This window comes from Onychomys torridus, chromosome 16 (assembly GCF_903995425.1).
Source record: "Onychomys torridus chromosome 16, mOncTor1.1, whole genome shotgun sequence".
NCBI classification, from domain to species: Eukaryota; Metazoa; Chordata; class Mammalia; order Rodentia; family Cricetidae; genus Onychomys; species Onychomys torridus.
The window spans coordinates 43,914,040-43,985,176 of NC_050458.1; the positions used below are offsets into that span (position 1 = coordinate 43,914,040).

Here is a 71,137-nt window from a genome sequence, read left to right on the forward strand (position 1 = left end):
GCCATTACACCCAGAGGACACCCCACATGGATGGGCACAGGCCATCCTTGGGAGGATAGACCCTGGATGTGGACCTGAGGCCAACTGAGAGACTGTCCTGGGGTCCCGGGTCTTTCAAGTGTGGAGGCTCTGAGAACACGCATGTTGGTGCTGTGGTGAAGAGCTAGGGTGGGATTGGGCCTATGCAATCCCTTCTTGTGTACACAGCCTGGGTGAGGGCCATGCTTGACCCAGGAGACCCGATGCCCCCTGCTTTTCCCATCTCAGGTTCATGGTGCCATGTCTGGACACATTGAAAACAGTGAAGAAGCCACCTACCTCCTTGTGGTGCTTTCTAGAACCCAGGGTGGACCTCCCAACCCATAGTTCTCTGTCTCATTCTTTATATCTTTGGATGAAGAACTTATCCCAAGGATTTAATCTTAGAAGAATTTTAAGCTGCTTGAATCAAGGTCCAGAATCCAAGACCCAGGGCTGTCACAGACGAGCACTCCTCGACTTGTTGCTGGCCTCCACATTGGCACATTCTGTAAGGACGTCCCCACTGAAGGGATGTCAGAATGAAATTATGCAGAAGAACAAAAAAGCCTTGGGGTCAGATGAGGTGGGCTAGCTCAAGGAAGCAACCTCTGACCTTGTGTAGTCCTCTCAAGGCACAGCAGAGCTGAAGGACGGGAGGCATTGCCCCATCCTGCAAGGGCCCCTGGGACTCCAGAGGTCCAAAAACTTGCTCAAACCTGTTGTATTCCTCACAAGGCCAGGGTTGGGGCTTCTTGTCTATAGATCAGGTAGCCTTTGAAAGACCTGCACTGTTTGGTTCTACCCTAGGACTCTAAGCCACGTATGTGCCTTCCAGACCCTGGCCATCCAGGCAGTGTCAGGCATGGGCTCCCTCTTGAGTTTGGGCCTCAAGTTAGACCAGTCACTGGCTGGCCACTCCCACCAGCTCTGAGCCACCATGGTCCCAGCCCATCTTGCAGGCAAAACAGGAAAACATGGCCCACAGAATTAACCAAGCGGGGCTCCTAGGGGCAACCACAAAGCCTGTATGGCCCTCTGTGTATGTGGTGTGGTTGTTCCACTTGGGGTTTTTGTTGGACTCCAAACAGTGGGAGTTGGGGGGTGGGGTGTCTCTGACCCTTCTGCCTGCCCGTGGGACCCTTTTCCTCCTACTGGAGGAATCCCAACCTCCAGTCTAACCTGGATACCAGTGTGTGCCTAGTCTTATTGCATCTTGTTATGCCATGTTCAGTTGATATCCCTGGGAGGTCTGTTCTTTTCTGAAAAGGAGAGAAATGGGGGAGCAGTGGATTTGGGGGAGAGGGGAAGTGGGAAAGGAGGGTGACTAGGTGGAGGGAAGGGAGAGGAGGCTGTGGTCCGGATGTATTGTATGAGAGAAGAGGTTTTTTGTTTTTTTTTTAAAAAGTGTCCTCTTCTGAAATGCAAGGCCCACATGAGTAGGAGTGAGCCAGGAGTTGGGGGGCAGGAGCAGGGAGCAGGGTAGAGGGCAACCCACCCACAAAAGCAGGATTGGAAGTCCAGATCCTTCCTATTCTGGCCCAGGCTCACCTTCCTGTGGTTAAAGGGCCTAGGAGAAACCAGGTGCTACCTACCAGAGGAGGCCTCAGGAGCTACAGACAAGGGAGGAGGGGAGGGGGCAGGGCCCGAAATTCCCAGCTAACACTACAGAAGAGGCCCAGGAGAAGAGCCAGACCCCACAATGAGGAGGAATTTGAAGAAAATGTGAACTGGCAGGTCACTCACGAAGCCATTGTGGAGGAGCCAAATGCTAGGCCCTTCCTGAAGGAGAGAGCCTTTGAGCCCTGCTCATGGGTGGGCCAGAAGGAACCCCAAGAAGTGCAGGTGGAAGGCAGCTCGCAGCTGGAGAAAGCCAGGCCCAGGGCGAGTTCCCAGGACCACGGACTTTGGCAGGACCCCAGGAACACGAGGGCTGGGAAGCAGAGATGGTCAGACCAAGATCTACCATAACCGCCTAAGAATGGCCTCCCCAGGATGTATGGGATTGCTCAGAGGGGCATATGAGCCAGCGGGGCTCAGGGCCCTGAGGCAGGAAAGACAGGTGAGGTGGATAGAACCAGAAAAGGTGAGATGGATACAGGATATTCAAAAAAAGAAAGGAGCCCCTCACCCTCTGAGCAAATAAAATTTACTGTGAAGATCGCCCATATAGAGACGGTGTTCCTCTCCCATAGACTTCAAATAAAAACTCTTGGAACAGGCACGCACGTGGTGCACAGACATATATGCAGACAAATACCCATACACGAAATGATGCTAAAACAGCAACAAACCATGCTTGAGGCCTGAAGTCCTCCATCTCACCCCTCTGAGACTCACACAAGCCATGTTAGGAAACGTGTGTCAGCTTTCTTGTGAACTAGCCTGGTTAAGGGTTCCCTTGACCCTCGTGACCTATGGCTTCACTGTATCGGCCTACCGCCCTCTACAGCGTCCCTTGGAAACCACCCAAGGACCTCATTTACTAAGAGAAGAAAGGTCCTTAGAAACTCCTTCAACAGTGTAACTCCAGAAATCACCAAAACCGTATTCATGGTTATTGTTAAGACTTTAAGTGGGACTGTCTTCAGAAGCTCAGAATGTATGGACTCTCCTTTTCTGGACTCTCTCCCTCAATGCCCATGCTTAAATTTATACTAAAACCTTTTTTCTTCTTTGGTCTCATCTATCCCAGGCTGCCCTTGAACTTCCCATATAGCCAAGGCCTCCAGCTACAGAGTGCTGGGATTACAGGCATGCGCTGTCACACCTTGGGTGAGCGATTGAACCCAGGGATAAGTGTGTGCTAGGCAAGCACTCTACCAACTGAGCCACATCCCCAGCCCTTACAACCTTCATAAACTCCAGCTCTGCTTTGTACTGGCACACCCTGAAGTTCTTTTCTGCAGTGAAGTCAAGAATCTGGGCACCACCTGAGTGGAGGTCTCTAAGAGGAAATGTCGCAGACTCTAGGCAGCAATTCTGGACTGTCTTCCAACTGCCTCTAACGAGAGTACTGTAATGGGACATCCCTCACAGGAACTAGCTCAGTCCCGGGAGCCCACTTCAAAAGGTCTTTGATGATCCAGCCCAAGTGGGGTGGGGCACACTTCTGACAGGGGAGTTAGAAGTACCTCTGGGAGGCAGGGGCTTGAACAGTAGTTGCTCTGGCCCCAAAGGTTTTACAGTTGAGCCTGAGGCTCCACCCAGCCTGGTAACCTGGAACCCATAGGAAGTCTTGGTTCTTCAAGGCAGGGATGGTCCACAGCTATTAGTGAAAAGTAGCAAATGGTAAAGGACATCAGGCTCCAGGGATGGGTGCCCAGGCCAGGTCCAGAGGCAGCCTAGAGGTCCCATCTTGGCAGGAGCAGGGAAAGTGGCCTGGAACAAACCCCGGGCTCTATGACTACTGTCTAGGGCAATTTTCCTTCTGCTGCCCATGTGCCTCCCCAAGGGTGTGCATGAGGGAGGCCGGAACCACAGATAAGGCACCAGGTCACCGTGCTGAGTGACTTCCAGGTTCTTGTGACAGGGTGGGGTGGTGGGAATGCATGGCATCCCGACATTCCCTGCTAGGCACTCGATGACACTACTACTCAGCTCTGTTAGCCAGGAAAAGAGGATGTGAGCAAGGGACACCAGGAACTTGAGACACTGGGGATGCATTCAATGCAAAGCTCGGCCCTGTTGTTTTAAATAAGAAATTTATTGCAAATATAGAAATTGATTCTCTCCATACAGGAATCTCCAAGGTGAGGAAAACGATTTCGTGCCATTCGGTTTAAAACAGGAAGATTGGTGGGAGAGGCAGATGGAAGGAGAAATAAATGAAGTTACCCCCTAAAAGAAGAAAAGGAGAGGGTCCAAGGCCCCCAGGAGGAGGCAAGTTCCGTACACAGCGAGGGGTAACAGGTTCAGAGTCCAGGGCCCCCGAGCCCAGCTCCGCAGGGCTCAAACCAGGTGCCAGGCTGCCAAACCCCTGGGGGCTGGCAGCTCCTGAGGAGGGTGGAGGGTGGGAAGCAGGGAGGGTGGTCATCATTGCCTGGACCTCCACCACAGCCCTGTGCTTGCCTGGCAGAAGAGGAAGGAACAGGAGGACACCCCTATTCTCCCTGCTGTTCAGCAGAGGGCAGCTGGCAGCTGGGGGGAGGGGTGCACGGAGGCAAGTAGGGGGAGATACTGGTTCTTAGAGGTGGATGTAGGTCATGGAAGATGTCAGCGTGTGACATGAGCTGGGTGACTGGGAAAGATACCATCTCCTGGGGCTGAGGGGGATCCCAGAGAGCAAGCCTTATCAAGAGGGACAAACATCTAGGGGATGAGGTCACCCTACAGGTAGCTAGACACCCCATAGCCCCCCCCATACCTTTTCCCACCCACCCACACCCTGGAGAAGAGGCCCCCAGCCATGTCCGGGACTTGCTGGGGGCTGAGTGATAGGGTGGCCAGTGAAGAGGCTTGGGGACAGCCAGCAGGTCCAACCTCTCCTGGTTCATTTTCAAAGCATTGGCTCTTCTTGCCTGTCGCCTGTCATCTCCTTTGAGGGAGGAGAGACCATCTGCCCTCCCCGCCCCCTCCCCCATCCCTCCATTCATTCTCTGCAGGGGCCTAGCACTCCTGGGAATATTGCATCTTCTCCTCAGCTTTGGCCCCATGTGAACTGGGAGGTTGGGAGAGCTATTGCCTCTGTCCCTATCTGTCCCCATCTGGGCCTGACTAGAGGTTTCCCTGTGCTTCTGCCCATGTCAACTCCTTACGTTTTCTGGATTGTGGGCACAGGTGACTTCTAATCAGGAACATGGGAGCCATGCACCAGCCCCAGACATCACTAGCTGCCTCCTCTGCGCCGCCCAAGGCCTCCGAAGGTGGCCAAGGCTTTCCCTGACAGGCCCTCCGGCCCTGCATACATTGCTCCACAGCTGCCTGCATTGTGCTCCAGGGAGTCCAGTGGAGAAGGGCCGTTGGTGGCAGAAGGACCCTTTCCTAGGAAGTGGCCAGCTGACACGGGCTCCCTGAAGCTACTAAGACTAGCTTTTTTTATTTCTAGAAGGCCACACATTCCAAGAAAGGAGGCTTCACAGGTTGTTCTCTACCAGGACAGGAAAAGCCAGCTGTGACTTCCAAATGTGCCCCCCTCCCACCCAGATGACTCCATGAAGCCTGAGTTCCTCCTCTCTCTGCGCCCTAATCATGGCCTGCCCTCAAGCTCCAGCCCAAACCTCATTGTTATTACAAAGCCCGGGGATTTGTTTGGACCCAGGGAGTAAGTATGCATTGGTCTTTTGTGACTGTTCTACTTCTGCCCAGGGACAAGCCATCCTAGATAGTACACAGGACATGCCAGAGGGAAACTCCAAGGGCCTACCCTGGAGGACTGGCCAGGGCAGCTAGAAGGCCGGACAGTGGAAGTGCCTTGGACCCTTGCTCTGTCTCAAAGATCCCCGTGGCCTGGGCCCCACTGTTGAAATGGACCCTCTCTTTAAAGTCCCCCTGAGTGGCATCTGAGGTTTATAAGTTATCTTCCACAAGGAGTGATGGCCAATTGTGAGGAGAGAGCCCAGTCCACTGTGAGGATCCTCCCTGGGCACGGCAAGGCCCACTGCCCTCCTGCAAGGCCCTGAGCTTCTCCATGAAGCCCCAAGCTCTTGGCCTCCTGGACTCAGGATGGCTGACAAGCTTCCCCATCCTGTGTGGCTGGCTGAGCTGCCAGACAAGGTGCCTCTTCAGAGGGCCCCAGCTTCATTTCCAAATGGGAACAGGTCGACAAGGCTCCTCCCACAGGCCCTTCCACAAGAGCATGGCCTTGAGAACACTCTTCTGAGACTGCCTTGCCTGGTGGAGAGGAGGGGAAAGGACCAGCAGGGATGGAATGGGGCAGAGACAGGAAGGGGTGGTGAAGGTGGACGGCAGGCAGCACGTGTGGGCCCAGTGCCCAGAAAGATGGGAGAAGGAGATGGCGGGGAGAGGGGGGCAGGGCAGGGGGGAGCAGGGCTATGTTGGTGGCACCTGTTTTGGGTCTTCTGCAGAGCTGGCCCTCCCTGGATTTCAAGAGCTGCTCGGATCACATGGAGGGAATGGGGGTGGGGAGGGGAGTCTGGACAAACTGGCACATACACGACAGATGTTTGCTCAGAAAAATACAGTAAAATCGTCATGCAAAGAAAACAGGGGTCTGCTTGCTCACACCCCTGGCCTCTCGGCCTGCCTGCTGTTCTTGGGGTGGTGGGTATAGGGCGGGGTGAGGGCAGGTTTGTGGCTGGGGGAGCTCTGCTCTTCACATCCAGGCTGGCCAGTCCCCTCTTCTCCCCCAGGAGAACAGTCTTTCTTTCTTTCTTTTTTTCTTTTTTACTTTGTTTTTTTTGCAAAGGTCACCCCTGAGTGAGCCCTGGGCTCGGCCCACCCCAAAAGTCGATGTGATAGAGGCGTTCAGTCAAGTCTCCCCACCCCAGTCCTTCCCTATACCCCACCCCCAAGGATAACCCTAGCTTTCCTGGTCAGAGCCCTCACAGGTTGAATGAGACGCCACCCCCTTTCCCACCCCCTCACCCCACAGTTGCACTTTCCCATCTCAAGAAGCCCAAAGAGTGACAGGAATGAGGGGGGTCTCTGGAAGGGTTGGAGGAGAGCCAAGAAGGTTCCTCCCTATCTCAATGACAAGCCAAAGGGCACCCAGGCAGGGAACAGAACTGCCTAAAACAGCTGTCCCCATGCCCCACAGGCCCACTGCCTACTCAAAGGCAAAGACAATGCCTTAGCCTAGTCTCAGGCCTCCAGAATAGCCTCCAGAGCCTGTCCCTGGAAGCTCCAGGCTCTTGAGAGAGCTGCCACCTGGCCAGGCCTCCTTCACCACCCTCTGCTGCCAACCACACTGAGAGAACTCCAGAGCCCAACGGTTGGTCAGTTGGTCGCTCTGGGCACCAACTGCCAGGCACTGGGTTGCCGTGGCAACAGACTAGCTAGGGAAGAGGAGGGGCCAGGAACCTGGCCTGCTCTCTGACCAGGGCAGTAGGGGGCACCTCACTGTTTGTGCTTTGATTGGTGTTGGGAGTGGGTCAGAAAGAGGACTGTGGCCATCTCCATGGAAACATGAGAGCCCCTCTAGCCAAGGGGTGAGACGGGGTGGGGTGGGGCAGATGCCCTTCCGGGCAGGCCAAGATGCTGCACACAGCAGGAGCCAAGCAAGTGTGAGTGCAGGGTGCAGGGAGGCCTCCCTACATTCCATATCATCTCCACACTGGCCCCAGGCCTTGACATTCACTGTTGCCTCTCTGTCGTGGGTAGGGGACCCGGAGACCCAGAGAAACTAGGGGCTGTGGCTTAGGGGCCTGCACCTGAGATACCAGTGGGGAGTGGGCCTACCCACCACCCCACCCCCAGGCAGCTCCCCGGGGCTACTTGGAAGACACTTGAAGGGGGTTGGTGGCACCCTTTGCCTCTGCTTCTCTCTGGTCAGCAGGACTTTCCTCACTCCTGACCACCCAGGGCTAGGGACCATAGCCTTTCACCTTGTGGGTGCCCATGGACTTTCTAGAGAAGAGAAGCACCTGCCTACCTCAGTCCCTAGACCCCTGAGACCACAGCTTTGGAAGGGGTGGTGGGCGGAGGGGGCGGGGCCCAGAGGAGCAGCTGGAGGCGGGGCCAGCTCTGGGCCAGGAAGCTGGGAGACAGAGCTGTAACCTGTTGGGTGATACCCCTGGGGCTTCTTTTCCTCTTTCTGGGCCATCCATAAAGTGGGAGGAGAGGATGCCCAATGTCCACATGTTGCCAGATCTCCAAGGGAAACGTCCCCCAGCTCGGAGGATACCCTCTCTGAACAAGAGGGCTCTCTTATGGTTTGCTTCTATTCCAGACTCTTTTCCCACCAAACCTGCCTGAGTCCCAGGCCCCACACCCTCTCTGGCCTCTTTCCCCAGCCCAATGAGTCCCTTGGGCAGCACAGTAGAGACAATTGCTTTCGGCAGCAGGTTGTAAACTTTAAGGAAAATGTTTGTTTTCCTGTCCCTTATTGTTGGGTGTTGGTTGCTTCACAGTCAGGTGGTGGTCAAGTGTGTGTGTGGGTGCGTGTGTGCGTGTGTGCGTGTACGTCCACTCCTAGGCCCGGGCCCCTTGGCCCGGACCCCTTGGCCTGTCTCCCCGCCTCCCGGCCACCCTTGGCAGGGGGCCCATCCCCCGAGTGCCCCTGCCCTCCCCCTCACCTCACCGGTGGGGGAGGAGAGGGTCACAGCTTCTGCTGGGCCGAGACCCCCTTCCAGTAATCAAGGATGTCATGCAGGTCCTCATCCTTGGCGAACTGGACCTTCTTGCGCAGGGCATGGCCAGCAGCCATGTACACCTCCTCACGGTGGTGTTTCTTGTAGGGCCGGAAACGCTCCCAGATCTTATGTGTGCTCTCAGACGAATACTCGGGGCTGGAGGAATACCCTGAGTAGTAATGTCTTGGGGAGAGCTGAGAATAGGCGGAGTCGCGCTTGGAACGGGTCAGTGGCTTGAGGAAGGACACGCGCTGGCTCAGGCTGTCGGTGCCCTCCTCATAGTAGAGAGCAGGGAAGCTGTGCCGGTGTTCGCTGCAGTGGTAGGCCGGCTTCACCTCCAGGTGGTGAATGCCACCGCCGCCACCACCACCAACACTACCACCACCACCACCACCACCACCACTACTTCCACTGCTGCTGGTGGGAACCAGTGGAAGCCGGTCCAGCGGGCTGTTGAGGGGACTGCCTTTCTCTATGTACTTGGAGTCGCCCTTGGCCAGCCCGGTGGGGGTTGGATGGTCTGGCACGTCCAGGCTGAAGACCTTGGCGCTCTTGATGGAACCACTGGATGACACACTGCAGGTCTTGCGGGTGACCGCCGCATCAGCGCTCAGGGCGGGCTGCATCTCTTTGCTAGGCTTCTGCCTTCCCTGCCTCCTCAGGGCCCTCCTGCCACCCATGACTTGACATCCACTATCTCCCTCTGGGAAAACACAGTGGGTGGAAGGAAACACAGCCTTCCCAGCCTGAGGAACTGCATGGCTGGCTTTCCTCCCATGTCCCTGTTCCTCAGAAGCCTTCCCCGGGGTCCCACCCCAGCTCTCTGCTCCCCTTAAGCCTATTTCCTGCCCCAGAGCACATCTTGGTCCTCTCCATGGTTCCTATGAGATGGCTTTGTGCTGACCACCGTCACCTATGCCCTCTAGCCCTGTCCCAGCTGCCTGTCCCCTCCCTGGCACCTAGAAGGACCCTCTTCCCCTCCTTTCACCCTGCCTGGCTTCTCTCTGGGATATCCTGCCCAGCAGCCCCATGGGTCCTTCTTTAGCATCCTCTCTGGTCTGCCTCCAGGTTTACCAACCTCTCACATCTCTCCTCCACCCAGCAGAGGGAGAACTTGCTAGAACATTAATCTGAGAATGGCTTTCCCTAATAGAAAGGCTTCCCTGGCTCCTGGCTGATCCGGGGAAATTCCAGCACACCCAGAGCCCAGCCCCTGTGGTCCTTTGGGAGCTGGAACCTACTCTCCTCACCTGGTTGGGGTGCTCTTTGTGGGTCCCTACAGCCCCTTGCCTGGGCTTTGTCCTTCTCCGTCCCTACCAGAATCCTAACCGCCACTGGCTTTTCCCTTAGATTCAGTTCCCCAAGGAAGGCCCAATTGTGAGCCTCCCCACCAACCCAGCCGGCACCAGGCCTCGGTAGGTGCTCAATAAATATCTACCGCTGCTAAATGGATAGGAAAGCCAGCCCTCCCAGAAACCAATAAAGAAACCGAGGCTCAGAGTGGCTAATGGTCTCTCACCATCACACAGTCATGCAAAGCAACACCAGGACTTGAACCCAGATCTGAGATCTGAGTCCTTGGCACTCCCTGATGAGGCTGTCTGGGAGCAGCTCCTCCTCAGTCAGGGTGGGGCAACTTCAACATCCCCAAAGCCTCAGCTGCTGCTAAAGAGACTCGATCTCAGCCCAAGCTGTCCCTTCCTGCGTCTAACCTTGGACCGGAGCCTCAGGCTACTCACACGTGAAGCCAGGAAGGAGCCACCTCTGGGCTGGTCTCTAAGGATGGCTGCCAAGCCCACAGTCTAACTAGTGGCTTCTGGGTGTCTTCCTGTCGTGACTCTTGGGAATCCCTGGGGTCACTGGGATAGACAAGATGGGAGAGGAGGCCACACAGAGCACAGGCCCCCTCAGAGAGAGGTAATAGTAGGAGCCTAGGGGGTTGGGGTCAGATCGTACCTTGAACAAGATGCTTCCCTCTCTAGACTTGGTGTGCTACCCTGTGGCCTGGGCCCACGAATACCCACCTCCGGGGGAAGTAGCAAAGACTGACAGTGGCATGCCCAGCACAACACAGATGCCACACTAACTGCGTGGCTGCTGGGACTATGGACGTTCCAAGGACAGGAAGAGGAGAAGGGTGAGGCAAAGCAAGATGTGTCCCTGACTCCCTCAACAGCCCACCATGGCTGCCACTGCCCCCAAGCACCTCACTCATGCCCTCAAACCTCCTCACCCTCTCTGAGCTCACACCATTTCTAGACCCACAGAGCATCTGGGATGCCCACCCTCACCCCCCCTCACCCCCGCACCATGTCCTCCAGGTCTTTGTTCATGGTGTTCCTGAGTCTGGGAAAACATCTCCGCCTGTCCCCCCACCCCACCCCCAACACACCCTGGGGCCCAGAACTTTGCCCCTTCTCTGAGGAGCCTGCAGGAGAGGGACGGCCTCCCTGCTCTACCCCACCCTCAAGGAAGTGGCCCATGGAATCCTGGGAAATCCTCACCCCACCTTGCCCTCCCATGTTACAGGTGGGGAAACTGAGGCATAGATAAACAGTAGCCCTCCTGTGATGCACTTGAACCCTGCCTGGGCTCTGCTGCTGCAACCCTCTCCACAAGGCTTCTCTCTTGGTACCAGAACTATCTGAAAATGAAACCTCCCCCCACTCTCCTCTCTCTGTGCTCCCCAGTGCCTAGCCTAAGGCCTGGCACATAGTAGGCACTCAGTAAATGTCTGTTGAATTGAATTGCACTCAGGGCGGCCAGTCGTCTCTGCTCTGGAAGAGAAGCATAGAGTTAGTGGAGCTGTTTCCATGGCAACCAGGGGGCCGGCCCACGCTGTTGGGGGAGGAGTTCAGTCACACACACACCCCCCACCAAGGACCCCACAGGCCCTGGAGAGGGGCCTGGGGAGAGGGAACATTCAGACGTCGGTGAGTCTGAAATCAAGTCATGCTGCCCCTAGGTTTCTCACAGGGTCCATCTAGAGGTGCCACTTGGGTTCCTCCGGGCACGAGACAAGGACTGCAAGAGATGCAGGAGGCATGCACATAGTGGCCTCCAGCTTAGGAGCTGTGACTGCTTGGCACCCGATCCATGCCTGAGAACTGCCTGGGAATCATGCCCATTCTACAGCTGCGAGGACTGAGGCTTGGGCCAGGGGCAGGACTGCCCTGGATCCCACACTGCATAGGCAGTCCCCCCCCCCCCCCCCGCAGAGCCGGAAGGAGCAAGGCACGGACAATCCTCAGATGAAGATACCAACCCCACCCCCACCCCGACCCCGACCCCCACCCCGTCAAGGGTGGCCCCAGTCCAGCCCAAGCAGCGAAAGACTGTGCAAGCCAAGTACCCAGCAGGAACCCCCAGCCACAAAAGGGGAAGGTGAGAAGGGGGCTCACCCCTGTTTGCCTCTCCCCAGGGGATGAGCTCAGCTACAGCAGCCCCCCCCCCCCAGATGGTTCAAAGCAGCCCTCAGATCCCAGGCTACCAAAGCCTGAGCAGGCCCAGAGTTAATATAGATCAGTGGGGTCTATAAATACACAGCTAAGTGGGCCCCACAGGGCCCCAACCCCAGCCCTGCCCCATAGCTGCCTTCCTTCTGGGCCTTGGTTTCTGTGTATTATCACAGCAAGCTACATCAGGACAGGGACCGCCAAGGTCAACAGAGTTCTACCCCAGCAGGGCTGGCTGGGAGAGGCCCTCGGGGTGCAGGCCAGAGCCCCAGGAAGCAGAAGAGAGAAATGAGGTTTCCCTGAAGCCAAAGGTGTCTAGGCAGTGACTCGCTCATTGCCTAGGAGTATGGAGCCATAATTGAAGAGACCTAGCGGCCAGAGCTCTGGAGCTTGCTCCGACAGCCTCTACAGCCAGGAGCTGGTAGTCACAAAAGCTAGCCTGGGTGGGCCAAGCTCTGGTGCTCCTTGTCCTCTGGGTCCATCCTAGCTTCATGAGAAGGAGGCAGGGCTTTATTGGGAATGAAGCCAGAGGGGACAGTCTGAACCACCCTGCAAACCCCAGAATGTAACAGTGCCCAATGTGGCCGCCATGCCCCGCCTGGATCCGAAGGATGAAAAAGGCACCACAGACTCATTCCAAGGGTGCTGTGCCCACAGCCAGACACGGGTCAGAGAAGGAGACATGCCTCCTGGCACCTCACTAGCACCAGGTCCCGAATGCTTAGGATATCACCCTACTGGCAGGAAGGGTAAGACAAGCAAGGCTGAGAAGTGACCGTGAGGCCCGGCGCCCACTGCTCCCAGGATCTAAGACAAGTGCCCCCGAACTCATAACCCCGGTTCTGAGCAGAGTCGAGGAGCCACACATGGGGAAAGGAGCAGGGTCTCATGAAAATCTCAACTCAGCCGGACTCACACAGCAGGCAGAGAAGCTGAGGAGCCCAACGGCAATCCCACCCACCCCCATCCCCTAGGGGCTCTGTCTTCAAGTTCTCTGAGTTCGAAAGCCTTCTTCTCCCTCGCTACCCCTCACTGCCAGCAGCCTGGACAGAAACCAGACCTCCCGGAGCCTAGGCATTTCGGCATCCCCCAGGGCACCTTCTCAACTCCATGCGGCTACTACGAGAAGCAAAGGGTAGACGGAGGGCCCCGGCCCATTTATAAACTGTAAAGTGCTGTTCTTCACTGGTTTCTATAATCCAGTCTTTTCCAGTCTTGTCTTTGCTCATCTACATCTCAACTCTCTTTCCTAGCTTCCCCTCACTCAGGCTTGAACCCAGGGCCTCACGGGTGCCCGCCTGGCTCCCCTCACAAAATCCTGCGCCAGTTTGGATCAGCCGGGCCCCCTGAGTCTGCCTCAGCCCACAAGGCTTGCGCACTGGCTCTTCCGGGTCCTGGGAACCAGCCGCTAGTTAGTTTGTCCGTCTCCTCCTGCTTTGAGGGCACAGAGGCTCCCAAAAGTTAACCTACTTGCTCAAGAACGTGCAAGAGCGTGAGACTGCTTGGTCATGACCCGGCGGATCTGTCTGGGCATCTCCAGTGCTCTGGCCACTGTGCCCCCCCCCCCAGTTCGTTCATGCCCACCTGCTCCCAGGAGCTTCCCAGATGTATGCAATATTCATGTTTGCACCAGCAACAGCTCAACACCTCCTCTCCAAGGCCTTTGGGAGCCCCATTAATCATTCAGACACACCTGCATATTCATTAACTTCTGAATTAATACAGGGTCCTTTATTACCTCGGGCCTGCTGCCTGCATTAGAGACACTTCGACTTCATTCATTATTAAACTCCCCTGATAAATGATCGCATCTCTTCTTCACAAAGGAGGGGAACAAAGCACCCAGACCGCCCCCCCCCCACCCGCCGCCCGCAGAGCCAACAGGTCTGCTCCCATCACTGGCTGCTGTGTGACCTTGAACAAAACCCTTACCCTCTCTGGGCTTCCCACATGTTGACCTGGTAAAATCAGACAGAGGTCAGTCTCTGTGGGCCAGCTCTGTCAAGGTGTGTGGGGGGGGGGGAGGGGGGTGCCCCACCCTTTGTCTCTGCTCTGTCGGTTTGGACACACTCATCCCTTGTCCTCGAGAATATAATAACAGCAGAACTGATGATCACCCCCAGCACCTCCTGAGCCCTTCCCAGCCCCAAGTCTTGTGCTAAACCCAGCACTGTACCTATCCTCACAACAGTGTATATACTTTGTTTTGGTGTGGGGAGGCAGATGTGGAGTGACAGAGGCCGGCGAGGTCACAGTCATCTCCCCAGAAAGGCTTGAGCGGGGCTGTGAGCTCAGGTAGCCACAGACCACCTGGTGCAGGCCTGCTCCGTCCAGCGCCTCCCTCCTTCCCTCCCTCCCTCCCGAGCCGAGCCCCTCCCGAGCCCAGCCCTTCCTTCCATATCCACGCTGCCTGCTGGAGCTGCACGTCCACCGGTTCCTCGGCAGACATCACATTAGTCTCCATTATACCTGGTACCCAGAGAGCCCTCGAATGAAGCATGAGGATGCCTCGCGCAGCGTCTCCCCCGCCCCACATCCCACTGGCTGCAACCCGCTTTCTGCCTCCACTGTGTTCCCCAGGCAGCTCCAGGCCGAGGGCCACCAACATCAGCAGGGCCAGCTGCCCTCGTCCTCCCCCCCCCCCCCCCCCCCCCCCGCTGCTGCCCCTGCCCAAACTGAGATGCAGCCTGAAGCTTCCTCTCACCCTCCGTTGTATCACCGTGGGCTCCTTCCCAAACCTCTGGGTGCCTCTGTTCCATCATCATCCTCATGCCTAACTCTGGCCTCTCCCTCATCCCTCATTTCCAATCTACCTTGACACCTGTCCAGGCCTCACACCTGCTGCCCCATTGTTCAAACCAGAAGCAGCTCTTATGTGGATAGCAGCAGCAGCAGAACCTCTAGCATCCCCTGCTTCCTCCTCTCCCTCTGCTGGGCTGCCCAAGGACCACCAAACAGGGCTTCAGAGACCATCAGGAGCTGCCTCGGGTCTCAGGTTGAAGCCAGAAGCCATCCTGAAGGTACTACCCCCAACTCCCAAGGGCCTGGCTGTATCTGCTGTTCCCCTGGAAGACCCTACCCACCTTGTCCGAGTATGGGTTCCTCTCAGGCCTATAGGGTCACACGGCTAGCAGCCCCAACTCACAGCCCCAGTAATAGGCAGTGATGCACCTGGTACCCCATAAAGAAGCTTCCTGTGGCCAGGCAGCGGTGGCACATGCCTTTAATCCCAGCATTTGGGAGGCAGAGCCAGGCAGATCTCTCTGAGTTCGAGGCCAGCTTGGTCTGCAGATCCAGGATGAGTATCAAAACTACACAGAGAAACCCTGTCTTGGGGGGGGGGGAAAGCAGCTTCCTGTGGAGTCCTGGGGCCACTCAGTGGGCCATCCACTGCCAACAGGACCCCTGCTTAACCAGACCACTTCTCAGATGAGATCAAGGCCCAAGAGAAAGTGGCCTGTTCAGGACAGTGGCCATGGGATGCAAGCTCTGCCCTGTAAAAATCTGGTTACAGCAAGATCAAAACCAGGCTCCGACCACAGGCCAGATTGTTCAGTCACTCGCATCCTAAGGGGTAGGCCTAGCTGCCCTACCCATTGGAGAGATGAGGAAATAGGCCCAGAGCAGTGAAGCCACTTGCCCAATGACACACAGCTAGGAACAGGAATGAAATTCCCCGAGATGGATGCTCAGATTGCTGGTGTGCGTGTGTGTGTGTGGGGGGGAGCATCCAGCAGCAGAGACCTGGGCATGGCCCTCCCTCAGCAGACATTAGCTTCCTTCTTCCCAGGGCAAGACAGCCCAGGGACTCTCCATCAAAGAGACCTTTTCCTCCCACAGCCACAGACCCTGAGCTACAGAGACACGGGGAAGAAACAGCAGAAGCATGCCGACCATCGCCAAGGGATGGGAGTCTAAGGGACCAGCGACCAGGAGCTCCTGGGGCAGGCAGGGTACAGGCCCTGCACCACAGGGCCATCAGGAGGCTAGAAGACAGGCAGAAGCTGCTGAGTCTGGGAAGCCAGGCACCTCAGAGGCCTGCGCTTTGCTAAGCAGACTGTCCACACATCACGGCACCTGCCAAGCTCAGTAGCTGCCTGGCCTAGGACACGGACAGACAGAAGAGAGGACAAGCAGACAGGAGCTCAGGACACCCATGAGGCCCAGGCAAACCAAAACCCTCACAAACACACCCAAGCTTTGGAGTCTAAAGATACCTTCCTGGCAATTATTTTGTAAAGTAACTAGCTCCCAACTCCTCTTAGGAAAGGCCACATTTTCAGACTGGGCTTGCAGAAAGCAATGTGGTCCTCCTGGTTCTCTGGGTGCATCTTTGTCGTACCTGCTGTGAGCAACGCAGGGGTGGGGGAGCTGCAGTTCCCGAGCCATTCCCCAGCCCCCAACACAAGGCAGGTATACAGTAGGGTGGTCAGTAAATGCAGCAGCCAACGCCAATTGTCGGTTCTCAAGTCCCCAGGTCCGTGATCAGGCAGCAGGCACCGGCTGCAGCCATCTTCAGACCTTCTGAGGAACCTTAGTGAAGGAACCTCAAAGCCACCGGTGGCCACAGCCCTGAGGAGGGAAAAACTGAAGCCAAAGAAGATGATGGCCTGGACCAAGGCCTCAGCACACCCCACCGCCTTTTAGAGTGCCCCTTCTATCCAGACTCATTGACTGCTGCAGGTTCCCAAGTCCCTCGTCAGGGTGCCTTCCTCCGCCCCCTCCTCTCCATGGTCCGACATGTGCTATTCTCCTAGCTCAGTGGTTCCCAGCCTTCTTATCACTGCGACCCTTTAATACAGTTCCTCATGTTGTGGTGATCCCCAACCTCGATCATAAAATTATTTTCATAGCTACTCCATAACTGTAATTTTGCTACAGTTATGAATTGTAACTCAAACATCTGCTATGTGACCCCATGTGAAAGGGTCATTTGACACCCCCCCCCCAAAGAGGTTGTGACCCACAGGTTGAGAACCACTGCCCTGGGCGCTGGCACTTCAGGCATCAGCCTGCTAGATGCCACCATAGGCTGTCCAAACATGCTTCCAGCTCAGCAGGCCCACCCTGCTTCTCCTCCCCAAGCACCCCCCACATGTCAAGGTCACCATCACCTGCCATCTGCTTAGCTTTATCGACAACACTGCCTCTCCCACCGGGTGATGAGACCCACCTCACGGTCCAGCCCCTTGCTCTCCACCTGCAACCTCTCGACACAGCCTGCAAGACAAGAAGCCTTCCAGAAGGCTGAGAAGGCTGCTCTGGGGCTGCCTGTGCCTCTCAAAACCAACTGGGGTTTCTGCAGTCCTGGGGATGGACCCTCGCTCCTTAAAGTGATAGGAAGCATCTGTGAAAAGAGCCTATATCTTCTCCCACCTCTGCTGTGAACCTCCCCAGCACCGGCCCTGTCACTGCCTCCAGGATGTGTTTCCCCATCCCAGGTTTCTCTACCGAATTGTCCCGCACTTGGCTGCTCACCCAAGGCCCACGGTTTCCCCTCTCGAGGGCCAGGGCAGTATGCGGGTGACTCTGTCGCAGCACGAAGCCAACACAGAGAAGGAACCCTGGAGGGAAAGCAGGAAAGCAAAAGGACCCCGTGCCCCCTGGCAGGTCCCCACCAGTCCTAGCTCCAGCACGGTGGGTGTTCTCACTACTGCCCCCCCCCAACAGGCTCCATGTGGTTATTATCACAACTCTAGGGACCTGACCAGCGTGCTGATCACGTGCCATCCCGGCTTGGACCTGCTCAGAAGTGTCAGGCCAGGTGGGTGCCAAGGGACATGGAAAAGAGAAGGACATGGTCAGAGCTTCTGAGATGAGCTTCGTCTGCAATGTGCAGCTGACACAGCTGTCCTCTCGTCCATGGGCCCCCATTCACACACAGGCAAGCAGAGGCTCTGACGACAAGGCAGGCAGCTGTCCAGGAGCTAACCCCTGCCTGCATCTGCTCCCGAGAGGCACAAGGGCCTCTGAACAGAAGAGGGACAGAACATCTGATTGCATCCCACGAGCCACGGGCTCTGAGGCAAGGACAGCGAGCAGGCACCTGCAACCTGGCCCCACACTCTTGCTCCGAAACCTCCAGCTGTGTGACCCTAGGCAGCCTGCTCAGCTTCTCTGGGCTGGCTTCCTCCTGGGTCTCTAGGGACACAATGTTCGATGAAATCAGAGCAGCGCATACTGCAGAGCACCTCGTGAATCAGGCCCTTTCAGGGTCCTCCTCACAAAAGCCTGCTCAGAGCCCTGCAGCCGTAACTAGGGCACCAGATCTGTTAGCCCGTGCAATGCCATGCATGGCGACCTCGAGCCTTGCACAATGACCTCACGCTACAGGTTCCCTCTGGCTCTGCCCTTGCCTTTCACCCTTCAAAGGCAGCTGGGATGCTCGGCTTCTAGTCCAGCTGTTTCTGCACGTGAGCCTGTCCAAGCAGCAGCAGCAGCTCCAACCACGACTGAGCCCCCCACCCCACCCCAAGCAAGCCCTCACCCTGGATCTGACCCACCCTTCCCTCCCCGTGTGCCGCCACGTAACAGTGCCACAGACAGCCGTAGCAGCTCCCCCCAGGAAGCCCCCTCCTGACCGCCAACCTCAGCCTATCCCCCTGCCCAGCCACCTGGCACCATTCTAGGCTCCAGAGTCACCTGGCACCTCCCCAGCTCCCTGGGGATTTGACAAGGCCCCATGGCTGGAACCTGGATGAAATGCATCCTCTCAGCTCAAACTACCTCCCACCACACACATACACATATGCTTATGTGCCACGTTATGCATGTACACATGCCACATGAACGTATACATGCAAGCCTGTGTGTGTGCCGTGCACATACATATGCATACCCATGTGCACATACATGTCACACATATGTACACGTATGCCACATACACTTGTGCTCACCTATATATGCATGCACACCATTCCCCCCACCTTGCTTGTGCTGGGCCCTCTGTATATGGGCCTTGTTATGACCCCTCTCTTGACCTGCCCCTCCCTACCACTCTCCCTCACTCCAGAACTCTCCAGAACGGCGTCAAGCCCCCTTTCCATCCCTCGTCTCCTCTTCCCCTCTGCTCTCTGCACTGGAGTTTGGCTCCGAAATGCCACACCCACACCACAGCTCTCGAATGCCCTACATGTTCCCTACGGCTAGAAGACACGGAATCCTGGCTTCTCCTTGAGGCCTTCCTCATGCTCACCTCCAGACCCCACCAGGGCTGCCTTGTAAACATCTCACTGTCTAAGGCTAGCGTCTGCTCACACCTTTTGGCCTACCCAGAGATTCCCACAGCCCAGTGTGCTGGCAACTGCTATTTCCCACCAGGGACTCCCAGCTGCCTCCTACAGGAAGTCCTCCAGCCCGGCAGGCAATAGTCATCCCAGAAGGATTGGTCTCCAAGTCTGCCCTCCTCCTTGACCTTGAGAATCCTGGTCTCAGAGGCTGTCTGTCAGCCTCTGGACCCAGCTCCCTGCACCATCTTCTTCCACATAGGGCCCCTAGAGCTGTCTCTCCCCTGCTGCCCTAAGCTTTGAGGGGGCTACTCAGTCTACAGTGACCCTCTTAGCCAGCACTTCTCCCATCCCTGTGAGCCCCCAGAGTCACACACCTAAGCTCCTGCCCTGTCCTCAGAGCCGCTGGCTCCCATTGGTTAAAATGAAAACGCACATCTACCTAGATCATCTACCTAGATTCATTACCTCTCCTCTCCCTGGTCCCAGCCACCCCGCAAGGCCTTCCTTAGTGAGGCAAAAAAATATAAGGATCTAAAGACACCACTGAAATCTCAAAGAAGCCCCAAGGTACAGAGAGGGAAACTGAGGCAGAGAGGTGCTCCTCCAAGTGCTCAGAGCAAGCCACTGAGGACAGAGCTTCTGACCTGGACTGCCTCCCTCCCTACTAAAGCTAGACCCTGAGGCCGGGGGCAAAACCCAGCAAGTCCCTGACAGAGAACATGGAAGGTGGGGTGCAGTGATGGTTAGAGAGGTGGGTCATTAGCCTCCCTGGCCAGCGGCCTTGACCTAACCCCAGAGAGCCCCCATGCAGAAACCCAGAGGAAGGCCCAAGGTTGGCTGGCACAGATCCCACCCACACCTGGGGACAAGTGCATCTGCCTTCCCCCTCCCTAGAGACCTGGGCTCCTGGGACTGAACCATCTGGACAGGCCAGGTTCTCTGAGCAGGTCCCTGGTGTCGAAGTGTGAGCTGCCCACAGCCCAGACACAAGGAGAGATTCTCTGCATAGCTATCTACTCCACAAACAGGAAACTGAGGCCCACAGGCCTGTCACATCTCCCCAAAGCAGCCCAGTGTCCCCATCCTCTGGGGCTACCCCTGGAAGAAAGAATACCCACTCTTCCCATGAGCCTCACACCCAACCAGAGCAGACAGCAGTGAGGGCCAGCTGCAAAACAGCAGGCTCCCGCCACCCTGCCCATCTCTAGGCCTGTCACCATGGTGCCCAGCCCCTGCCTTTCTTCTTCCTGTCTTGGGGAGACCCAGTGAGGATGGCTAAGCCAGAAACACTCTCAACTCATAAATCACCATACTTGCAAGGGACTTCTGATTCCCAAAGCGAAAGCCACCACGGTAAGTCACTCATGACTTTGATTCTGCTCCTCCAGGTCCTAGTCCATGCCTTGGGGCAGGAGTGAGGGACCCTAGAGAGCAGACAGGCATGGCACTGCCCCTGAGGAAGCTCACAGCTTCTGGGGAGACCTGCAGGAAACCAGACGTTTGTCTGTGAGACGTGGTGTGTGGGGGTGGGGCTATGGGGCTTCGGGCTTCAGGACAGCGTCCTGGACCAGGCCAGAATGGGACTCCAGAGCAAGGATCACCTCCTTCTTCATCCAGCTCGTGGAAGACAAGGAGTTCAGAAGACATGATTCACCCAGCAAAGGGGGTGTGTGGCTGCCTGACAAGCCAGTGTCATCTTCACAGAGCTAGGAGGTGTGGCTATCACTGTCTAGGCTCTAAAGCTGAGGGAACTGAGTCCCAGAGGTCTGAAGCAACCGGCCTCGGACCTTCTTGCTTTCCCGGGGGTCTCTGAAGTGGCGGATGGCAGTTGCTAGAACACACTCTCTCTGATCTAAGGGCCAAGTCACTGCCTGCTGATGGCCTTGAAGCCAGAGGCTCCCAGAACCAGCAGAGCAAGAGGAGGCCCAGCCACAACGAGGGAATACCGAGCCCAGCAGGAGCCATGGCCACAGCCGGATCACAAACTCACCTGGAATCAGCCACCCCAAGCCAGGACTGGGCAGGAGCGAAGGCCAGCCTTACCCGGAGGCACAGGGTGGGTATTTCTGTGTCACCTCAGCCCTCCCCTTAACACATGCCAACGAGGGGTATGAATTTCTGCATCCTTACCTTCCCGAATGTTAACAAGCTCATAAAAATTAAGATATTCTTCCTCGGCCGCACGACACCCTGCATTTGTTTCATTTTGTTTTTCCTCCCCCCCTCCCCCAGTATCCGCGAGCGACGTGAGAGACATGGAAAGCTGCAGACTCCAGTGTTCGCCTGCCAAGTGGGTCTACCATTCCCTCCCCACCTCTGTCCTGGGGGGTGGGTTACAGGGAAGAGCCCCCAACACACACACACACACACACACACACACACACACACACACACACACACACACTACCTCCCTGCTGCTGTGTGACCTCGGGCCCCAGACTTAACTTCTCTATGGTATAATTGCCTCCACGACAAAGTAAGGACAGTGATTGCACCCTGCCCGCCTCAGGGTGGGTGTGAGGATCAAGGCAGATAATCCCAGTAAAGTGTTTAGTAGTCTCCTGGCACAGAGCAAGCCCTCGATAAACGTTAGCCCTTGTTATTATGTAAAGGAGGGCTAAATACCTCCCCCCAGTTAATCCGTTTGTAGAGTTCGCCTTCTGGGGCAGGCTGGCAGTTCCAAACACCGCCCAGCTGCGGCGTGCAGTTTGGTTGTGTTGGCTAGCTCTGTGGATTTAAACTCCAGCTTCCACGCCATCAGGCAGAGCTGGCTGGCTGCTGAAGCTGGCCACAAGCCCCCCCACACCCTACTGCCTGACTCGTCTAGACCCCACGGGCAGTTCTACATGGCGCAGCCCCTATGGAAAGCAGTATTCGTCACTCACTGACAATCTCAAAAGCTTTTTCAGAGCCAGGCACAACGGCACACGCATGTAATCCCAGAACATGGGTGTAGAAACAGGAGGATCAGGAGTTCAAGGCTAGCATCGGCTACATAGCAAGTTCAAGGTCAGCCTGGGCTACATGAAACCTATACTTTAGGGGAAAAAAATTAAAGGGTCGTCATGGTGACCCACATTTGTAATGAATGTCAGCACTCAAGATGCTGAGGCAGGAGGATTGACAAAGTTTGAGGCTAGCCTGGGCCATGGTGTAAGGCTGTCAGAGAGAAGGGGAAAAGGGAAGGAGGCAGGGAGGGAAAGAGGGAAGGAGGAAGGGAGGGAGGGAAGGAGGGAGAGAGGGAGGGAGGGAGGGAGGAAAGAAGGGAGGGAGGGAGGAAAGAAGGGAGGGAGGGAGGGAGAGTGGTGTGTGTGTTCATCTTGGTAATTTGGTTACCACACTAGGCAAGCTAACAGCTGAACTTGGTAGCCTGCTCCTATGGTCCTAGCACAGGCAGAACCGCCAGAAGTTCAAGGCTGCATAAGGAGTTTTAAGTCAGAAAAGCAAAAACAAAAAACAAAAACCGCAGGAAGGCCCAGCTGAAGGAAAGCAGGCTCAGAAAGGGGGCGGCAAGGCAACCAACCCACGGGTCCCAAGGGAGGGGACCAAGGGGAGAGTGTGGTCACCAGACCTGGCTCATTTTTTCTCCCTGTCCCCCCAGGCCAGGTGGAGAGGTACCGCCTCGTACCCAGAGGCAACAAGGATATGGTCTGACGCCTCCAGCAGCTCGGAGTGCTTGGGGCCAGGAGAGAGGCTAAGCAGGAGCCGGCACTGCCAACTCCAGGTGGCACTCCTGTGCATCCAGCCCATCACCGGGAACTTAGAAGGTAAGAGCTGGGGGTAAAGGTGGCCCCTTCTCCTTAGAGTCCCCATATCCTCAGTGCCTGCCTCCATACACCAAAACTAAACCTCACAGTCCGGGTCTGTTTCGGTTACTACAACGCCCTCCTCCATCCCAGCCCTCAGGAGAAGCTACAGCTCCAGGCAATAGGTTGTCACGGAGTCACTGAGAAGACCCAGGAGCCTGGCCCTCAAAACCCTGGCTGTGTACTTCAAACCAGCACCTTCCAGTAAGAGGACACAGCATCCAGACCCTTTCAGAACAACCACTTGTCTCCCAGTACCCCTCCCAGCCCAGGGCCCCTCCCGTGCAGTACCCACCCCTTGTAAGCACAAGAAATATTCAGTGTCAGCTGGGCAGCAGTGACGCACGCCTTTAATCCCAGCACTCGGGAGGCACAGGCAGGCAGATCTCTGAGTTCGAGGCCAGCCTGGTCTACAGAGTGAAATCCAGGACAGGAACCAAACTACACAGAGAAACCCTGTCTCCAAAAAAGAAAAGAAAAGAAAAGAACAGAAAAGAAAAGAAAAGAAAAGAAAAGAAAAGAAAAGAAAAGAAAGAAGAAAGGAAGGAAGGAAGGAAGAAGAAAGAAAGAAAGAAAAAGAAAGAAAGAAAGAAGAGAAGAGAAATATCCAGTGTCTCTACTAGGGACTAAGGCTGGGCGGCTCATTTCGACCCTGCAAGGTGACCAGTGGCATACCACGTGTTAAGAAGTGAAACATCTTCCCTGGAGGGAGAATCAGAGCTGGACACACCCCTGGGCAGAGATGAAGAACACAGCTTGATGACCAGAATCCAGTGAGGCTGGGAGGGCGGGGGGAGGAAAGAGAAGACAGGTGGGGTCCTCGGAGAAGTAGCCAGGTCAGGATGAGCCTGTGGGTAAGGGATAAGGGCATCCCAGAATTGTCACAGCTCACGGAGATGCTAGCTACTTAGAGGTACCCATCATGGCCCACTGCCCGGGTGTCACTGTGGAACCTACCGTATCCCGTGACACCTCAAGCTTATATCACCCCCGCTATCCTCTCCATCCCTCAGTGCCCTGACACTTGCCATCCCCAGGCAGGTTCACCTCTCCATTCATAGATCCTACAAAAGCAAACACGGCTCATAGCTGTCTGTAAATTTGCCCAAGGTCCCACCAAGCCAAGAGTATCCAAGCAGGGACTCCAAGCCTGCTCACAGACACCCTCATCATTGCCTCCATGACTTTGAGAGAGGTCCCTGGCTCACCCCAGCTACCGCAGCAGGGTGAGCCAGGGCCACAAGGGGCAGAAACATGAGAAGGGTCGGGGGGGGGGGGGGGGGGGGTTGAGGAGGGAGGGGCGGGCCCAGGAAGAAGACTGGATCCCAGTCCAGGTCCCTGTTGCCTTGGCAACAGGACTAATTAATTCCAACTTGGGCTCCATCTGTGCCTTGGCTGGATGGGCGGTTTGGGCTGGCGGGTGTTTGTTTTGAAGAGAAGGAGAGGGAAGCGAGAGAAGCTGGGAGGCTCTGGTCCCAAGGGCTGATGGGGGGCTGTGGCACTCCCCCAGGTTCTCACATAGCATCCCCACCAACCACAGCCTAGGCAGGCTCGGCCCCCAGAGACAGCCTCCACAGTCCTTTCCTGGAGGAGGAGGAGGCTCAGCAATCCAGCCCAAACATGGCCTTGCGAAGACAGCAGCCAGAACCTCCCCACCACCACCACCACCACGTGTGTGCACATGTGCACACACCAAAGAGAGAATGGCAAAGGCTGGGGTCCCAGGGCTGAGATACCCAAGCCTCAGTCTCTCCATCTGCAGAATGGGCAGATACTACCTGCTAAGGGAAGCCCTCTTCAGGGTCGCTTGTGGACATTGTCCATCCTAGGATCAGAGAGGGTGTCATCCAGGAGGAATCTGGCCAGGGAACCACGGGTATAGCAATATCCAGAAGGCAGCAGTTTTGAAGAGCTAGGCCTAGACCACAACTAGATAGCACATATGAGAAGGAGAAAGGGCCCTGGGGAAGTCACAAGGCTGGGCCAAGTCCTGGCAGGTCTCAGAAGCTGCAGCAAGACATCTGGGTCTTGGCCCAGAAACAGTCAAAAGCCGGTGACATGCTGGCGAGCTGGCACTGAGGAAGGGTGCAGGGGGAGCAGGGGCTGCTGTGAGGATACAGACAAGGATGGGGTAAAATGCCAGCAAGGGCGGCAGAGGGGGCAGACACATGGAGATGTGAGGGCGGGGACTGGTGGTCTGTAGGATGGAAGCCCAGCGTAGGATTCAAGGATGCTGACCAGGCTGCAGGCCAGAAGCTGCAGTGCCCACCCTGGAGCAGGGGGCCTCAGGAAGGGGCAAAGGGCAGGGTGCAGAGGGTGAGGCCAGCGAGAGATGTGTTTTTAGGAGTCAGAGGTCATGTTCAATCAGCAGGTGGCTTCAGCTGGTGCCTGACAGCCAGAGGCAGGTCCCAGGGTAGAGGATGGAGATCGCTCTCAGGGAGAGATAGAGGAGAAAGGGGAAGGGGGAGCCTGTCCCCTGTCTGCATACAGCAAGCGCTAACTCATTGAACTCTACAGAACTCTGCTCTAAGAAACTCTAGGGGCATAGAGCATGGAACACTGCCTAGGCCGTGGCTAAGGGACTAAGCTAAGGGAGTGCTCTTAGAGACAGGCATAGTGACAGCACATGCTGGTGCCCTGGTGCCTGTTACATAATGCTTCTTAGAGCCAGACCCCCTCGGGTTCAAGTCCCCAGCCTCCCCCAACCCTTGCAGAACAGCTTGATGCTGAGCCTCGCCTTCCCCGGTGTCACTGGCAAGTGAAAGCAACACTGGGGGGCTGGGATGTCGCACAGGCTCTGTCCCACAGCTCCCCAGGCTCCAGGTGCTATGTGTTCAGGGAGCAGGCAAGACACGGAGCTTTGGTTGAGCATCTACAGTGTGCCAGGGACCCACCGTGTGCTGAGCACCTGCCATGTACCAGGCACCTGCCATGTGCTGAACAACTAGCATGTGTTAAACACCTACTATGTGCCAGGACCCTCACCTGTGTTATAAACCTGACTACAGTAGAGCATATAGTGGGGAGAGAAGGCCAGGGCTCCTCGGTAACCCCCTCACCTCCCCGAACTCCCACTCCTTAAACAGCAGATGGAGAAAAGCAAAGGCATGGAACACATGGCTCACAGGGCCACTGTGAGCATGAAATAAAGCACGTAAGCCAGGAGTGGTGGCGCACGGTGGTGGCCTCAGCACTCGGGAGGCAGAGGCAAGAGGGAGGCTGTAAATTCAAGGCCAGCCTGGGCTACATAGTGAGTTCCAGACCATGATCTCAAAAAACAAACAAACAAACAAACAAAAAAACCCAAAAAAAAAAACCAACCAACCAACCAACAAACAAACAAAAAACCCTGAAAAGGAAAAGACAGGGAGAGAGAGAGGAGAAAGGGAGAGGGGAGCCTGTCCCCTGTCTGCATGCAGCAAGCGCTAACTCATTGAACTCTACAGTCACTGGTAGTTCTGTCTTCAGGCCTCCTCCCAGCAGCTCACAGGACGGGACTACGAGGCCGCAGAGATCTGGGCCACCACTCCTTAGCTGTGTGACTTGGACAGGTCACCTTCCCTCTCTGAGTCCCACACCATTGATTGTCCTGAAGGCTGGATGATACTCAAAATCCTGCTCAGTGCACACAGTAAGAACTCAATAAATGACGGCAGTGAAAATCAGTGATGGACTATGGACACAGGGACAGGGAAGGAATGAATTCACAATGGAGGAGGCGCTGACGGCGACCCCTCCCTCTCCCCTCCTCCCACCCCGCCCCAACTCAGGGTCTCCCACCCAGGGAAAGGGCAGATTGCTTGAGGTCCTGGTATCGCACACACCCATCCATGCCTGCCCTCCCCTGACTCCCTTCAGGCAGCACCCAGCCACGCTCACCACCACCCCCAGCCCCGGTTTTCCTAGCCCAGTGACCGACCACAGCCTCTCCTTCACCCCTCTGCATCTGCGCAGGGGACTAGGGAAGAGAGGGAATCGGAGACTTGATTCTGCCTTCTGTCCTTATCACCATCCTCCCTGGCATCGGGCATAGTGTCCTTGGGCACGGTGAAGGGATACCAGTCCTGGGGAAGGCCACTCCCACCCCACCCCCCAAAAAAGCTTGTGAGGGCCAGAAGTGGCAGGGTGGAGGTGAAGAGCAGGCAGTGAGTCTGAACTAGTGGGATCTCTGGATAATGTGACCAGAAGCAAGACAGAGCTGCCAGGCACGAAGAGTTTATAGGTGAGGGTGAGGGTTCCTCTGCTCCACTTTCCTGGGACCCTCTCAGGATCCCTGCCCCATCCTGGGATGGCCACAGGCTCAGTGGCGGGCGGTGGGGGGGGGGGTGGCAGTTTACCACAGCTGCTGGTACCCAGCCCATGGAGATGGATACTTTTAGGCTAATAAAACGTGGAAGCCTTCCCATCGGCATAGTGAGTGAGCATTCTCATGTACACACACACTCATGTTTGTATTGAACAAAGATGAGGGACAGGTCCTAGGTCAACCCCTGCTGGCAATCTAGGAAACCCCTGGGACAGGTCCTAGGTCAACCCCTACTGGCACTCTAGGATACCCCTGCTCTTCGGAATCAGCTCTGCCAGGAGGGAGTCTAAGGTAAAATCATCTGACAAGTGGCCGCAGAGTACTGTTTGTTTGCCTATTTATTTGGAGACGGGGGTCACATGTACCCCAGGCTAGCCTGGAACTTTCTACGCAGCGGAGAGTGACCTTGAACTTTTGATCTTCCTGCCTTACCTCCCAAGTTCTGGGGTTAGAGGCCTCCCCCACCATACCTGGTCTATGCACTGCTGGGGACAGAACCCAGGGATTCGTGTGTTCTGGGCAAGCACTCTACCAACTGAGCCATATCCCCAACCCTGGGCCATTTCTTTCTCTACAAATGCTGGTGGGGTGCCTTACATCACAAACAGCAGGCTACAGTCCAGGCCAAGCCCTAGCCTCATGGCAGAGGCACAGGTGGGCATGTGGGCAGCCCTGAGGAGGAGTTGCCAGTGTGTCCACTAGACTCCCTTCACCCCTAGCTACAGCCCTGTGTCAAACACTGCCATGCATGCTCAGTTCTACCATGTCCCTTTCCTCCTGCCATAGAACCATGACAGTGCCCACTATGTGCTGAACACCTACTGTGTGTCTAGGGCCTCACTGGCCTCTTTGGGCCAGATTCACATAACAACCCTACTAAAGGACCACTGTTACCCCATTTTATACATGGGGAAACTAAGGCTCCACTAAGTTGGTAAATGGTAAAATAAGGACTCAGACATAATCTGGTTGCAAGCTGCCACTCCCACCCATGGTATGGCCTTCTTCTCAGACACTTAAAGCTTGGGTCATGGGCTGGACTGACCTCTCAGCTCTCAAAATCATCAAGGGTACTTAGAACATGAAGTGGTTCGAATCCTAATTCCACCGTTGATTCTCTGTATGATGATGGGCAGGGTCCTTAACCTCTCAGTGCCTTGGTTTTCTGTTCTGTAAAGTGGGCCTATAATAGTACCTATTTTGTTGGAATACTGAGTGACCTTCTTAGAAGAGCACCCAGTGTAGGAGTTATTGACATGGTTTTAATAAAAATAAATGATTGCCCCTGATTCTTGGATGGCCCAAGCATTGGGTCCTACAGGGCATAAGAGTCAGTGCCACAACTCAGATCCTGGCTCTGGCCTCCCTGCCCAGAGCAAATTCCCAGGTGAACCTAGTGAACAAAAATTCCTAAGACCCACCCAGCTCAGACCCCAAGAAGAAAGAAGAGACTGTGGTAGACAGCAAGGAACAACATGGGCTAAGTCCCTAGACCCTCTCCAGCCCCCTGCGCTCCCTCCTTTGGGACTATCACTCACCTTCCCTACCCCATCTCAACTGTGGGAGACCACACAGATCTCTAGGTACACCCTATCGCCACCACCACCCAAAAGTCCCCTGGGCACCCATGAGCCTATGTCAGAGCAGGCAGGGACTGCAAGGGACATCCAGCACTCAGGAGCTCCGCCTCCATGCCACCCTTCTGCAGAAACAGACAGGTCAGAACCCCATTCAGGTTCTGCATGTGCTCAGCCAAAAGGCACCGGGGGAGCCCAAATGCCCACACTCAGACCTGGAAGCAGATCTCCATGAATGACCATCTTAATCTCAGGGTGCACCCAGGAAGCCTGCCCTAGGAAGGAGGCAATGCTTGGCTTCCATGCAGCAGAGAGAGAAACATGGCACAGGGAAATTGGGGGGTGGGGGGTGGGATGGGGCAGCTCTTGCTATGCCTGAGGAGAACAGGAACAGAGACTCCCAGCCAGCTTTGTGGTGAATCCCAGCTAGGAAAAAAAAAGTTGTTGTATGTGGATTTGGAGAGACTGAAGACAGGTCCAGGGGCAGGCTTTGGGGGTCTTGTAGACAGCAGCCTTGCCACTTCTATTCATACTCTATGAGCAGGTATCAACCCTTAAAAGGGGCTGTAAACCCATGCATTCTTTGACCGGGGTACCCTCCAACCCAAGCCCACCCCACGGCAAAACTGCCCAGGCCACACATGCATCACAGGCCAAGAGCAAGAGAGAAGGCTGTGGGACCCAGCTGGCTGTGGGACCCAGCTGGGACGAGGCAAAGAGCTGGGGACCAGACATAGCAGAAAGGAGAACCCAGGAGATGGCAGCAAGAAAGTTCTTCTCAGGCCCCTGTAGCCCAGCTCAGAAGCTGCTCAAGCCCGCTGCCATCACCAAATCAGAAAGGCCAGAAGCAGACAGTCACAGGGAACGGCAGGTGGGTGTCCAGCATCTTCCTATTTTATCTGCCCAGTCCTCCAAACAGCACTGGTCCCCTTTACAAATGGAGAAACTGAGGCTGGGAGTATGATCTTCCCTGTGCCACAGAAGGGCAAAGAGCTGGAAGAGAGCTCACACTTCTATTCCAAAGGCAGAGCCTTTGCAGGCCCTTCTTCTCCACAGGCAGTGAGCAGGTGGGGGAGGGGCTACAGAGGCAGACATCCCCACATTTCCTGGCCTGGCCACCGGAGGCCACGCCCAACTTCCAACCGCCTCAGAACATGAAGGCTGGAGCCTTACTTATTCCCCTCAACAGGAATCTGGGTACAGAGCGGTGTTAAGGAGCCCTTACGGGGTCAGCAGTGGGGCTGGGCACTGAAGAGGCACTCAGGCTATTGAGGAATGGAGCCAGGAAATTGGCATGTGGGCCCACGTGCCTGACTCCTCCTGCATCACCACACGTCACAGCCCAGGAGTTTCTCAGCTCTAATCTGTCGCCCCTGCCAGCCCTCCTGAGTGTCTGGCAGAACAGAGAAGACTCGCCCGTGGAGGTTCTGCTTAGATCTGGGGCTCCTGAGCCAACACCTCTCCTCTGCTACCATCCCTTTGCATCCATGCCATCCCAGGATGGAGCTGTTCCAAGAGAGCTCTGCCTCCCCATCCCATCCTCAGAGCCGAGCTCCTGGGTAAGAGGGGAAGGTCCCTGTCTACCCATTAACTTCTGTCACTGTTCTCAAGGGCAGGAACTGGGTCTCATTCTCAGGTCCAGAGACAGTGTGGGACTAGCCAGGGTCACACTGCAAGGCGGAAGGCAGGAAGGCCTTCAGCCCCTCCCCCTCTCTCCATGCCTATGACCATTACAGCAGAGTGAATTGGGCTGTGACTCGGTGTGAACACAGGTAGGTGAGAGGGTAGGTCTTCAGCAGCTTCTAGAAGTCGTCAGATGCAGGTCTTGGCAACCCTGTGGATCTAGTCTGTGAGTGTGAGTGTGTGTGAGTGTGAGTGTGTGTGAGTGTGAGTGTGTGTGAGTGTGTGTGAGTGTGCATGTGTATGTGGGAGTGTGTGTGTGTGTGTGCCCCTCTGACTCCTTTCATCCCCTTCCGGGGCAAGTCAGGCCCCCATTTCACAGATGAGCAAACTAAGATAAGACTTGTGACCACTCTGAAATGGATCTAATGTACAGTGGCTTCCTTTCGATGGCAGAAAACCCGCCTGCGGCCTCTCTTCCACCACCCCCTCCCAGTCCCTCGGGGCCACCTCTTGCAAGGAGTCTCCGCAGAATTCAGCAAGACTACAAGCAAGGGGACCAGCCTCTCCTACACACACGTAGAGCAGGCCTAGCTCAGAACACCCCCAGCACCTCCGCCCTCAGACTAGGGATCCTGGAAGAGGAAGCCCTACCCCCTCACGCCGGGAACTCCCTTTCCTCAGACTAGAAAACCAGAGTGGGACACCCACCTCTTGCCTGGGCTCTCTGTGCACATGGCCCCCTCCTTGAGTGCAGGAGGGGGCCATGTGCACATGCCACACCCAGTTCCCTCTTCTCTCGGCCTCCCTACTGGCATACCTCCAGGCAGGACCAGTACCAGTCAGGCCACCCTCCTTGCCAGGCCCCATCCATGAATCCCACCTCTGTTGAGTACCACAGACCCCCCTTTCTCCTCCCCAAACAAATGGGGTCTTGAGCAAGACATTGGGACACTGCACACAAGGCCTGATCTATTCCCTGACTGGCATGCCTGCCAGTGGTGTGGGCAGCCAAGCCAGGGAGCCATCTGTCTGCTTCCCCACCCCTTGTCCAGGCTCTAAAATGGGGCTGGGCACTCAACAACCCATACTAGCGGCACTAAACCCACAGCCCATGGCCCGGGTGACCAGGCTAGTCTTCTCCACAGCCTGGGTGACCAGAAGGGACGTTTCCATGCCCAGGTGACAAGGCTAGACCTCTTCACAGCCCGGGTGACCAGGCTAGACCTTTCCATGCCCAGGTGACCAGGAAAGACCTCTCCACAGCCTGGGTGACCAGGCTAGACCTTTCTATGGCCCAGATGACCAGGAATGACCTCTCCCATATCTGGATTGTTCTCTTCTTTTCCTATAGGAAGCTCTGAGCTTTGCTCAACTCCCTCCATGCCCTAGTAAAGAACTGCTCAGATCTCGATGCTCTCAGATGCTTCCCTATGCTGTTTGGACTGCATTAGCCATGGGAGGAACTCAGGCAGGAAAGTCTCTGGCATGCAGTAGGAGTTCAATTAAACCAGCCTCCTGCCCGGTGGTGGCGCACACCTTTAATCCTAGCACTGGGGAGGCAGAGGCAGGTGGAGCTCTGTGAGTTTGAGGCCAGCCTGGTCTATAGAGCCAGTTCCAGGATAGCCAAGGCTACACAGAGAAACTCTGTCTCAATAATAATAATAATAATAATAATAATAATAATAATAATAATAAAACAAGCTTTGAAATTCTCTCATTCTCTCACCTTCTCCCCATCCTGAGATAACGAGGCACAACCAAACCCAAGCTGGTAGGGTGGAGTGTGGCCTGTCCCATACACTTAAAATGTCCCTTTTCAGAAACCAACACCTCGGGCTGGAGGGATAGTTCAGTTGGTAACATGCTTGCTGCATGAGGACCTGAGTTCAATGCTCAGAACCCTCATAAAAAGCCCTGCATGGCATCTCTGACTTAGGATTTCAGGGCTGGGAAAGGGGAGACAGGCAGGTCTCTGGGGCTCCTTTCTGATCAACCTAGCCAAATTGGTGAACTCCAGGTAAAAGTGAGAGAACCCATCTAAAAAGCAATGTAGAGGCACCTGAGAAATAACACATGATATTGACTTCGGGCATCCACATGAGTGTTCTCTCTCTCTCTCTCTCTCTCTCTCTCTCTCTCTCTCTCTCTGTCTCTCACTTGTACACACACACACACACACACACACACACACACACACACACACACACACACACACACACACGAACTCATGCATGCACAAGAAATCAAATTTTCAGTCCTCAGACTATTGGATGGGTAGCTCACAGATATGATTTTTTCCACTCTGGGGAGGTGGGGGAGTGGTCTCAAAGCTAAACTTGTACATCAAAGTCAAAAGTTGCTGTACCCTGAGACAGGATCCCCATTTTACAATCACATAAACTGAGGGCACAGAATGATTCCATATGCCTAAGGTCACCCAGCTAATGAACTGCTGACTTGATTGCTTTTGACAGTTCCGATTGCTAACACAAACTCTTTCTCTTGTCTTAAGCCTCCCTCACCCAAGAGCTTTCTATGATCTTGCCCCTGGAGCCGGGGTCAAATCCTAACCCTCCAACCTGGGACACACAGGCTCCCAGCAAGACTCTGCAGTGCAGTAGACAAAAGCCCCGGATCTAGAGTCCATCAGCCCAGGGCTCAAACGCAGGGCCTGTCACCAATTGCCCAGGCCCAGCTAGCCTCACTCTTCCCCTGTGTGAAATGGGATTACAAAGACTGACCTGCTGGGTTGACGTCAAGCTCACCCTCCCTCAGGCTCATCACATAGTTAATAAAGTTCTGTGTGCCAGGCCCCATGCAGGCCCTGGGACAGAACAATGACGACATAGAGGCTTGCTCTGAGGAGCTCCTACACCACAGCGTTAGGAGAGCAGAGAGTAAACAGACAAATAAAAAGGCATCAGTGGGGGCTGGAGAGATGGCTCAGTAGTTAAAAGCACTGGCTGCTCTTCCAGAGGACCTGGGTTCAATTCCCAGCACCCACATGGCAGTTCACAACTGTCTGTAACTCCAGTTCCAGGGGATCTGACGCCCTAATGCAGACATACATGCAGGCAAAACACCAGTGCACATAAAATAAGAATAAATAAGTCATTTTAAAAAAAAGATATCAAAGCCAAGTAGCAGACACTTGTGTTCCCAGGACTCAGGAGATGATGGCAGGGGGATCTGGAGCTCAAGGTCACCCTCACCTTCATGGTGAGCCTGGGCTACATGAGACCCTACTTCAAATAGTGTCTTAGGATAGAAAGATAACTCACAGGGAGACATTTGCCTCCAAGCAGAAAGACCTAAATTCGATCCCCAGGACATACATTCAAAAAAAAAAAAAAATCCAGATATGGTAATTGATTGCTGTTAGAGACAGGAGGGTACCTGGACCTCACGGGCCAGCCAGTTTAGCCTACATGATGAGTTCTAGGCCTGTGAGAGACTCTATCTTGCAAGGAAGAGGAAGGGATGGAAGGAGGGAGGGAGGGAGAAGGAAAATTGAACAGTGTCTGAGAAATGACATCCTCTGTTGATAAATGATATCCTCTGTTGTCTACACACATCCACACACCAGAACACACATGTGTACACACACACACAAACACACACAAACACAAACACACACTTAAAAAGTAAATAAAAGGGCCTGGAGAGATGGCTCAGCAGTTATGAGTACCAGTTGCTCTTCCAGAGGATCAGAGATCAATTCTCAGCACCACCAGTTATAGATGGTGGCTCACAACCATCTATAATTCCAATTCCAGGTGATCCAGCACCCTCTTCTGGCCTCCTCAGGCATGTGGTGCACATACATACATGCAGGCAAAACACCGATACCCATAAAATGACTATTTTAAAAAGTAAACAAAGCACTGTTGGTTGTGTTCAAAGCCATAAGGAGAGAGAGTGAAGAGGTTTAGAGAGGGTTATAGGGAGAGCTTTTCCAAAGAAGTGACAGCTGGAATAGCCATCCATGAAGCAGAAGGAACAGAAGGAACAGCCATTACAACGTCCAGGGAGTGAGCTGAGACTCAGAACCCAGAGACATACCTGGGGACAGCAGGTACTCAACACCCGGGGCAGTGTCCTGACAATTAGAGATGTCTTCCTCGTACCATAGTGCATTCAAAGTTCTCCTCACTGCACTATTTTAACTCCCATTTTACAGGCATTGCAGCTCCCAAGATTCCACAGAGAGGGACCACCTAAGCCTGGCCATCCCCAGCTCTGGGCTCCTGCCAGCTCCCCTGCCCACCTCACATCTGCTTAACCCTGTCCAAGTCTGGCATTGTGGCCAAGTAAAGTCTGGGGATCCTCAGTCCATCTTAACACCACTTGAGGTCATCCAGCCTTCTGCCCCCTCCCCAGGCCAACCTGAAATGCAAAGAAGGCAGGGAGAGTGGGAGGGTCGGGGGCGAGGGACTCTCCACTGTCATGATGGAGCTGGACACACCTCACCGTTCTAGACCAGAACCTGAACCAAGATCCCTGTCACCTGAAGACAGTCATCTCGGGCTGTGACTCAAGCATCTCCAGAGTACCCTTTCCTTACCCCTCAGTCCCTTGCCTGAATGTCCCTGGGTTGCTATAAAAGTAGAAAGGATAAACATTCCCTAAGTCAAGTGGGGTGACAGTGCCCCAGGCCAGGGCTGGTTTAGAAGGCTAAGAACACAGAACTCCAAGAAGGAAGGCAGAAAACAGGGATTTGGGCAATAGCTGTGGGCAGGACCCCTTGGTAAGAGGGCACCCAAAGCAAACAGGAGAAGTCCCAGTCAGGGAGCCTACAAGGACATGGAGTTCCATGCTGATTGGCCACCAAGAGACCCTGCTCCCATTCCTAGAGAATTAGGAAAAAGGATACAAGGAGGCAGATCTCTGGGGAGAAGACCACTGGCCTCCCATGAACAGCAGAAAATCACATTGAAGTCGCCTTTAAGAGGATAGTAATGGTGTCACCTGCTGTGAGTCAGCTATGACCCAGAAACATGCTAGGTATGCTAGGTATCCACACTGTGTCCCCAACACAGCCATCCTGTGAGACAGACACCTCTTTCCCACTGTACAGCAGGGGAAACAGAGGCACAGGGTCACAGGACTCAAACCCAGAAGTGCAACATTCTTCTCAACTACTTCCTATTATCATGCCGAGGAAATGTTGCTTTCAGGGAATTCCTGGGGAGTGGGAGAGACAGAGTCATGTCCCTCAGGGAAGGAGGGGGCCTGAAAGCTGGGTGTTCAGCAACCAGGGGCCCGGGTCTCTTGGGTGACCTCAGTCAATGAACTTCCTCAACTAGGACCTCAATGCCAGATGCCCAGAGCACTGCACTGGGTTGTCGGGTCTCCAGCATGTACAGGAACAAGAAACGAACATGTGTCTAGATGGGGACCTGGAAGAGCAAAGGCCCTGAGGAGAGAGAGCTAAGAGAGTCCCAGGCAGGCTGTGGTCCCCTCAAAACACAAAAGAAAGCTTTGAAAGGAAAGTAACAGGGACAGGAAGCTCAGGCCTACCCACGGGAAAGCACCCCCCCCCAACACCCACTTCAGCCCGTAACAGCAACGGTGAGTTCCCTGAAGCCCCCTCCCTGCTAATCCTCCAACACGCCTTTCTGCAGAAGCCCCTTCTGGGACCTACACATCTCAGCAGCCTTGGTCCTCCACGTGGAGACCACCACACCTTAGAGACAGCATCTCTCTCTGCTTAGCAACCACCAACACTTTGAGCCCAGCCAACCAGCCTCTTTCCTGTCTCCTCCTCTCTCCATGGAGACCACAATGCCACAGCAACTGCCATCACTCAGTGCCCGCCCGCTTGCCTGGACAACAGCTCCCTCCACGTGGCCACCACCAACACAGCCTTGCTGACAGTGACAGTCTCTCCTCTCCAGGGCAGCCACCAACCATAGCTCGGCTGGAACAGTGCCGGCTGCCTGCCTGCCTGCCTGCCTGCGGCCTCCTGGTACCAGACTGTTCTCCCCTGCTACCTCTAAAATTCAATGACAGACCCCACACACATACAGACAGCATCTTCTGTCCTCAGCTCTCACCTAGACCCTCCATCAGCCTGTTCCTTGGTGAAAAACCCCCAGTGGAGGGAAAAGAGGCCATGTTCTCCCAGACTTTCCCAGAGGCTGCTCCCCTCCCCAGACTCCCAGCAAATGCAGACATGCCCTGCACAGGCCAGGGAGCGTCAGCCTCTAAGCTAGACAAAAGGGCTGGAAGTGGGGGTTCCTTTTCACTCACAGTGAAGGACTATCCCAGCCCCCAACAGTCTGCCACTTTGCCAGCAGCCTCTGAGGCCTTGGGGAAAGGGAGCCAGGAAGAGACAAGGTTGGGGTGCCCATGGCTGGAGGCAGGGCATGGAACAGGCAGCAAGGGACTGAAGCTGGGCTACATCACAGGTTTGCAAGGCCAGGTCATGTGAGCTGTGCTCACCAACAGCCACACACTCACAGTCATAAGGACCCTGTCCTTACCAGATGTCTGCTGCTGGCAAAGGGGGGCCCCTGCAGCCAGTGAGGCTTTGTCCCTGACCCGGGTCTCAAGGAGGTCCCCCAGGCAGCCCCAGCGGCAGCGATGGCAATAGGGTCTTGGGTCCTGGCCCAGTGCAGCAGGCAGCGGCAGCTCCTCAGTCCTCTGCTCTGCCAGGAGGCGAGGGGGAGAGAGGGAGGGAGGGAAAGAGGAAGAGAGGGAGGGGACAGCAGGAGCAGGGAGGAGGGAAAATCCTGAAGTCTTGAAGGGTACACTCACTTCTTTCTTAGGTTTCCCATGGCAACAGCATATACCACAAATGATATCAGTGTGAGAGAGAAGAGGCCGAGGGAAGGGAGGGTGGAGGGAGAGGAGAGAGACGGAGACAGATCTAGAGACAGAGATGGAGGAAGGTGGCAACTGAGACATGGGAAGAGACGGAGATGAGGGGAGACATGGAGAGAGACAGGGAGAGAAAGAGACTGAGGAAGACGGAGAGAGGGGAGAGAGAGAGATGGAGAGCTATGGGAAGAGATGGAGTGATGTGGTAAGATGAAGAGAGAGGCCAGAGAGATGAGATGAGCGATGGATGGAGAGAGAGAATGATGAAGAGGGGGAGACAGAGACATACGGGAGGAGATGGGAAGAGACAGAGATAGAGGGATGGGGAGGGACATGGAGAGACATGGAGAGAGACTGTGAGAGATGGCGGGGAAGAGAGGAAAGGGGGAGAGAGTATGGATGAGACATGGGGGCGTGAGAGATGGATCAATATGGCAAACTGGTTAGAGACAGAAGTAGATGCCTGCAGGGAAGAGCCTCCAGACACAGAAGGCAGACTGGGGACTCTCCAAGGTATACCATGGGGCTCAGGGGCACAGCGAGAGGCCAGGGGCCACCAGACATCTTTGAAGCCCAGGGCCAGAGGAGTGATCAACAGATGGATGGATCCTCTGTGAACAGAGGGACTCCCAACTATGCCGCTGGATTCCTGACCCTCCAATGGGCATCCTAGTCTGAAGGGACCTCTCAAGTCACCTCATTCACGGTCAGGGCCACATATTGTGCATACTCTCCTAATGCCCAGGGCCCACACATACAGCCTTCACCTCCTCTCAGTGCCCACCTTCTAAATTGCCAGCTTATCAACTGGAGCCACACCCTGGGCACTGCCAGTAAGGAAGAGACCCCTGACCCCGAATGCCCTCTCTCATTCAGAACTCCACGCGGCTGGCACACACCCTTTGTCCAGTCCTGCCCTACCAGCCTCCAACCATGGTTTACAAACCTGTCTGCCCTCCACCTGCATAGACACACTTGGGACAGGGATGGTAGAGGCCAAGCCCTGCCTCTGAATGTATACACACGTGCTGTGCACACACACACACACACACACACACACACACACACACACACACACGCCCCTCGCCTGTCTGGTCCTACATCCTCCATCAGCCCAGATGGCACTCCCATACCTCCCCCGCAGGCAGGGGCTCACACCTCACCCCCTCACCAGTGCCATTCACAAACATATGTAGACCCACCCAGCACTGGCAGCCAGCACCCTCAGAACACAAACACTGAGGGCCTGCCTGCCTGGGTTCCCTCATCCCCACCAGCGGCAGGAAGGGTGAGCAAGAGTCAGGGCTTACAGAATGGCTCTCAGCCCCAGCAGAGACCCTTGGCCAGCAGGCCTGCAACCATCCCATGGGGCACACTCTAGACACACACCCACACAGTGCACCCAGACAGAACCAACATGCTCACAGAGCCTAGACAGGGGCAGGGGAAGGGGGGGCTACACAGGCACACATCCCAACACACAGCCCCACAGCTGTGTCAACACGCCTGGGAATACTGCAGAGACACATATCAGCACACCCACGACACACACTAGCCCCCCACTGTGGACTGCTCGCACATTCAGACTTGCCAAAGGCCTCCAGACAAACACGCCCCCGTGCACAGGACACCTTACAGAGTTTCACACGCCAACACATACATGTCCGCAAGCCTGCCTACACAGGGAACCCCTCCCAGGCACCGGGACCCATGCACACCTGCCACACAACCCTAGGACACTCGACCATGCCTGCACCCCTCTGCAACTCTCCCAGGGGCTGTGCATTGGATCCTAGTCTGACTGGGACACGCTCCTGCCCCATCACCTTGTGGGCCTCGCTATGATCCTACCCCCACCCCACCACCTCCACCCCCACCCCCACCCGCCCCCGCCGGCTGCTCTCCATCCTGCGCACCGAGCCGAGCCCAGAGCCCGTGAAATTGGCTGCGAGAGCGTCAGCGGCTGCGGCTGCAAATTCTAAGCACAGGGAAGTAAGGCGGAAAGCGGCGGCCGAGCTGGGGGCGGGTGACGCCGGGCGGGGACGAGAAGCCGCAGGATGAGGCTGGGGCGGCGGCGACCCGCGGGGCCAGCCCCGGCCCACCGGATACAGGCCTCCTCAGGGACGCCTTCCTGACTCTGCACCCTCCTTCGTGCCCGCTCCGGTGCGCAGCCGCAGGCCCAGCGCCGTGCAGGAACTGGTGCTCTGTCCAAGGTGCTGGGGCCGTTCCTCTCCAGCTCCTTGCCTCTGAGGCCTAGCTTTACCAGCAGTGCCACCTGGAATCCGGGACCACAGACTGCCCCCTCTTGATCATCTGTGCGACAGGAATGCTACCAAGGGGCATCTGGGGACTGTGTAAGGGGCTCTCAGAATCCATTGCAGAACAGCAGCCAAAGCACGCTAAAGATTGCCCATCCATATCCACCTGCGTCACCCGTGGCAGGGCTCCTCGGGAGGGAGGACCGGGATGGCCTTGCTGCCTCCTCATAGTCTGGGAAGAGTCCCAGAAAGCCAAAGGAACATGTTACAGGCCCCCTCCCCTTCACTATCACCCAACCACAAACATGAATGAATTGATCATCAAGGAATGCATGGAAGCAGGGTTCCTGAACCCTCCCACCACCCTATGTGAATTGAAGTCATACCATGCAAGACTTTAAAACCTGCATTTTAACAAGCTCCTGAGCTCTGCATGCACCCTTTCTCAGCCCAGCACTCATGGGCCTGTGTGGCGGGTCCTCAAACCACAAGTCTAGACTTGCCTTCTCAAAAATGCACTCCAGCCTCCCCTACCTCCATGGCCCTCTCTCCACCTGGCCAGGGCCCACACGTGCTCTCTCCACCTGGCCAGGGCCCCACTCCCACCACCAGCGAGGCTGGCAGCCAAAATCCTCGAGCCAAAACTAAACAAGCAAAAGATTCTCTCATGCCTCTCTGGCACAGAGCAGGTGCCGGCTCAAGGGAGTTCTACATTGCCCAGAACAGAAGGCAACCCAGCCTCCCCCAGCCAGCCTGGGGCTGCACGGCACCTGCCCATCCTGATCAGAACACTCACTAATGAGGACCGGCTGTCCAAGCAAGACCTACTATGTGCTGGAGGCTTAGATCTCATCTCCAGAGGCACTTGTCTGAGCCCTGGGGCCTGCCGTTCTCCCTGGGTGCACAGTGTACATATGTGTGCCCAACCTAAATGAGAACCATATCAACCATAGTCGGAGAGATGAAAGGAATGTGTTTGATGAGAACCTATGGAGTTCAGCAGGCAGTGGGAAAGACAGACCAGAAATGGCTCGGCAAGCAGGCAGATCTGTGAAAGCCCTCCCAGGTTACAAAAAGGGCAGGGAGAATAGGCAAGCAGGCCTCACATCTGTCTCTCCAAGACCCCAGGAGGACTGTAGTGGGAGAGAAATTGAGTCAAGTCTGAGTCTCAGAGCTGGCTCGGAACAGACAGACCAACAACCCTTGGGAGTCACTTCCCACAATCCCTAGAGAGAGGAGATGACAGAAAGGCTGTGTCTTGCCCTGGGGGAGGGAGCTAGAATGTAACTCCCAGACCCTCCCCACTTCCTGAACTGGTTCAATTCCCTAGAGCACACATGCATACACACACACACACACACACACACACACACACACACACACACACAGCCAAGTACCCACTAACACAATGTGGAGGCACTGTGGAACGCCTTCAGGAATGTCCCAGGCCTGGGGTGGAGACAGAGAGAAGAATGTTGGGAGAGTGAGACCTGGTAGCTGGCCCCACTGTCTCTTCCTGAGCCTTCTATCCCTACAGCCATCACACAAGGACCCTGCCACCTACTACCTCCCATATAGCCGGGTCCCTGTCCCCATTTACAACTGGGTGACACGAGGCCCAGAGAGGGCCCTAGTAATAGGACATCCCAGATGAAAGGACCCAGGCTCACTTGGCAAAGAAGTTTAACAAATAAATGGGAGCTGGTTTCAGAGTCTCCCTGTGAAGTTCCAGCCCCGATTGCACTGCTCTGTGGCCCTGGGCTGGTCTGCAACCTCTGTGTCTTGTCTGTGAAATGAAGAATTAATAGTTGCTCTTAGTACACAAGGATTCTGTGGGATTAAGCAGGAGCCAAGGGCAAGTTATAGACTGTATCCCAATCCTGGCCCTAGGCAGGGGCCGGAGGGACCTTCCCTGATACACGTCTCCAAATCACCACTCTGATGGTCACTGCTTTCTGAAGCCAACCCCTTCCTCTGGCCTGCCCAGGCGGCTCTCCGGTCCTCAGGGCCCCTCGAGGGCTCCCTGAGAACTGTGTGCCAGGCTGGGCTAAAGGGAAGGGAGCTCTATTATCCCAAGTCCACAGGCACGATCCCCAGTAACAATGTCAGAGCCTCTGCCCGGGGTGTTCATTGAGCCAGGAGAAGGTTAATTTGATCAGGGATCGGCTGGGACAGCTGGAGGCAGATGACTGCGTTAGCCTTCTGGACTGTTCTCACCCGAGCAGCCTGATGGGTACGGAGTGAGCGGTAAACTTAGAAGCAGGGGACTTGGGTAGTGCAGCGCAGGGGGTATGGAGAGGTTGGGGGCAGGGAAGGACCTGGACTCTGGAGTCTTAGCAGGGGCAGGGGACGTGCAGGGTCTGACTTCACTTGTCAGATCTTAAGGTAAGCTGTCACTCCTGCCTACTTACAGAGCCTGCGTCACACACAGCCAGGAATGGCGCGGTGGCCCTAACACTCCAGTCTGCTTCCAGAACAGTGCTGGGGCAACAAGAGGGCCACATGGAGGAGAAAGCATGGGGATATCAGAGACCCTGGACCCTCCCCGCCCCCGGAGAGGGATTGGCAGCCGGGTGTGCCTGTCTCTATCCAAATCTGTGGAAGCCGCAGACAGCCTCTGCTGTAGCCAGTGACATTTCAACCCACCTGCCACCCTGACTCACCTCACCCCTTGTGGCACAAAGGTCCCCTTCCCTGCTGATCTGATGCAGCCACCCTGCAGAGGAAAGAATTTATTGACCTCAGTTTGCCTGAGCACAGCCTTGCAACCAGCAGCCAGTCAACCTACCTACATGACAGGGGCAGGCGTGACAACCCCAGGAAAGAAGAGAAACAATTTCTTTGCAAAGTTTGACTTAACCAAAACAGCAGGGGGTGCCGGAGGAAGGAGGGCTGGTCTAGGGGATGGAAGACAGAGCTGGCGTGGGCTGAGCTCCACCCCATGTACCAGGCATCAGAAGGCCCACTGTCGTTCCTGGGACCTCATCCTTCACCTCTGGCCCCCTCCACAAGTGACAGGTGAAAGGCCTGACAGGGAAGAGAGGAGAGAATGCCCAAATCACAAAACTCAAAAATTGGCAAATTGCGATTAGAACCCAAGGCTCCAGGCTCCCTCAACATATGCCCATGCAGTCACATGAACATTCACAAACATGGGTGCCCAAGGTTTGTGAGCGGCTGGGACAAGGCCAACACGGACCCAAGAGGCTCAAAGGCTAGGAGGTGCCGAGTGGCGGAGGATGAGATGCCTTCTTCCTGGGGAGCAAGAGTCTTAAGAAAAGAAGGACCACCAGAAAATGGGGGGGCTCCTTGGGAGAGACTGCTTCTTCTGAGGCTTCATCCCTGCCTTTCTTCTCCCTTTTCCCAGGAGACAGGACCACACTCAGCCCCACACATGCACAGTGATATCACATGCCCAGGCCCATGAGGGTAGCCCTCACACTGTTGTTCCAGTGACGTCACCAATAGCCTGAAGCTGATGTCACAGCCCAAGATTCTCACTGACATCACACACACTTCTCTCTCCCCCAATATCTCCCTACTCTTCTTTTCCTGCCCAAGGGCTGTTGGCCCAGAGGTCCCGCTGTCCACCATGTATAGCAGTAGGGCCCATAGGTGGCTGAGACAGTGTGTGTTTACCCAGTGTGCGTTCAACCACATACCAGACATGTTCACAGGCATGTGCAAGCCCACATGCCCTGCTGTTGATCTAGACATGACATGTCCCACAGGTGTCCACAGGCTACAGAAACAGTGGGAGCCAAGCAACCACACACAGACACAAGCAAACACGCCCAGCCCCCCCCCCCCCCCCCCCCCCCCGTGATGCAGCTCCTGGGGTTGAGATGCTCCTCCTCCGTCACTGAAGCCAATGGCCAGAGCGGCAGCAGCCTCCACTACATTCCTCCAGGTACCGCCAGCAGCTGCCCCTTCCCTCAGCTTCTCCCACAGCCTGGCCTGCTGACAGTGACATCTGCAGCCGGACACAGGAGCACACATGAACACACACATGCACCAGCACACACACACACACACACACACACACACACACCCCAGTCCAACACCTGTATCTCTCAACAAGGGACCAGTGCCTCTGCAGACGCTGCTAGGCAGGAAGAGTCCGGAGCCCTGGGGAAGTGCCCTTAAGTACCACGTACCTCCAAAGCTGACTGAGATTCCCAGCAATGTCCCTGGCTCATTCTCCTTGGTCATGCCTGACACACCGAGGCCTGGCAGCCTACATCCTCCACACAATCTCCCCAAGTGCGTGCGCAGATTCACACACACGGAGACATACATACAGACAGACAGACACACACACACACACACACACACACACACACACACACACACATCCCAGCTCTCTCCCCTCCAAACATTCTGAGGAAGCCCTACTGGGCCACAGATTTTGTGTGTGTGTGTGTGTGTGTGTGTGTGTGTGTGTCAGCGGGGGTCTATTCTGAGTCAATACACACCCCTTCACACGTGCATATAACACCCCACCAGCCAACACACCCACCCCTCTGCCCCTCCTAGCCAGTTGCGGTCTGAACATACATACATACACACACACACACACACAAACACACGCGAACACACACACACTGCCCGGCAGTGGCGGGGCCCAGTCAAAGCTGCAGTATGTCGGTTTATGCTGATGAATCCGTGCTTGTCCCACACCAGCCCTGCCCAGGGAAAAAAATCCATCCCCTGCAAGGGTCCCCACGTACCCTAACTCTGGATCACCTACTGGATCACAGTGCCCCTGAGGAGAAGGGGGACAAGCCGCACCCCGGTCCCCTCCCCTCGAGCCAGCCACCTAGCCACCCCGTCAAACCCCTCCCCCTTACCAGTGAGAAGATGAATTCCTTGACCCGCCAGGACTCAGTGAAGCGGGGGGGGGGGGTCGGAGGGGGGGTCGGAGCCTCTGATTTGCCAAAATGGGTGCCAGAGAGGTGCGATGTGACACTGGCTAGCAAAACCGTCCTCCGCCAAGCTTCTGCACCACAACCCCGAAAATGCTCACCTCGACGCTCGTCCTCCCTGCCCTCCCACCACGCCTCCGCCCAGCCTCACCCCCACCACCTCGCGCAGGGTGGTCCCCTGAGGGTCTCACGGGGACTCCCAGGTCTGGAGGAACCCGGAGTGGCTCTCCCTGGCTCATCCTCCCCTCCCGGGTCCCTTTTCCAAGCCCCACCCCCGCTGGCGGTCAGGGCACCCTCCGTTCAGCTCGGATTCCCGGGGTCTCCGCCAGCCAGCCGCGGGCAGCTCTCGGATCCGGAGGAATTCACTCACCTCCAGTCCCGGCTGGAATCCGAGCAGGATGCCACCGCCTCCGGGGCAGCGGCTGCTGCGGGGCCTGCGCCGGAGAGCGAGCGTGAGCGCGGGTGCGAGTGTGCGCAGCGGCCGGCCGTGGGTCTGTGCGTGTCGTGTGTCTGTGGCGTGGCCCGGGCGTGTGTGTCTGTGAGCGTGCGTGTGCGCGCAGACACTGCCACCCCCGCCTCCCGCCGCGCAGGGCTGCCGCCCGCAGAGGGCCCGGGCGCCGGGCGGGGTGCCTCAGGGGCCGGCGATCACTGTGTCTGTCGGTCGGTCCGGCCCTCCGGCACCCTTCCCAGGCCTCTCCGCTGCAGACCCTCCCGCCCCTCGGCCGCCTGCTTCCACGGCCACAAGCGCGCTCCCAGACACACGCCACGGGGCGGGGGCCGCGCTGGGCTCCAGCCTGCTGCAGCTGTGGCGCCCTGTGAGGCGGCGGCACCGCGGACCGCCGAGCCCCGGGCACCCGCCGAGCGCGCCCCCCCCCCGGCCCCGCCCCGCCTCGGGCACCTGGCACCCGGCTGTGTCTCGGTCTACCCCACCACCGCCTCCGCCAGTTCATTCAACAGCTGGAGGCAAAGTTGCCCCGGGTGCAGCGCCCGTTAGAGGACAACCCCATGCCCGACCCTCTTCCCCCAGGTGCACCCCTTTCTGCCTGTGCCCTGACCTGGGGTCTCGTGCGTAACCGCTGGCGAGCCCTGCGGCGGGGCTGCCGCGTTCCCATTTTGCAGGCGGGACAGACGAGTGCTTGCTCCAAGGTAACACAGCGAGTTCACTGTCTCCAGTTCTCCCTGCCTCCAACCAGGGCACTTGACTGTCTCTCTCTGCCTTAACCTATCCCCGGGAGAATACTAGGATCTGTGGCAACCCAAAGAAACTTCCTAAGGCCTTCCTGGCCCCGGCACAAGCTGCACTTCCTACACACACACACACACACATACACACACACACACACACACACACACACACACACACACACACACAACCTGCGCCACCTGTAAGGGGGTCTCCCTGCACGGTAGCGGTAGGGAGAGGCTCTGCGCCCAGAGCTGGGGACAGGAGCAGCCGGTGGGGAGTCTGGGCTGGTGTCAGGAACCTCCACCAGCCGCTGTGACTGGCAAACCCAGACAGTTGAGCTCTGTCGCCGCTGCCAGGCTTTGTGCTTCGCAATCACTTTTACGGCCGCATTCCCAGTGCCTGTCCTCAGGTGGTGCCCAGCAGCTCAGCCTGGCTGCTGGAACTCCTAACAAGGTCATCTCATGCAGGCCTGGGCTGGATGAATGGGAACTGATGGATAGGAGCTGCTCAGCTGAAGGAAGTGGAGAAGGGTGTTCCAGGCTGCGGGAACAGCTCGTGGAAAGGAATCCTGGAGTATTCAGTTCAGAGACCCACGGAGTTGGGTATTACTAGAGCAGGAAGAACTGCTGCTGTTCAAAAACACCTCCCTCTTGTCATCTGAGGACAGGAAAGAGGCTCAGGATAGGACCAGAAGGGTAGACAAGCGCTGAGATGCAAGCCACGTCTTGTGTCATGGTACAGAGAGACTGTTGGATGTCTCACCTCTGGCCCCAAAACCTGTATCTTTTTGTCTGGCAGGCACACTCCTACCTACCTATCCTCGGGTCCCTCTTTGCAGACCCAAGGAAGCCATTATGCTGCCTCCGCCCTCTAACCTAATCCCCTTCCCCGAAGAGAGATTGGAAGAGCTCAGGGTTCCGCACCCGGGGCTGGGCGCCGGGTGGGGACCGCTCCCCAACTCCAGGCCCACTTCTGGCAGAGACAGCTGCCCCTGCGCCCTCTGGCGGATCTGATGCGCAATTGCAGAGTACGCCCTCTGGCTCGGGTGTGCTGAGGTGGGCACTGGGAGCCGCCTACCAAGCAATGACCTCAGGGAGCACCAGGCACCGAAGGGCAAAGTAACATTTCTGGTTCCATCTGTATGAGTTCCCCAGAGTGAGAGCTACCCCACCCCAGCCTCAGTTGGCTCCTGTAGGAAATGGGTAAGTCCTGGCCAGTCCTGATTTGGACACTCCCTTCTTTCCTGAGGCCTGCAGAGCCAGCTAGACTCACTCAGTGGTGGTTTTGAGCTTTCGTCATTCCCATACTCCCCCTCCCTTGAAGACTGCCCCCCCTCCCCGTAGAGCACAGGAACTATTACCAGTTTCCCTCTCTGAGCTCAGTTGTTGCACTACACAGTGAGCCTGGACTAGGGGTCATTGTGGACCACACCATCTGGATCCTTGACTGGGCTTTCTCTACATTAGCACTGTCCACTGTACCTTTCTGCCATGGTAGAAATGATTTAAGTAGCCGCTAACCTCATGTGGCCATTGTGTGGTTAAAACCATGGCTTCTACAATGGCAGAATTCACTTAGCTTTTTTAATTTTGATTGATCTAGGCTTAAACGGCCACGTGTGGCTTGTGGCTACCACGTTAGTGAAGATTTGGGTACACAGTAACCTCCTGATCTAAAGGGGGGGAAGCCTAGAGAGAGAGCTCAGTGTGTGTGTGTGTGTGTGTGTGTGTGTGTGTGTGTGTGTGTGTGCACCAGGATCCCAAACACGAGGTCATGGGGGTGGGGTGAGGCAAAGGTGGGCATTAGCATGTTCCAGGTCTAGACCAGGCCTTTCCATTCTTCACCCAGTCTCCTATAACAGCCCCCTCTACTGCTCTCGTCTGTTTAAACCCTCCAGAGGTGGCCCAGAGCCCAGGCAGGCATGCAGCTGTGTTCTCACCTCGCCAGGTGATTGGCACCAGCTGCCTAGGTGCTCACTCTGTATGAAGTTTCTGGATCAGCTGAAGATGTCTACCTCAGGTGTGGCTGCTGAGGCATCCTCTGGATCTTCTAGGGAATGAAATCCAGGCTCCCCACTTTGCTGTCTGGGCAGGCTAGTTTTATGACAACGACACCAGGCAGAGCTATCTGAAAGGAGGGGACCTCAATTGAGAAAATGCCTCCATAAGACCCCTACATATTCCTAGTGATTGATGGGGGAAGACCCAGCCCATTGTGGGTGGGGCCACCACTGGGCTGGTCATCCTGGGTTCTAGAAAGCAGGCTGAGCAAGACATGTTGAGCAAGTCGGTAAGCAGCACCCTCCATGGCCTCTGCTTCAGCTCCTGCCTCCAGGCTCCTGCCCTGGGTGAGTTCCTGCCCTCACTGCTTTTGTTGAGGAGGGGTTATACGGAAATATGAGTCAAATAATAAACCCTTTCCTCCTCAACTTTCTTTTGGTCATGGTGTTTCACCACAGCAATAGAAACCCCAGCTAAGATGTCCTCGTAGGTCCTGGCAGCTGGCATCCCCTCAACACCTCTCCCAGAACCAGCACAAAGTCAGCCCTTCCCAGAGAATGCCATGAATCTCTCAGCCCAGACTTTGTCCTTCGCCTGAACGAACTCCCCCACCCAAAGTCTCCCTGCCTGCCTCCTGCCAGTCCATCTAGCACAGGGCACCATTCAAGGCCCACCTCCCCCCATGAACCCTGACAACCTCTACTGAGCTGGTTCTGTTACTTCTTCCTTCTTCTGTTTCCAGAACATTCTGGAGCTGGTAGTGACAGCACCCATCTCGTCACGCTGTCTGTCACTCCTGTCTTGTCCACTGCTGAGGCCTTCCCTGTCCGATCGTTCTTGTCTGTGGCCCTTCCCCAATTCACGCCTCCCTTGAACACCTCTCTCCAAGAGCCCAGCACTCTTTCCCGATGTCAGTGTAATTAACAGGCTATCAACATGGCCATTAAGGGCTTATCTTTTAGGCAACCAGCCTCTTGTCCTCTTCCCATAACACCCCAGTTCCTTGTCTCCCCTCCCCCCCAGCCAGGGGCAGTCTTAATGGGATATGAATCAAGGTGCCCCTCCCCCAAACTGAGCTAACAGCCCACGGGTGGAGTGATATGTGGGCAGAAGGAACAGCTGTATGGGAACCATTCCAGAATCCCAGTGTCCAAGATAACACAGTGGGCACTTCCAGCTGCCTAGATCCCTGTCTTACATCCCAGACCTCCACCCACCTTGGGCTCTTCTTATGATGCTGAACAGAGGTCCCCACAGCCCACCAGCAAAGTGCCCTCCATTACTGAATTGACCAAATGTGCCTCACATTCTACTGACCTCACTAACTTGGCCATATCATGAGGACATCCCGCCCAACCAAGGTCTTCTTTGGGGGCTTGGAAAACAGTGGGAAGGGAATCATGGGAGTGCCGCCTACCACGCACGCTTAGCTGCATAGCGAGATGCGCCCTGCAGACATACATGAAGTCTCTTTCAATTGATTTTCATGCCATTTTGAGTTGGTGCTAAGAAATTAGGTTAAGCGATTCTCAAATCACAGATACATGCACACGGGGTAGAAGGTGTCACACTCCTGTTGGGCCTCCGGCCCTGGGGCAGAACTTGACTCGCTTGACTCTCGCTGGAGAGGAACCCATAAGGAGAGGCAGAGTGTAAGTTTAGGAGAATACCCCATCCTGTGAGCAACACGGATGCCCTCCCCCAAGAGGCCTGGACCAGGAAGACGCAAGTGCAGGAGACAGAGAAGCCTTCTCAGCAAGGGGTCTTCAGATAGGACTTCTTGTTTTCCTGAGCACTGTGACAGGGCCAGGAAGCAAGGTTGAAGGCGAGGGTTAGGGATCAAATACTTCCTGGTCCTAAGAAGGATGAGAGACCTTGAAGGCTGGCTGGGGAGATTCACTAAGGGGAAGATGGGAGGCCCTGGGAAGCTAAGCTCCCTCCTCCCCACCCCTCCCCACTTCTCTGCCCTACTTCCTTCAGGGAAGCCCGTCTGTTTGCCTATCCATCCTCTGTCATGTAATGAATTATCTCCCAACTCCACAGCTGAAATCAGCAAAAACAAAAATCAAGCTTGCCACTCAGGTTCTGGGGTCCAGAGTAAGAGGGAGGAGTATGTTCTCATAAGGCCATCCCTGCCCTCTGAGGCCAAGGCTTAGGACCTGCTTCATGACGTTGGCTATGCATGACAAGTGTAGGCTTGGGGGGGGGGGCGTCGTTCAACCCCTTGTCCCTGTAAGACCACATGTGCACCCTCATGACACAGTGACTGTTTCCCCCACAGACAGACAAAGGCAGAAGCCAGGATGACTCTTATAACCTGTCCCCAGATGACACCATGGTCAGGGCCTCACTGGCTCTACACTGGGTGTGGGTTCTAGGAAAACGATTCCATCGGGCCGTCGTCCCAAGGCCAGTGGGTCTGATGTCTGACACCAGGGGAACCTGAGGAAGTTCTAAGTTCTGTGTCCAGATAGACAAGAAGAAGTTAGCAAGGGGGTATCAAGCATTCATCTGATCTTCATCACAGGAGAGGTGGAGTCTGGGAATCTGTGGTCTCTGGTTCAAGAGCAGCCTTGGAGCTGACAGGAACGATCGTGAACCCATCAAGAGTGAAGGAGGTCAGGGATCTGGCCCCAAGGGGAGGCACTGACAGGGCAGAGGCCAGTGCCACATTCTGTGGGCCATCTGACTCAAAGAGCCTGTTACAGAGGGAGCCACAGTAGGGGTGCAGTGCAGATCACCCCCACCCCGCTTGCCTGGACTGAGGCTGAAGTTACCGGATGTTAAAGTTGCCAGGCTGCTTCCCTGCAATGAGCCCTGGGACAGGGAGGGCACAGGAGTGTCCTTGGTGGTACATGCAGAATACAAGCGAGTCCACATGTGACCGAGGCCAGTGCCCTAGCCAGGTACAGAGGGGGTGCTGGGGAGAGAGTACTCTGATGATAGACCCTCTGATGATGCACATGTCAGACTGAGATTGTCCATCAGCCCTCCCCTGAACACTCCTACAGAAGGGGCATCTGCAGGGTACTAAGGACCCCATGGCAACCCACCTCTCCCTTAAGACCTCTCAGGAAGAGCTGGCTCTGGGGACAGGAAGCTGGGCTCTGAACTGACCTGATCCATGCTGTTTGAGAGCCAAGACTGCCCATCCCCGGTGTCAGGTACTTGCCACCATGCCTGAGCCCTGCACACAGGACCTCCAACACTGCTGCTGCCCTGGCTCCCACGGGAGCTCCATCCAGCGAAGGAGGTACTTCAAGCAAGGTCACAGGTCTGGCCAGCCTGTTATTAGGCCATCTATCTGTCTGCCTGGAGGCTGGGGATGGTGGCACTCCCCACTTTTCTTTCTGGTCCAGAACTGGGGCAGTCAGGGTCTCCAGGGAACTGGAGGTCACTGGCTTTGTGGCCAGGCTTGTGACCACTGACCCGTGGCTGGCTCCGGCCCCGGGTGACTCAGGGATCGGAAAACTGCTGAGTGGCTGATTTCTTCAGCTTCTTTCTCTGTGGGAGAACACCCGAACTCGGGCCGACAGGTGGAAAAGCAGTTGCAGCCATCCCTGATGACCTGAGTTCAAGCCTCAGGACTCACACAATAGAGGGAGATGACCAGTGACTCCCACATTTGACCTCTGACCTCCACACTCCACACGCCGTGGCACACGACGAGCACATGCACATGGCACAATTAACTAAAATGCAATCGTTTACATAAACAAATAAGTAAACCCTTTCCAGGCTCCTAGTGAATCCTTGTGTTCAGGCGCCCATTCCTTTCCTTGGCGCCGGGAGCCTCCCGCAGCCTGGCCATGCTCCACCTCAGACAGTAACACTAGCTAGCCACGGAGGCACTCCCTCTCTCCTAGGCTCTGGCCCAAGCGTGTCACAAGACCCAAAGTCCCTGTGCGCGACAGAAAGCATCCTACACAGATTGCAAAAGTAGTCCTGGCTTCTTCGTGTGGCTCAGAGATGTTAAGCCATGCCACCACGGTCACACAGGGAAGGGGCAGCCTGGCTCATACGGAGCTTTTTGCTGACAGAGCACGGCCCAGGGCTTCAGGTTTTACCCCAGTCTCATCCCTAACCCTGCTCACACCCAGCCATTCCCCAGGGCCTTGGCTTTCCGACATTCTCTCCGTCTTCTAGTGTCTGTCTGAAGGTCCCTGTAGGTGGGTGAGTAGCTGAGCATTCCCCCCAGCTAGAGAATGTGGCTGCCACCCATTACTCAGTGACAAACCCAGAGGCCAGCTGGACACCCCCTGGACTCCTGTCCCTGACACCCATCGGAATTCCCACTTATACACCACCGTTACCCATACTCCCCTTATTTACCACCCCACCCCCCACCTCCGCTTGCTACTCACCCCATGCTTGTCTTCTGTTCCAGGTCCGACCCAGGACACCACACTGCGTCTGGTCACCCTGTCCCCTGGGCCCTGTGACGGTTTCTCATTGTTTATGGCCTTGAAGTTGTGAGGGACTGGCCAGGTAAACCGCGGAATGTCCCTCCATCTGAGTTTGTCAATCCCTTGTCTGGACTGCAGAGGACAGAACGGAGCTGGACAGCAGGGGTGACCAACAACACAGGTCTGTGGGCAAATAACGTTCCTCAGCCCTGTCCTCTGTGGTCGCCTGGTTAAGGTGGGGCCTCCCTCCACTTCAGAGGGAAACTGGGAATGGAGAGGAATGTTGTAGGCGGGAAAGCGAGGTGAGTCCCTAGCTCTAGGAACAGGAGGGTGACACAGCTGTGCCATGGAGTGTCCATGAAAGCTGAACCCAACCCTCTTAGGGGACAAGACCCTGTGAAGATTGACCTGGACACTAGGAAGCCACAGAAGGTATTGCCAAGCTCAGCTGGGGAACAGAGACAGAACTGGTACAAGGGCCTTCGGAAGGAGACTGGCAGAAACCGGGACCGGCAGAAACAGGGACTGGCAAGCAGAACTGAACTGAAGAAAGGGGGCACAGTGTAGGGGCCAGTGATCTCAAGCTCCAGAGTGCCACAGCCTGGGTTCAAATCCCCGGGTTCCTACTTCCCAACACAGTGGTCTCAACAAAGTCCTTACTCCCCACTCATTGCAGATTTTTCAGGTCCAAGCTTGGCCACCCTGTACCCACTGGACCCTGGCTAGCTGGTACCCCTGTAGCCAGCACCATCTCCCAGCCTGTACCCCCATAGACCGTGAGGCCAAGTGAAGCTGAAACTGTGGAGTCCCGTGTCCACAGCATTAAGAACTCAGGACATCCTCGGCTACACCTCACCCAAGCACGGGGCTGGAGAACTCCGCACAGGGCACGGGGCTTGTCTGTGCTTCCCTGCCCAACCTTAGGGCTCGCCTGTTCCTATGATCCGAAGCCTGTGCTACCCTGCAGCCCCGTTGGCCTCCATCACCATTCCCAGGCCCGCCCTGCTGTTCCAGCCGCCATACCCAGTGGCCTCCACTTTCATGTGGCTGTTCCACATCCTGCCCCAGGTGGCAGGCGGCACGGGAACAGCCCAAGGTGCTGCCTACAATTAAGCTGTGTGTCCTTTAAGTTTATGGCTCTAATATCTTTGCCAGGATGCTCTGAGCACCGAGGTTCAAGATGTCATGAAGTCAGCGGTCAGGCTTCCCCAAGGGCTTTCAAGCCTACTGTCCGCCCACAGTTTGGATGTTTTATATGAAAGAAGAAGCCTTGTTAGAATTTCATCCACTGGCTCTTTTTTTTTTTTCTTTTCCAAACATAAAATGAAAAATTAGAACCAGTGTCTTTTTCTCTCATTGTGTGTGCGTGCGTGTGTGTGTGTGTGTGTGTGTGTGTGTGTGTATGTGTATGCATGTGTGCTCTAGGGAATTGAACCCCCAGGGTCCAAGCCTGGTGGGCAAGTATTCTACTGCAGAGCCACACCTAATCTAGAACCCTTCAAATGCACATTTATTCACTTATCCCTTTATTTGTTTGTAATATTTTTTTAATCTTTTGGCTTTTTTAAGACATATCTTCGTGTAGCCCAAGGTTGGTCTCAAACTCACCATGTAACCAAGGATGAGCCTTAACGCCAAATCCTCCTGCCTCCACCTTCGGTGTTCTGAATTGCAGGCATAGGCTGCCTCACCATTGTGTTGAACTGTAAGATGTGCGATTTTCCTCACTGGGTCCCTGGTGGTGGACTGTGGTCTGTGTCGTAAGTGAACCTCCCATGTGCTAAGCCTTACCTGTGTCTTCTCCTTACCATTCTCAGAGGTGGAATGTTGGAACCCTTCATCCTTCCCTGACTGTGTGAGCCGTGTGCACGCGGCCTCACCTCTCTAACATAATGGAAACTCAGGGAGTTCATGCCTTCTGGGATTCACCATGAGAGACTCTCGTGTTTCAAAACGGATAGACAGATGGGTGAAAGAGAGATTGATAGATAAATGATAGATGGATGGATAGACGATTGATAGGGAGGGAGGGGAGATAGGTAGATAGATGATGGATGGATGGATGGATAGATAGATAGATAGATAGATACATAGATACATAGATACATAGATAGATAATATAGATAGATAATAATAGATAGATAATGATAGATGGTGATAGATAGATAGATAGATAATGATAGATAGATGATAGATAGATAGATAGATAGATAGATAAGATAGATAAAATAGATGAGAGAGAGGATAGACATACAGACAGACAGACAGACCAACCATTTTATTCCACTTCCCCATTTTGAGTCCCCATGACTTCTGGAAGAGTTTAGCTTGGCAGTTATCATGTGTGGCCCCAGGCTGTCAGCTGGAGTTGCCACCATCTGAAAGCTCAGCTGGGTTGGGCATCTGAGGCAGCTCAGGCACACAATGGCATTAGCTGCCCACTGCTGACCAGTGGGTTTGCCAGAGCTGGCAATGTCCTATCCACAGGATGGCAGAGAGCGAAATGAGGTTTTGTACAGGCGGAGGCCTCCCCGTCAGGCACTCCCAGAGAGCAGGCCAAGAAGCGTGGCTTCCGAGGCCAGAGGACACTTGTACTGACTTGTATTGTTTTGTTTTGTTGGGACCTATGTAGTCCAGCCTAGCCTCTAACTCATGGAATTCTCCAGCCTCAGACTCCTGTACCTTGGATGACAGGTGTAAGCCACCATGCCTGGCACTCCCTCTGCTTTCTACTGGCTATCCAGCCAGAAGTAAAAGGAAGGGACAAAGACCCCATTCTCAACAGGAATTTTTTAAAATTGGGGGATTGGGGCTAAGCATGTGGCCCAGGGGAGAGTCCTCAGTACCACAGGCATGTCCTGAGCCTGGCGTTTTTAGATTTTACACAAGCAAAGAGAAAACACAAGAATAGGAATAGGAAGCAGTCATAAGCCACTGAGAAAGAGTCATGACATCTGTGACTGGTTCAGGCCCCTATGTCATGTGTGTCTGGGAGCCTTTTAATTTTTATCTTTTCTCAAAAAAAAAAAAAAAAAGTGTCCCATAGGAGACGTTCAACAGAAAGTATCAAATGAAGGCCTCAGGTATAAAACTGACAATCTCTGTGACTGATGCAGAAAAGAGACCAAACCAGAGGTGTGCATCCAAGTGGCTTGATGTATAGAGAAGCCAGACACAGAAATCTACTGCAGAGACACACTGGAGTGAACAGGTTATGCTAGTGACAAAATTGTGCATGTGTGTGTGTGTGTGTGTGTGTGTGTGTCCATGCATGCAGGTGTGACAGAGGAGGGCATCAGGGGTCCTGCCTTCTCACTCTCCACCTTATTCCCTTGAGAGACAGGGTCTCTCATTGAATGTGGCACTAAGCTGACAGCCAGCAAGTCCTACAAACCCTCCTGTCTCCACCACCAACCCCACTCCCCACTACCCACCCTCCAGCCCCCACCACAGTGCTGGGTGACAGATGTACACCACCATACCAGCTTTTTACACACTGGGCGTCTGAACTCAGGTCCTCATGCCTTACCCACAGAGTATCTCCTCAGCCCCAGGGTTTCTTTTTCTTCCAAGTCAGAAGCCCAGACAGGTGAAGAGCATTCCCCACACCATCTCCCGGTCTCCCCCTCCAGCCAAGTGCTGCAGCCAGCTGTACAGCCACATCATCCCACCCAGTGCTTCCAGTCACGTGATGAAAGCAGCCTCCAACAGCAGCTGCACACCTCTGCACCCAGACCTTCCTCCTTGGCTCCCATCTCCCCTTGAGCCCTGGGTGACCTCGCACCGTGGCAACAACAGGAGAGTGAGGGGAAGCCATCTTGCCTTGTGGTCGCCAAAAAGCAGAAGAGAAGAGGGGAGGGGGTAGAGCCAAGGTGCATCCTTCAAAGACACGCCCCAGTGACCTACTTCCTCCAACTCCCACCCACCAATAATGTCGTCAAATTATGAAGACCTTAGTGCACCACCTAGAGATAAGGTCAGAGTCCTCAGGATCAGGCAGTTCCCCCAAAGACCCACCTCAGAGCAGCGCTGTGTCTAGAGCCTAGCCTTTGTGGGGGTGCTTCATAAATGAAGCACCACAGAATGGCTGAATGTTGGTGCCTTTGGAGATGAAGGAGGAACAGCTTTAAAAAGCCCTTCTCTGTGACACAGTAATGCCACGGAAAGCCAATTTGATTTGGAGCGGTGTGCCTCAGCACCCTGTCCTCTCGGCACCTTGAACAATCTGCTTGTCTCCTTGGATCCCAGATATAATCCCCACATTCCATAAAACGATGCCAAGATGTCAGGAAACCAGACCACGGGGCGGACTTCTTGATCCCCGCGAGGCCTACTCTGAACCGCTCCTTGATGTTTCTCTCCGCTGCTCAGAGGGAGAAATCGAAGACACAGTGACAAGCATATTAAAAACCACAGCTGAGTGCCAGCCACAGCCAACAAGCAGGCATTCTCTCCAGCATGAAAGCAACCCAAGTGAGGCTTCCCAGTGGCCTGCTCATGTGCCAGCTCCTGAGAACTCCATGCACAATGAAGGAGGCCACCCTGAGAGATTCCTTCTATGTCATCCCAGGAGCTATGTCCAGTCCCCAAAGCCCAGGATGCCAATCACTACAGATGCCAGGCACCTGCATGCACCCAGCCACAACTTCAGTCCCTTGACTTGGCGAGATTAGTGGTGAAGGAAGGAGGCTGGAGAGATGGCTCAGTGGTTAAGAGTATTTGCTGTTCTTACACAAGACCCAAGTTCGGTTCCCAGCACTCATGTGCCCACAACCATCCAAAACTCCATTTCTAGGGGATTCGATTTCCTCTTCTGACCTCCATAGGGACCAGACACACATATGGTGTACATACATACATATACACACGCACACATGCACACATGCAAAACACATATATACGAAGTTAAATAAATACATTTATTGCTTTAATCTTGTAAGAGGTGAAGAAGGCAGCTGGCACATTGGTCACCAACCTCAGATCTCAATATTGATACCCCTGTAGAACACTCCACAGAGGAAAGAGAGCCTACTGTGTGCCCCCACCGGCTCCAGGAGGCTTAGTGGGCAACAGAAAATAGCAACAACAAACAAAATGATTAGAAACAGATTCACCCCTTTGAGAGGGCTGGACAGTTGGTGCAGATGGTAAAGTGTTTATCAGACTAGTATGAGAACCTGAGTCCAGTCAGCACCCCATCCAGCCCTGGGGAGATGGAAGCGGGAAGATCTCTGGGGCTCCATGACCAGCCAGCCTATACTATTTTGTGGTGATATATTGTGTACCCCAGTAAAATTTGCCTGAAGATCAGAGGACAGACCAAGCCACTAGATTAAACATACAGGCCAGGCAGTGGTGACACACACCTTTAATCCTAGCACTCGGGAGGCAGAGATCCGTCTGGATCTCTGTGAGTTCAAAGCCACCCTGGACTACGTGAGATTGACTCAGTCTAGGGGAGAAACAGAGCCAGGCAGTGGTGACAAACGCCTTTAATCCCAGCACTTGAGATCTCATACATTTGCTTGGGAAGCACACACACCTTTAACCCAGCACTAAAAAGGAAGTGATATAGCTGGGCATAGAAAGGTTTATAAGGAGAAGACAAGAACTACAAGTTTTTCAGCTGAGGACCCTTCCAGCTGAGAACTCGGAGGCTTTCAGACAGAGGATTTGTGGAGTTGGAGAGGTGAGACGTGGCAGTGACTTGTTCCTTGGTTTCTCTGATCTCTCAGCATTTACCCCAATATCTGACACCGAGTTTGTTTGTTTGCTTTTTTATTAAAAGATTGTTCAGCAATTCATGCTACACTATTTGGTGAGTTCCAGGTCAATGAGAGACCCTGCTTTAAAAAGAGGAAAAGGTGTCTAAGGAATAGCAGCTAAGGACATTCTCTGTCTCCACACACATGCACCCTTGAGCATGTATGTCCATATAAATGCATGTAACACACACACACACACACACACACACACACACACACACACACACACAAAGGATCTTCAGTCACTCCCCACCTTATGTTTTGAGGCAAGGTCTCTCGCTGAAGCTGGAGCTCCCCCATTCGGCTAGACTGCCTGGCCAATGAGCCCCCACGATCTTCCTGTCCCACCTCTCAGAACTTGGATGACAGGCATACCAAACAACATGGGCGCCAAGGATCTGAGCTCCAGTCCTCATGCTTGCGTGGCACGCATGTTCCTGAAGCACCCCTCTCCAGCCCCTCAGAGCCATATGTGAAAGCATGGTACAACGTTAAACAATAGAAACCCACTTGTCTAGCATTTATAAGCGTTCGGCTCAGCGTCATGAGGCTCACTCACATCACCAGCTACCGTCTCCACCATCATTTCCACAGCTTTGCGTCAGCCCCAACGTAAAGCCTGTGCACACTAGTTAAGAACCCCCTCAGGCTCCGCCCCTCAGCCCCCAGCCACAGCAATTCTCTCCATATGTGAATTTGACCTTCCTGGGGACGTTTTGTGAATGGAAATACACATTCATCCCTCCTGTGGTTCCTCTCATTCAATGTGTTTAAGGTTCGCCAGGATTGCACACGTTAGCGTCTCTCCCTCCTCCAGGCTGATGGCTGCGCAGCTGCTCTCCTGTGTTTGGCTGTTGTGAGTGAGGCTGGAACATGCAGAGCTCGGTTTGGGTCCTCTCAGTTTCTCAAGTGTGTCCCTAGGACTGGAAGAGCTGGTCACACAGTTACTCTATCTTCAACTTCTAAAGGTTTATTATTATTATTATTATTATTATTATTATTATTATTATTATGTTTACTCAGCAGTCCGAGGACAATTTGCAGGAGTCGGTTCTCTCCTATCACCATCTGAGTCCTGGGGATCGAACTCAGGTCGTCAGGCTTGGCAGCAAGCGCCTTTGCCCACTGAGCCATCTCAACAGCCTTCTAGATTCAATATGTTTATTTTTTTAAGATTTATTTATTTATGCATATGGGTGCTCTGTTTGCATCTATGCCTGTGAGACAGAAAGGGCATCAGACAGGACAAGGCATCAAATTCCACTCTAGATGGTTGTGAGCCACCATGTGGCTGCTGGGAATTGAACTCGGGACCTCTGGAAGAGCAGTCAGTGCTCTTAACCGCTAAGTCATCTCTCCAGCCCCAACTGTTTTATTTTTACTTTATGTGTATGAGCATTTTGCCTGCAGGTATAAATGTGTACCATGTGCATGCCTGGTGCCTGCAGAGGTCAGAAGAGGACATCAGATCATGCCCTGGGATGGGTGGAGTTACAGATGGTTGTGAGTCACCAGTGGGTGCTGGGAACTGAACTAGATCGGTGTTCAACGTCTTAAGGAAAGCCAGGCTGTCTTCTCAGGATCCACACCATCTTATAGTCTGTGATTCATTTTAAACATTCAATTTGATGGTTTTTGTTTGCTTGATTGTTCGTTTGAGACAAACAGAGCTTCTTGTGTGCCAGGCTGGTCTTGAAATCCCTATGTTGCTAAGAATGGCTTTGAACTTCTGATTCTCCTGCCTCTGTCTCCCTGGCACTGACATTGCAAGTGTGCCCCCAGCTAATGTCAACTTATTTTACATCATTTTGTCTTTGGTTTGTTTTTTGGTTTTTGGTTTTTGGGTTTTTTTGCTATGCAAATCTCTCCCCAATTGAGCCCAGGTTGGAGGCTCATGTGGGTTCCCTGTGTCTCCAGGCAGTTGGAGATGTCACAAGTTGTAGACACACTACTATGGAGGCTTTGGTTCTAGGATCCTCAGGCTGAGTACTGAAGGGCCAAGGCAGCTTTGACACCAAGACAGACTCACAACATTGCTTGCTGACATCCCACGGGATGGGGTCTGTGAGTTCACATTAAGACCTCAGTGGTAAATACAGGGTCAGGTAGCTATGACCCCCCAGAAAATTGTGGAGGGTACAGCAGGTAGGAGGGCCAGGAATTCCTGCCAAGGAGTATGATTAGGGCAGTGGAAGTCAGAGGTAGGGGTAAGGAACAAGAGCTGGGGACCCATCAGAGGAAGTTCGTGAGTTCTACCTGAATGCCTGGAATTGTCTCTGAAAGAAAAAAGAGACATTCACACATTCACACATTCAATAAACATCCCCTGCACTACATCAAAGTCAGGTGCAGGCCCTGAGGAGACAGGAAGTCCAGCTCCCTTGTGCACATGCCTGTATGTCTGACCAGGCTGCCCATGAAATGCAGGAGTACTCCCAGCTCCCTTGCTGAAGTTGTAAAGCTTGCTGGCTGTGGACAGCATCTCAGACATGTGGGTCACAGCGGTGACAAAGAAGCTTCAGGCCCCAGAGGGAGGAGACCAAATGAAGTCACTGGCCCTTCCCTTAACCAAGAGTCTGGCCCTTCAGCATCGTCAGAACACCCAAGACACCACCCTCAGGGCAAGACTACGTCACCAATTTCTGAATATGCAGTTTAGGAGGAGAGTGAGGGAGTTTAAGTTTGTAGGTGCAGAGTGGCCATTATGTCATTTTCTCCACACTCCTGTTGCTTCTCACATACTTCACCATACACCACCATACACCGCCGTAAACCCCCTAAGCATCCCAAAACTTGACCCTCAGGGAGATGAATTGAGCCTCCCACCTCCTGCAGTTTGGCCAGTTCATGAATAAGCCCTCTCCTGCAAAACCTGTCCTTTGGATGGCCGGCTTACAGCACCAGGAACAAACAGGGTCCCCCCACAAAGTCTCACTGCCCCTCAGTAACAGTCACCGCTCATTAGGAGTTCCCGAGGAACTGCTGCGCACTGAGCCCTTCCCGGGGTTAGCACTGAATCCTTACAGCAACCTCCCCTTTATAGGTGAGCCCAGAGAGGCTGAGCAGCTTCCCCAGGAACACACTGCTGGGAAGCAGAAGAATCCACACTCATGACCCCAAGCTGTGTCTCTAAATTCCAGACCCTCCTCTGAGGTCACTGAAGGAGACCTGGGGTGGAGGTGGGGGTTGACATCTCACAGGGCGCTGGATCCAAGGTCTCTCCAAGTCCCACGGGGTCTCTGGGGAGTCCCACAGTCTCCTCCCCAACCCTGGGAAAGACAAATTTCCCCCATGTGACAATGGCTGGCAATACCCAGTAGCTGCAGAAAGCTGTGCCCAGGATTGCAGCCCCGCCTTGTCAAAGCCCGGCGGCAGCTGAGAGCAAACATGTCTCTTCTTTGTCACAGAGTAATAGACTCTTGAAAAATCACATCCTGGGAGGATAGCCGCTGAATCTGATAGTCTGGGTCTCTCTGTCAGCGAACCGCAGAACCATAGACTAACGATCTCCATGCAGAGACGGCAGGAGCCTGCGTGCCACCCTTTTCCATTAGGGTTGGACTATGTATGGCTGCAAGGCTGGGGGCTTGCTGTGATCAGGAGGCCTAGGGGTGCAGAGAGAGGGGTGCGGGGGTGGGGGCTCAGCCTGTCATTGTACTAGAGCACTCGGTTGGTGGGTGAAGCCTGGCTCTGTTACTGATGGTTTTTAATTATGTAAATCAGATGAGGGCCTGTGCCTGGCACAGGCTCGGCATCCATCAGCTGGCAGCAGAATTAATCAATAAATAACCAGCTGGATGGGGCCTGGGCATGAGAACCAGCCACGCCCCACCCCCACCCAGCTAGAGGGAGTGGGGGGAGCATTGGAACCACAAAGGGCTGTCAACACAGGTGAGCACTTTAGTACTCACCATACCTGCAATGGGAGTGGCTACTACAGACTTGTACATTAGCACAGGTTAGACATGCTTGCACATCACAGAGGCATGATATGTAACACACACACACACACACACACACACACACACACACACACACACACGTCCACAGCCACCTAGTGCCCTGGCATACCCAGGATCACCACAGTAAGGGATGGGGTCCCCATTCCAACCTCATACTTGTCCCCTCTTAACTCACAGCCAACTGTGCTCATAGTACCCTGGGAAGCCGGCTGAGCCAGGCTGAGGTCTGCACCTAACAAGCTGAAGCCCAGAGAGGGAACCTGTCCAAGGTCATGCCCAGGGGTCCTCCCTCCTCCCCCTAGCACTGCTCAATAGTGCCAAAGGACTACAAACTGGAGGAAACTGAAGAAGAGGAGATGTCGGGGGCTCTGGAGAAAGCCCCGATCCAGCTGGCAGGGGCCTGGTGGGGGTGCCGACAGGAGAGGCAGAGAAACTGGCGTCGGCCTCCCTGCCCTCTAGCAAGCCCTGATGGATGACTTCTCCCCACTGCTGTGCTGGCTCCCTGGCATGGTCCATAAATCAGACCCTCATCTCAGCCATGGCTGCTCCTTTGATCACTTTCCAGCGTTTAGGGGATGGGGTTCGGCATCCCTGGTGGCAGGAGGGGTTGGCAGAGAGGACCGTTAAATTGATGGACAGGTTTCCTCTCCCTCCGTTCCTCCCCTCTGCGCCCAGCTGTCTGCCAGTCTCTGCGCTCTGCTGAGATCATTAAATAGTGAGGGAGAAATGAACTGAGATGGGAGCGTGTCTCTCGTACATGTCTCCTCCAGGAGTCCCTGTCCCTGGGCCTCAGAACTGCTCAGCAGCAAACAGTCCCCAGGCCGGGTTCCGAGCACAGCAGTGCTGTGGAGCAGCAGACGGGGAGGGACCCTTCATGGCCACTGCAAGTTTCACAGGATCCTGGGCTTGTGACCAGGAAGGGGGCTTTGCGAACCCAGGGTCCCTGAGCAGTCTTAGGCAGCTGCCCACACCTTGGAACAGCTGTCGACGTGGGGACTTGGAAGCCATATGGAGCAGCAAGGGATAGTGACTCAGCCTCAAGTGCTCACTCCGTCACCCTGAGCAAGCAGCTTTCCCTCTCTGGTTCACGTCCCCTGTGTACAGAGTAGGGTAACAGGTCCTGGGTGGCAAATGAGTGGAGGCATCACGGTAAGCAGAGAGGAAGGCTCTAGGACATATCCACTGTCACTATTAAAAAAGGCACAGGTCCTCACAAGTCAGCCTCTCTCGGAGCTTTTAAAACCCAGGTTGCTGCCCTTACCCCTTCCCCAGCAACCCCCTGGCTGATGCTGGTAATAGGGCCACACTCCGGGAGCCTCTAAAACCCACACACGTGCTCACAGAACCAGCTCAGCTCCCCACCCACTCTATAACCCAAAATAGGAAGCTATGCCCAAGGCCATGTAGGGTGAGGGTGGTGGTGGCCCGGGCATCAGCCTCCCAGGGCAGGGCTTCTCAGCAGGTAGGGGGAGGTTCTCTGGGAAGTGGGGGCACTTCATGCTCACCCCCACCTCACCTCCACTGCCCCCAGGAGCAAAAGGGCAGAATCTGCCTTCCTAGCCTGAGGTAATCTTTTAATCTCTTTGGCTTTAATCTTGCGGCCCAGCATAAACCCAAATCCTCCAGGGGAAGGAAGGGGTTGGGGGACAGTCCCCCTGTGCTAGCTGGTTGCTGATCTAAGCCTTAGGTTCTCACTCCATGGCAGATCTCCCCTCCTATTCAGCCCCCTTCTCAGGAGACAGGGCAGAGAGCACATCCAGACGGGGTGATGGAGAGATGGGGTGTTAGAATGATAGGATCTTGGGGTTGTGGGATCAGGGGTGATGGGGTGGTACAGTAACTGGGTGGGGTGATAGGGTGAGGCCAGGTGGATTTGCTATGGCCGCTATGGCCAGCAAAAGCCTTTTTAACCAGGATACCAAACGCATTACCAATGAAAGAAGGGAAGTATACATTAGGTTTAATTCAAATGAAGAAGATCTGATTAGCCCAAAGGAAGAAAGGAAGTCAATTCATAGATGCAGACCCAACATCCCAACAATACGCCTGAACCGCTGGCACGGGGAGGATGGCTTAGACAGCAAAGTGTTTGCTATGCAAGCATAAGGACCTGAGTTCAAGTCCCCAGCACCCATGTGAAATACAGGCAGTACATTATGTGCCTGCAATCCCATGACTGGGAAGGCAGAGACACAGGATCCCTAGGGCCACTGGGCAGCCAGTCTAGCCAAATCGGTGAGTTCCAGGTTCAGTGAGATGTCCTGTCTCAAAATGTAAGGTGAAGAGCATTGAGGAAGATGCCCAACATTGACCTCTGGCCTACACACACACACACACACACACAAACACACACACACACACACTCACACACACACTTATCCACACGTTTAGGAGTTTGAGACCAGATTGGCCCGTGAAGCTAGATCTTATCTCCAAAAATATGGCGGGTGGAGCATAGGATCTGCCGGCCTCTTCTTACTGCTGTGACTTAAATGTCTGTGTCCCCTTCCAAACCCACAGTGAAATTTGCCACCAAAGGAACAGGACTAAGAAGTGGGGCCCTAGCGGGGCGATGGTGGCACACACCTTTAATCCCAGCACTCAGGAGGCAGAGCCAGGTGGATATCTGTGAGTTCGAGGCCAGCCTGGTCTATAGAGCGAGATCCAAGAGAAGCATCAAACTACACAGAGAAACCTTGTCTTGGAGAAGAAGAGGAAGAAGACGGAGGAGGAGGAGGAGGAGGACGAGGACGAGGAGGACGAGGAGGACGAGGAGGACGAGGAGGACGAGGAGGAGGAGGGCCCTTATAGAGTGATTAAGTCACAAAGGCAGGACCCTCATGAACGGGATTGGAACCTATAGAAGACCCTCGAAGGAGTTCTGCATCCCTTGTGGAGGATGTAACTAGAAGGCTCAGCAGTCTGAGGACCCTGACTCTTCGATCTTGTGTTTCTCAGCCTCCAAAACTGTGTGAGATAGATTTCTATTACACATCAACTACCAGCCTCGGGTGTTTGGTTAAAGTAGCGAGGGAAAACTAAGATCCCTAGCTAAATATGCACCTAACTATCCCACCCCCAGAAGCTAGTCCAAGAAGAGAAGGCCTGAGAGCACACTGAGTATGAATGCTCCCCGGGAACTCACTCAGTTTGTCTCCAAACTGGTTGGGCCAGGGAGATGGTTTGGCAATTAAACACACTTGCCAAGAAAGCCTGACCACCTGACTTCAACTCTCAGCAGCCATGTAAAGGTGGAAAGAGAGAACCAACTCCACAAAAGATATCTTCTGGCCTCCACGTGTGTGTCAATGGTGTGTGTGCCCAAACATGGATTATACATGTATACATACACATGTATGGATTATATATGTATATACATACACAAAATAATAATTATTAAAATATAAAATATATACTTTTGGGGGGGTTTCAAGACAGGGTCTCATGACATAACTCTGGCCAGACTGGGACTCACTATGTAAATCAGGCTGGCCTTGAGCTCATAGTGACCCTCCAGTCTCTGCCTCCTCAGTGCTGGGATTAAAGGCGTGCGCCACTAAGCCCAGCAAAAGATATCCTTTTAGAGGCTTTAGGGTCTAAAAAAGAAAACAAGACGCTGTCTCAGAGAGAGTGAAGTGGAAGGAAGGGGGAGAGAGAGAGAGAACAACAGGTTATCCACGACCCCTACCTCCCCCATGCTCTCTGTGAGAGACACAGGCACCAGGTTTAAGCCACTATTGTGTCCCTCTGTCATCAACAGTGGGCAGCAATCCCTTACCATCCCTTCTGCCTTTCACGCTCACTTTGCACACACACACACACTCTCAGCCCTCCTCTCAGATGTCTGTGGCACCACAAAGACCAGCATTCTGTTCCTCACATCCAGATGCGGTGGCCCGTGGCTGCCCGCGTAAGTGGTACATCTTGAGAGAGGTTTTTTGACCGGGGCATCATTGAGCAGCCAGTGGCAGCCTGAGTGCCGTGAAGAAGAGGGACTGGGGGTTAACGTCAGACCATGATGAAAAAAAAAAAAAAATCTGTCCTCGCTGGGCAAGTGGTTGGTTACCTGGGCCTCCTTGGGCAGATGTACGTGAGGCAGTCTTTCACCTTCAGGGATGGAGTGCTTTTGCATAACTCATAAACTCATGCTGGAATAGAACCCAGGGCCCATGCATGCTAGACAAGCGCTTCACCGCTGAGCTAGACCCCAGGCCAAATGTCACAATTCATTCTGCATCCTAAATTCTCAAGCTTCTGGTGAACGAACTAATAATGATTCTTCCCCTTTCATCTAAAACCTCCAAACTGTGGGCAGATAGCAGGCTTAAGAGCCCCCGGGGGGGCCAACCCCTGACCTCCTGACGTCTTGTGTCTCAGTGCTCAGAGCTACCAGCAAAGATATTAGAACCATAACTTAAAGGACATACAGCTTAATTGCAGGTAGTGCCTTGAGCTGCTCCCATGCTACCTGCCACCTGGGGCAAGCTGGGTAGCAGCCACATGAAAGTGGCAGCCACTGGGCATGGTGGCTGGAATAGTGGGGCTGGTCTGTGAACAGTGATGAGAGCCAATGGGGCTGGAGTAACAAGGGCATCAGCTCTAGGGTTAGTTGGACCCTGAGGCTGAGTGGGAGGATGCTGCATAGACAAGCCTCATGCCCTGTGCAGAATTCTGTAGCCCCCAGCCTGGAGGCCCCATGCTTGGGAGAGTGCTCAGCTGTCCTGAGGTTTTTTTTTTTTTCAAGACAGGGTTTCTCTGTGTAGCTTTAGAGCCTGTCCTGGAACTCACTCTGTAGACCAGGCTGGCCTCGAACTCACAGAGATCACCTGGCTCTGCCTCCTGAGTGCTGGGATTAAAGGCCTGTGCCAACACCGCCCAGCTGTCCTGAGTTCTTAATGCTGAGAAGAACATGGGGTCCTACAGTTTTAGTTTCACTGGGCCCTATGCAATCTATAGCAAGACCAGGCTGGGAGGTGGTACCAGCTCAGAATGGGGCATTTCAGATAGGTGATGGACAGTCAGGCCTGGGACTGGACAACCCAAAATCAATGAGTAGCCGTGACTTGCCGGGACCATCGCAGCAGGAAGTGGGAACCTGGGGATGTGAACCCAGTGTGTAGGACTCCAATGTTATCAACACTCCATTCTGCTGACTGCTGTTGGACCTCACAGCTGAGCAGTTCTTTGACTGCCCCTGCTGTGTCCTCCTCCTCCTGGGAGGTTCTGGCCAAGTCCTGATCAATATGCCTTCCTTCAGTCTTCCTTCCCTAGACCCCTGGGCCAGCCCCTCTCTTCCTTCCCACTCTGTGAAATAGGCACCCATGGATGGGGTGGGATTCCAGATGTGTATGAGGGGTGTAGGCTATCAGCAACCCTCGCTGCTTCATGGTGAGAACACTCCCTCACAAATTTCCTCCCTGGTGCTGGAACATTCCACAGCTCCCCTTGCAGGCTGCTCTCACGGCAACCCGTGTTTGGTCTCCTGGAGTCAGGAAAAGCAGCCCAAAGCTTTTTCCTCTTGCTTAGTTTGGAGGTGGAAATACACGCTTGTGATCAGCCAGTCATTTGTCAAACACAAGGTCAAGAATCCTAATTTGTCTCATCACGAAGGCGGTGCGAGGCAGCTCCTTGCATCCCACAATATCTCCCCTCTGACCTTGGCAGAAATTCCACCATCTGATCCAGAGAGCCTGGCAGAGGGAGGCACAGCATCCCAGAGTACATGCACATATCCAGGTCAGCCAGGAGCGGGACCAGGGCGAAGAACGGAAGAATAGCCTTGAGCACGGGGGTGGATCCTCTCCAGGTACTGGGGATTTTGCAGCCACTAAGGGCTATGCACAACACACACACACACACACACACACACACACACACACACACACACACACACACACACGGGAGGGGGGGATATGTAATCCCTTGGCCCCCAGCACGAGGGACTTAAGCCTCTATCTAGGCTAGCCAGGCTCATGCCCCCAGCTGCTCTGGCCACCTCTGTCCCAAGTCTGGGTTCCCAAAGGCTCAGTAAGGAAACCCTTACTAAAAGCCAAACCCAGCAGAGCCAGCTGTTACCAGTGGGAATGTCACCAGAGTCACACACCAAACACAGGTGTACACAGGCACTCACATACACAGATGTGCGGCCAGAGCAGCGCATTAGACACAGGCGCACACCAATTTGCGTCCCCAAAGACAAGAGAATCCCAGAGAGGCACAGAACCCTCTAAGGAGGATGCACACAGGCACACAGGCACTGCCTGGGATCTTTCTGCACCCCAACTCCAGAGTGCAGGGGGGAAACAACACACCCATCCTTGCCCCTACCTAGGCATTCCATCCTGAGGCGCCCAGCCCTCTGCCTCTGTGAGCTGAATCCAGTCAGCTCTTCCTCTTGCTCTGGCTGCCTTCCCCAAGTATGTTAGTCCCCCTGTGGCAGACCAGCTGCCACTTTTACGGCTGGGGAACTCTTGAGTAGTGAGAAGTGGGAAATATTACCTAGAAAGAGAGACCTAGACAAAACACAGGACAGCCTCGGGAGGGCCTGGGTCCGAACCCACCAGCCCTGAACTCTATTCCAAAGGGCTTTTTATAATAATGCCAAGGGGCAGAAGCAAAGACCTCCCCCTTGCTCAATACAGCCAAGTGTAGACCCTTCCAAACACGTACACTCAGGCCCGTGGTCCAATCATCCTCTTTATGCAGACCTGCTGGGTAAAGCCACTAGAAAACCTAAACGGGCTTCAACATCCCCCAAAATCTCACCAGTTCCTCCTGTTTCCTGCCCTGTAAGCCTGAACCATTAGGACCCAGGGTATGAGGGCAGCTTGCCATTGTCCTGCAGTCTCCCAGCCCCAACATAGGTGGGCACTGTACAGAGTAAGTACCTGACCCCAAACCTCCCACCCCTGGTCTCTGGCTTCCTCCTCCTCCTCTGCCCTTCCCAGAGGAGCGCTCCACCTCTTCCTTACCACTGAGTGTGTGAAAATACAAATTAAAGTACAATTAGAACAGTCATCAGAGATGGAGGCAGAGCCGCACAGGCCCAGCTTCAGGCAGGCCAAGGCAGACTCTCAAAGACTACAGATACCCCCAAACGCTCAAGTAGGAGTGGCCAGGCCAGCTCCCTTGTCGATCACCCTGCTTGTGTTTAGGCTCCTCTCTAATGCCTTCACGCCCTCCCAGAGGCAGGCAGCGTGGGCACGGCTTCAGACCCATCTCTCGCTCGGCACAGGAAGCAGACACCCAAGTACTGTGATAAATAGCTTGCAGAAGGCCCAGTGTGCCCAGACTGGCCTCAAGATAGATAGGGATCAGGGCGGCTCCAGGCCTGTGAGCCTGTGTTCTGGCCTTCCCCTCTCCCTGAAAGAGAACCTCCAGAGTTAGAGCAGGGTCAGTATGGACCCATGGGTGCTGTCTGGTGTTCACAGTAGGGTGTGGCCGCTGCACGCATGCCATTGTTACCCTTCACCAAGTGACAGGATAGAACTTGTCTGGGGACAGTCCTAGATTCACTGCCTTCTGAGACAGCGAAACTCCTCCCGCGTCTGACTGATGGCTGCGTCCCTAGCTGGTCATGCTTCTTGAGCCTGGTAGAGGCACATAGCATAATTTTTCTTCCCCTGACTGGGAAGTATTTCCTAGAAATTAAGTACAAGAGGCCCACTCTGATGCCATATATGTCCATTTAACCCAATAAGACCCCTCCAAGCCTACCCCAGGCCCAGCTTGCCCAAGCCCTGCATGAGAAGCCAGTACTGAGGCACGAGCTCCCCCTGCTGGTGATGGCTTGCACTACACTCCGAGATTCCAGCAGTATGTGGAGCCCACCAGGCATCCACACACACCAACCATCACTAGGACTGCCTGGAGGGGTGAGGGGACTGATAAAGTCCTGAGAAGGAGCCTCAATGGGACATGAAGATGGGGGAGATTCCTACTTCAGTAGCCAGGAGTGTGGCTATGGGCAGCAGGCACCTGGGTAGTCAGTAGATGCCAAGTAGGGTCAAGCAAGAGGATAGAAATAAACAGCCAGTGTGGAACGTGGACCATTGGAGGGACCAGGAAGTGTGGCATGGGCAAATGAAGGAAAATCTGCTTTTTCTAGAGGGTGGGGTGGGGGCAACACTAGAGGTATAATGTGATCTGGGGAGAATGGCAATGTTCTTTTGTTCTGTGTTTGAGGATATTAGACATACTGTAGCTGGCCCATCATATCCATGACATTTAAAAGTAAGGGCTTTTTGTACAAAGGGTCATTGTGACAATGTAGCAAGTACACACAGACCACACACCCAGCAGAAAAAACCCATAAATGATGTCCATGAATGAATAACACAAATAGGAAATGAACGAAGGTGTGGAGAGGGAGATTATGGATGTATGTACAGAACAATGGGGTCCACAGATAGCTGGCTGACCTATGGAGTCACTTGGTTAAATCAGTGTCCTTGATTCCCAGAGGGCTGCAGACGTGTGTCCCACACAAAGCTCCAAGGACACAGATGCCCAATTTAGAACAGCCCTGGATTCACTTTTGAGAGAATGAAACCGATATTGCTGGAGAAGCCACTCTGCCTTGGTGACAAGAGACTCCTCTAAAGACTCATGCAGAAATGGGGACAAGCTGACATTGACTCAGCTCCCATGACAAATCGTGGCTGGCCTTGAACTCATGGTTCAAGTGCTGGGATCACAGGCATGTGCCCCGCCCCACTCCCATCTGGCATAGGTCTTTTGCTATTAGTTTATTTTGTGTGTGTGCCTGAATGCATGTATGTCTGTGTACTCCATGTGTGCAGTGCCTGAGAAGGCCAGAATGGGGCGCTGTATCTCCTGGAACTGGAATTACAGATGGCTGTGAGCCACCATGTGAGTACTGGGAATTGAACCCTGATTCTCTAGAAGATTAGCCAATGCTCTTAACCACTGAACCATCTCTCCTGCCTCTGGTATATGTCTTTATTACCAGCAGGTATAAATATTATATCAGCCGCTGTGCAGAGCACAGAGCACTTGCCATCTGAGTTTATTTATAAGTTCATTCACGAGACTTTTCTCCCTGGAGCGGGGATAGGGAAAAAAAAAAAAACCCTTCCATGACTGGCTAATTACAAACATGTATTAGTGTAATGTAGTTAAATGTGGTTATGATGTGTGCATCTCTCCGAAGTGTGGTCCTGATTCACTCATAACAATTTTCTTTCTTCCTTGATTAAAGTTGGAAGAGTGTGTGGTTTTGTGTGGGGTTGGAAGAATAATTGCACTCACAGGTAGGACAGAGCATGTGAGTCAGGACAGCGTTTGGTACCAGAGCTGTTCCATTATCTTGCCAGAATCTCTTGATAAGAGAAAGGAATTTCCAGCCGTGGAGTCTCATGGCTATAACCCTGGGAGAGACCCGAGAAAAATATGAATATTGAACTCTTTGGGAAGACTGACAGATGTTAAATTTATTTATGTGTATGTGTGTGCCTACACATATGTGTGTATGTATACCACACGTGTACTTGGAGGTCAGAAAAGGGAGTCGGATCCCCTGGAACTG

The 71,137-nt window shown here is 54.5% G+C and overlaps 1 protein-coding gene across 1 annotated transcript; it reads right to left on the reverse strand.

Annotated features, from left to right (window-relative positions):
- Positions 1–10,657: 10,657 nt before the first annotated feature.
- LOC118596711 (serine/arginine repetitive matrix protein 2-like) lies at positions 10,658–48,231 on the reverse strand. Its single transcript, XM_036207591.1, has 6 exons — positions 48,178–48,231; positions 46,381–46,530; positions 45,655–45,773; positions 44,642–45,192; positions 44,197–44,345; positions 10,658–11,047 (listed from the first exon to the last, which is right to left on the reverse strand). The coding sequence occupies exons 1-6, from the start codon at positions 48,229–48,231 to the stop codon at positions 11,024–11,026; spliced, it is 1,047 nt and encodes a 348-aa protein (XP_036063484.1). The 3' UTR covers positions 10,658–11,023.
- Between the last annotated feature and the right edge of the window lie 22,906 nt (positions 48,232–71,137).

What these genes read in the sequence shown, in the direction of transcription:
- LOC118596711 (XM_036207591.1), bottom strand. Translation starts at nt 48,231, where the DNA reads ATGGGTGCTGTCACTACCAGCTCCAGAATGTTCTGGAAACAGAAGAAG. An exon ending in CACCCGGCGCCCAGCCCCGG is followed by an intron (nt 45,774 to 46,380) that starts GTGCGGAACCCT and finishes TGGGTTTGCCAG; the next exon opens with TCACAGCGGCTGGTGGAGGT. An exon ending in GCAGGGAGACCCCCTTACAG is followed by an intron (nt 45,193 to 45,654) that starts GTGGCGCAGGTT and finishes GTGGTGGGGTAG; the next exon opens with ACCGAGACACAGCCGGGTGC.